The sequence below is a fragment of the Rhineura floridana genome, chromosome 8 (genome assembly GCF_030035675.1).
Source record: "Rhineura floridana isolate rRhiFlo1 chromosome 8, rRhiFlo1.hap2, whole genome shotgun sequence".
Taxonomy (NCBI): Eukaryota; Metazoa; Chordata; class Lepidosauria; order Squamata; family Rhineuridae; genus Rhineura; species Rhineura floridana.
Window position 1 is genome coordinate 100,366,646 of NC_084487.1, and position 54,055 is coordinate 100,420,700.

Below are 54,055 nucleotides of genomic sequence, written 5' to 3' on the forward strand. Positions count from 1 at the left end.
TTTGGGGTGGGAGGTTGCCTGCGGGAGGAATTTGGCTATATTGCTTTAATCTGCGGAGTATTTGGGGACAGGGGAATGGGACTTGACTGGAAATCCATACCATCCCCATCCTACTTCCAAACTGCAGTATTAGCAGTGGACTACACTGTAGAACTGTCGTACTCGTAAGCCATTGTCCCCCCATCCTACAATATGCGAATAATGGACTGAATTGGTACTGACAGCAAAAATTTTAAAAACATATTTACACTTTAAAACAAAACAAAACACCACAATTGTGTTTACATTAGATAAGAGATATTAAGACCTTGAACTCCTTGCAGCTGCCGGGAGGGGGGGAGAGTGAATGATGGTACCCAGTACAATTCTGCTAAAATCCTGGATTTACCCCTTTTTAAAAATCTGTCGCTCTTATTTCTGCCGCGGGAAAGAAAAATAAAAGGTTGCCCTATTCCAGGATGGGGACTTCCAACGATGTTGGACTACAACTCCCATCATGCCTGACAATGCTGGCTGGGGCTGATGGGAATTAGAATTGAACAACATCCTGGAGGACCACGTGTTTCCCATCACTAGAGGAAACCCAGGTAAATCCAACTTCAGAAAGTAGTGTGCGTGCTCTTATTCATGTCTTTGTGAGCCGAACCCAAGCTAGGATTTGGCTGCCATGTTAAATCAAGGCATGTGAATGTTGGAAGAAACTAATGTCTTCGCATGACTAGCATAAACATAAGAAACTGGGGATTAAAAAGATAGGAAAAGGCTGCAGACTTCTATCATTACCATTACGGGTTTAAATGAGAATGAGCAGCAAAACAACAACAAGGAAACTCGTTTTGTCCGAATTCAAGATGGCTGGAGGCGATCTCTGCCTCCCACTTCCTTATGCAGTTTGATCACCTGACGAGTTTGGCCCTGCCCTTTTTCTTTAGCTCTGTAGCATATCACGTGTTCTTTGGGTTGCCCTGTCTTGAGTGGCCACGTGGGTGCTTTGCGGGTAAGTCCAGGTTCATTGGAGTCTGCTTTCATTTTGTTCACTGGAGTCGGGATGTTTAATTTTGCAGGGTTAGGGGAAGAATGAGGAACACAAACGGAAGGCTCCTTTAATGGAAGTAAATAGGGTAAAGAGTCGGATTAAAGATGGATCAGGTTCACAGGAGGTTGGAAAAGCAAGGGAAGTTGAATTCGGGAGGTACAAAGCCGATACTCTTTTCTTGTGATTTTAAAGGGCTTGCTGGTGAGGCTTGTTTTATTGCCTCATTTAGGGGGGAAATTCTTATCCTGCCCTGGATGAGTTTACTGGTTAGGATATTTGTAGAGTGTATTGATTCTCTTAGGAGTGCTGATTGTGTTTGAAACATGTCCTCTTCATGTAAGGGATTTCCACCTTATTCCAAATCAAAACATTGTTTATTGAATAAAATACAATAAAACAAGCACATATTTAAAAACAGAGCGTGATGGCTGTGTATAACAATGGATGCTTCATCACAGCTGCAAGGAAAACCTCTCTCTGTCTGATAAATGTCACTGAAAGGCACCTGAAAGGCAGTATTCTGTTTAGGTTAGTTGCAAAAAATGGACTGAGGATGGTTGTTATTATTAGCTTAAAATGGATTTGATGAAGCAGACAGTTTTCCAGAAAAACTGTATGCTACAGCAAGTGAGTTAAGTTCCTGAGTTACATCGCACAAGTAGGGCAATTCCCTTCATGTGTGGCTGTTGCAATGTAAGCTGAGATAGCACAACAATGGCGCCATCTGGTCAGGACTCTGAGGCAGAAGTACTGAAATGCAGGAAGCGCCATAAATTTAGCACAACTTTATTCCATTTTGATGTAATAACTGTTGCCACCTGAGGGGAGGCTGTAAGAACAGTAAGTTCAGAGCCTAAAATTACATAACCATACCACTGATACTGTGGCCTGTCTTTGGTTTGGGATAAAGTTACACACCACAAATTAAGGCTGTGCTAATCTCCCAATATAGGAAAGGTGGATGTTCCCATTGAGATATGTCAGAATTGCATGACACTGAGGTGAACATGTACCAATGCACAATTACTTGTTGGGTGGGTGACCTTCATGGTCCATTATAGTTCAGCTGGGGAGATTTCACCAATGTAATGCTTCCAGTTTCTAGGCTCTAACACAGAACAGATTCACTGATAGGCAAAAAGCCCTTGCGGTTTAAGAATGTACCTTTAGCCAACTGCCATTTCTGTCAAAAGCAGGGAAATTGGGCAGCTATAATGAGTGCACCAGGGAATCAGGAGGCCTGACCTCCTTTCTGAGATATTGTACTGCCTTACAAATTTGTCAAAATGCAAACACAATTTGGGTTGGTCTTTCACAGTCCAATCTACTTCCTGTGTAGTTTGGAAGAATTTGGTAACGTGCCGCTGAACTTATGATGAATGGTGGCAACACCTGCAATCTCCAAAGATGGAGAATTACATTTTTTAAAATGTTTATTGGTGTTCTTGCTTTGCTTCTTTCCTGTGTTGCTACTGTTTCTACAGAGAATCTAACCTAGAAAAGTTTATTTCCCTCATTCATCCTAGAAATCTGTGTCAAATTTCTTTTTATTAATTCCAAAGCCTTTTTATTGGTCAAGGTCATATGATGGTGAAGACAACCTTTTGTGTTTCAAAATGGAGCTTATGTTCTATTGTGGGTGCATTAATAGTTGAATCTGAAAATGCAGTTTGATGTAAAATTATTTATTTATTTAAAATATTTCTATCCCGCCCTTCTACCCCATAATGGGGCACTCAGGATGGCTTACAATAAAATCACACGCATATGTAATAAAATTATACAAAATAAAAACACAAGACAAAACAGTAAGTTAAAATACATAAAATACAATAAGCATATATATACAAACAAACCGAGAAACCTACATGTATATATATGAGTACATATATGGGGAATTAGACTGATTACAATATGTTGCTACTTAAGCAATGAATCTAGCTGTTGGAGAAAACAAACTTGGCCTACCCAATATGCATGTTTTCAGCCTGTTATGCTTAAACCACTCCACTTAAGGAAAGGTGGGCATGGTCAATTAAAAACATAGAGCACACCTAGAATTTTAGTAGAATATATTTCACCTCCCACTGTTTTATCTTGTGCAAACTGATGTGCTTCTCATGTGCATTGGAAACTATTCTGAGGAATAGTCAGTGCCATTATTCCACAATTGTTTCTGGAGTTTTTTAGTATAAATTTTGCAAAGTGTTGCTGTACTTCACATATTCACAGAAATGGAAGCAAAAGAGAATGATTTGCAATAGGAAACTTCACTAAAATTGCAAAGTAAATCAAACGTATTTAAAGTGATTATCTGAACTATATTAACTATCTTAATATTGCTGCTTCCTCCCTGCTAAAACAAGATCAGCACAGCACCTGTCTTGTTTCTGTTATTTGGGCTGACTGCAGGTGTTGCCATCACTCACTATATGCTCAGAGGCACATGTTAACAAATTCTTCCAAGCTACACAGGAAGTGGATTGGACTGTACTTCTTCATGCATTCCTAAATTGTATCTCAACAGTGGTGGCTATTACCTTAAAAAAAGTAGAGTTCCCTCAAGTCCCTGCCCTGTAAACCACTCCCAAAACATCTTCTCTTAGATCTGTTTCTCTCCCTACCTGGCCAACCTTGCTTTGCCCATCTGTACAGTGATACACAATAATCAGTGGTTGACCTATGCATCAGAAGAGGCTGATGTAAACAGAAGAGTCTTAAGCAGGTGTTTGAAACAAAGTACCAATGACACATGCTAGATACTAATAGGTAAGGAGTTCCACAACCTAGGTGCAGACGTACCAAGGTGCAGACAGGCTCTGTCTTGTTGAAGCAAGGAGAAACATGTGGCAGCTTTAACAGTGCCTTTTCGGCTGAATATAACGATGGAGGCAATTAACTTGCCCAGGATTACATAACTGAGTACAATGCAGAGATCTGAGCTTCAAAACATCACCTCACCCAAATCAATCCCCCTTCAACTGATTTACTTGACCTTGAGCTATTTATCTTCTGCTCAATTCAAAAAGGGGGATCTAGTATTTGTCCCTTCCTTCTTATAAGTGCAGCCTGGTCCTTTTTTCTCCTAACCGCCACTTTAAAAGAGGTGGATTTGTAGCAAAGGTGCCTGTGACGCCCTTCCCTGGCTCTCCCTGTCAGGTTCCTACCTGCGCGTGGCTACTGCCTGTTACTAGGCACCACCAGGGACTCCACCAGTCCGGACTGTCCTTTATTTTATTTTTTCTCTCCCCGCTCTAGCACAGATCTCAACAGATCCCCCTGCTAGGCAACCACCAGTCACGTCCTAATACTAGTATTCCCAGAGACTCTGAATACTGGTATTGTTATTCTCTTCACCGCTGCCACCATTTGTTACAGTTCCCCTTCAGCCTTGGTCATTACCTTACCCTCCCTTCTGGTCTGTGAAACCCCAGCCAAGGATCAGGCCTTTGGTAAACGAAATTAAGTATTTATTAAAGATAACAAAGCTAACAAGATTAACAAGATTTCTTCTTAAGGCACATAAGCATATGGTTTTACTCAATACTAATCCGAACTCCACCCCCCTCCTTCTTCACTCTCTCCTGGTAAACAACTCTCTAAACCCCACCAAGCAACCCACTCTTTCTCTTCTCCCCCCAGATTCCACTCTCACTCTTCCTTTTATACATTCAGCCATTTTAAACACTCAGCCAATCATCTAGCATTCTACTGCCCATTCACTCCCCCTCCTCTTTCACTCCACTTACCATGTATCTTCTAAACAACCAACACTTACCATATATACATTAATATAGGAACATCACAGTGCCCCATCAGCAGGAGTCACCCAGTGTGGCAATAGTCTGCCTCCTCCAGTAGCCCACTTTCACCTTTCCACAGTGCAGATGCCCATGTTGTGCTCAATACACCTACGTAGGAAAGGCTGGGGATGAACCATGTAGATCCATCTTGTACTCAACCCTTTGCCTGCTTGCTGGCTTCAGAGCATTAGGACATGGTAAGGGCAAAAGACAAAGCAAAACAATTAACAAAACACTCCAGTAAAAATCAAGGCATGTTGATTTTTCTGGTTTTCTTTTTAAGATGGCTGTTCAATAGGCTGTGTTCCCCGTTAAGACCCACCACTGCATTATTTAAGGAGACAAGTGTTCTCCTTTTATATGCTGCCTTTGGAGGACTACTTCCACTGTAGAAACAATCCTTCCAAACATGATATATAACTCATGATGAAATCCTCACTCTGAACTAAGCACCTTCTGTATTGTTAAAACCTTATTCATAGGGTCGCCATAAGTCAGGATCGACTTGAAGGCAGTCCATTTCTACTTTTCAAGTCATGTTCCATGCTTGACTTTAAAAAAACAAAGAGAAAAGTGGTTCCTTTTTAAATTAATGTCTATTTCTAGATAGATGTGATCACTGCTATTCTCGTTTACTGGTTCAATTTGTAATTTTTTCTAAGTTTTAAAAAAATTATTTAGATGTTCACTTAAATTGATTTTGGTGTCATCTTAGTGACATGACACTCATTATGCAGTACAATTCTAAGCATGTATACTTTATCACAAGTCCCATTTAACTCAATAGGGCTTTCCCCCTAGTTAAGTATGTTTAGGATTCAAGAACAGATGCACACCATACATTTAAAGCACATCCAATACACATATATTGTGGGGAACAGCTGCAGCACTAGGGGACTGAAGAAGACCTGCCCTGGGAGTGAGTATCTGAGCATCTGTGTGCTTGCTGCTCGCTCCTTTGGGTTGCTGTCCCTCAAGACAGCGGAAGTCCCTGGTAAGTGCTGCAAGGACTGGGACCCCCTGCCTGACCCTGGCTCCAGAGAGAGGCTGCAGTTAATCTTGCAGCCTCTTGCATTAGCTGCTAGCTGGGTCAGGAGGCATAAAAGCACAGCTGCCCTTGGGCCGCAGGTCTGCCACCAGCGGAGTCCTGAGGGCAAGGGCGCTACCCCTCTTCTATTACCTTTTTTATTTTATAATTTGTTTTCTGTTAAACCAATCTAGAGGAGATTGGTGGTGGAGAGGGCATGTGGTGCATGTGTAGTTCCTGCATAGAGTGAGAGCCTGTGCAGTGAACTGATTGATAGGAGAAAGTCACCAAATGCCTTCAGAGTGAGAGTCTGTAACTGGCAGAAGGCTGGCCCTCCCTGGGTGTGAGACAGGAGGGGGAGTAGTTGGGCCCTGTGTGAAAACGTTTGAATGGGTGTGACTGTTCCCAATTCTTGCATTGGCCTACTGGGATAATTGGCTCAGGTAGGTTTTGTTGGTGGGCTCACGTTGGGTCCATATCAGGTGTTTAGGAGGAGTCTTATGATGGAGGAACATGGGTGATGCCACCCCAATTTCAGTGATCATTGGTAGAGGGAAATATAGCCATGAGGATATGGTGAATTACTATAGAAGATGAGGGCAAGGCTATCTGCACCTTGTTCCTTGCTGCCACTCCTCTCATGGATGGGTTCCTCTTTGCTCATCTGCTGTGCCCACTGTCCTGTGTGTGTTGTTGTTTAATGCCAGATCGGTACACAATAAGACCACTGTCATCCATGATTTGATTGTGAATGAAGGTGCCGATCTGGTGTGCATTACCGAGACCTGGGTGGGTGAGCTGGGAGGAGTTTATGTGACCCTGCTTTGCCCACCTGGATACTTGGTGCAACACCAGCACAGGCTGTAGGGATGGGGGGGAGTTGCTATGGTCTACAGAACTTCCACCTCTGTCACCAGGAAAACACTCTGTGTTGGAGCTGGCTGTGAGGGCCTGCGCCTGGTGTCAGGCTGAGCAGAGTGTAAGCTAGGGTTGCTGCTGATGTACCATCCACCCTGCTGCACGGCAGCTTCTCTGACCGAGCTGGCAGAGGCCATCACTGCTGTGGTGTTGGAGGAGCCCAGAACGATAGTGCTGGGTGATTTCAGTGTCCATGCCTCTAGTGTTCCAGCTCTGGACTTCATGGCCTCCATGACGACCATGGGGTTGTCTCAAGTTTTCACAGGCCCGACACATATGGCAGGGCACACCCTCGACTTGGTTTTTGCTCCAGATGGAGGAAGGGGTGGTCTGGAGATGGGGGTGGTGGTGGATGTCACCCCATTGTCATGGTCAGATCACTTCCTGGTGAAGTTCAGACTTATGGCTCCGATCCCTCCCTGCAGGGGTGGTGGACAGATTAAGATGGTCTGCCCCTAGAGCCTAGTGGAATCCAGTAGATTCCTGAATGCCCTGGGGGAGTTCCCAGTAGATAAAGCAGGTGACCCTGTTGAAGCCCTTGTCATGCTGTGGAACAGCGAGGCTCATCGGGCTCTCGACACGGTTGACCCTGAGCGCCCTCTCTGGCATTATGGAGCCCAGTTTGAACCTTGGTACAGGCATACCCCGCTTTAACATACGCAATGGGACCAGAGCGTGTATGTAAAGTGAAAATGTACTTAAAGTGAAGCAATTATCTATGCATGTACTGCACTGCAATCGCCACTAGATGGTAGCGGCGTCATGCCATTAAGTGTCCGTAATTGTGAAGCGCGCGTATGTTAAGCGGAATATGGTGGTGTACGGAGCATGTACGTTATAGCGAGGCGACCTTAATTGAAGTGATGTGAAGTGGGGTATGCCTGTATACCAGTGAGCTAAGGGCAATGGAACAGGCTGGATGACGGCTAGAGCGCAGGTGGTGAAAGACATGCTGTGAGGCTGAATGGGCATGAGTAATAAAACATCATAACTGTGCCTACTGCGCAGCGGTGAGGGAGGTGAAGAAGGCCCACTTCTCTGCCTCCATCGCATCCTCAAGTAGACGTCCAGTGGAGCTTTTCCATATTGTCAGAGGTCTGTTAACATCAACTCCAGAAAATGGAGTTTTAGACCCTTCAGAGTCCCACTGTGAATTGTTTGCAAGGCACTTTAAGGGTAAAGTTGCTCGCCTCCGTAGCAGTCTTGATGCCTCATCTACATCTACTGTAGTCCCCAATGAGGTGTCCAGTGCAATGTTTGCTGCAACTTCTTGGGATCAGTTTCAGTTGATGTGGCCTGATGACGTGGACAAGGTGCTTGCAATGATGCGGCCAGCAATGTGTCCTCTCGACCCATGCCCTTATTGGATCATTAAAGCTTGCTGAGGGGGTTTGACTGAGTGGATCCAGGGTGTGGTCAATGCATCATTACAGGAGGAAGTGGTTCCAGACACCTTGAAAGAGGCAGTGATTCAACCACTCCTGACCCATTGGTTTGTGACAACTACCGACCAGTTGCAAATACCTCCTTTTTAGGGAAGGTGATTGAGAGGGTTGTGGCAATTGCAAGTACTCTTGGATGAAACAGATTATCTTGACCTATCCCAGTCTGGGTTCAGGCCTGGTTATGGGACTGAATTGGCCTTGGTCACCCTGATGGATGACCTTTATCGGGACAAGGATGGGGGGAGTGCGACCCTGTTATTCTTACTTGATCTGTCACCGGTTTTGATACCATTGACCATGGTATCCTTCTGGGACGACTTAGTGAGAAGGGTGTTGGAGGCACTGTTTTACAGTGGTTCTGATCCTATCTCCAGGGTTGCTCTCAGAGAATAGCATTGTGTGACTGTCTTTCAGCCCCCTGGCAGTTGTGCTGTTGGGTGCTGCAGGGTACCATTTTGTTCCCCATGCTGTTTAACATCTGTATGAAGCCCTTGGGAGTGGTCATCAGGAGGTTTCAGGAGAGGTGTCAGCAGTATGCTGATGATACCCAGCTCTATTTCTCCATAACATCTAAATCGGGAGAGGCTGTGCAAGCCCTTGGCCACTGCCTGGATTCTGTGGTGGGCTGGATGAGGACCTCTTTGTCACTAGAGGCCCAAGTGACCTCCATGGCTAGGAGTGCCTTTTACCAGCTTCGGCTGGTAAGACAACTGGGGCCGTTTCTGAACCGGGATAGCCTGACCACTGTTGTCCACACACTGGTAACCTCCAGGCTGGATTACTGTAATGTGCTCTATGGGGGGCTGCCCTTGAGGTTGGTCCGGAAGCTGCAGCTGGTGCAAAATGCGGCAGCGAGACTGCTCACTTGGGCAAAGCATCATCAACATGTCACCCCACTGCTGAAAGAATTGCACTGGCTGCCCATTTCTTACTGGGCCAAGTTCAAGGTTCTAGTTTTGGTGTACAAAGCCCTATATAGCTTGGGACCAGGATACCTGCAAGACTGTCTTACCCCTTATATACCCAGTCGATCACTGTGCTCTGCAGATGAGGGCCTCCTGCAGATACCATCCTATCAGGAGGTCTGTTCTGCACAACATAGGAAACGGACCTCTTTGGCACCTTTTGAAGAGCTTTCTCTTTCAACAAGCCTTTTAGGTTTTTTTTAAGTTGAGACCTATCCCTGTCTGTGTTGGAATTGGTTTTTGATATGTTTTTTTAAAACCTTTTTTTAAACAATGTTTTTTAATCCTTTTTAAAGATGTCTTTAAAGCTTTTTAAAAAATGTTTTTAAAGTTGTTTTGTTTTAATGTATTTTAAGGTCTGTTTTTATAATGTTTTAAAGTGATTTTAGTGCTTTTGCTTGCCGCCCTGGGCTCCAGCTGGGAGGAAGGGCGGGATATAAATAAATAAATAAACAAATAAACAAACAAATAAATAAATAAAATGTAAATCATGTGACCTCCCCCAAGGAATCTTGGGAAGTGTAGTTTGTGAAGGACGAGGTGCGCCTGGCGCCAACACTGCTATCTTTTCGGTGCTAGGTCAAGACTTTCCTCTTCTCCCAGGCATTTTAGCATGTGCTTTTAAAGTGTTTTTAAATTTTTTAAATTGTGTTTTAAATTGTTTTTTGTGTTTTTAAATTAGTAGATTTGTTTTTAATTGCTGTAAACCGCCCAGAGAGCTTCAGCTATGGGACAGTATATAAATGTAATAAATAAATAAATACATAATAAGAATGCTGGGAATTTGTAGCCCTGTGAGGTGGAAACCACACTTACCAGGATTCTTTGGGGAAGTCATGTATGTTTGATGTGTTTCAAATGTATGGTCTCACTGTGTTCTGTGGTACTTCTTAATGAGTATGTTTAGCATTGCAGGTTTAGGTTGCAATCCTGTGAAATTATTTGAGATGAGACCCCTTGATTACAGTGTGGCCTATTTTTGGGTAAACATGTTTAGGATTGTCCTGTCAATTGTTAAAATTAAATGTGTTAACCTTTGAAAATATGGAACTTCATGCGTCTCTATAGAAATGCTATCTGACAGAAAAACCAGACTTTTGTATGGGTTATACACCAGTCTCTGACTCCCTGTGAGCTAGAATTAGATTCAATTAATTTCTTTTTTTTACCAGCTAATATGAACCTCCCTAACTTTGGGAAGGAGTGCAGGAATGGAGGATTTTTTAAAAATGCAATAATCTGCAGTGGATGTGTGTTGGAATTATGGAAAGCTGGATTCATGTCATGGTAGAGGGCTCTGACGTGAAGGCTTTTTAAAGTTAGGAAATGTCCTAGTTGTTTGTTGTTGAGGCAACTAGATAGCAAAATGTGTGCCCAGTGTGTATAAGATATGGTCACCATAGGATAAAAGTCCCATTCAACTCAGCGTGGGTTAATCCTGAGTAGACATGTATAGAATTGCACTGTTAACCTAATAATGGAGACCTGACATATAACGGTCTCCACACATGGTAAACTTGAGGTAGATTTAACACCAATGCATGCCATTTATATGTCAAAAGCAGAGCTTGGAAAAGTTACTTTTTTGAACTACAACTCCCATCAGCCCTAGGCAACATGGCCACTGGATTAGGCTGATGGGAGCTGTAGTTCAAAAAAGTAACTTTTCCAAGCTCTGGTCAAAAGAAACATCATATACCAGTGGTGTAGTGGTTAGAGTGTCAGACTGGAACCCGGGAGACCAGGATTCAAATCCCCGCTTGGTCATGAAGCTCACTGGGTGACCTTTGGTCAGTCACTGTCTCTCACCTTAGCCTACCTCACAGGTTGTTGTGAGGATAAAATGGGGGGGGGAGAGAACCATGTTTGTACATCACCTTGAGCTCTTTGGAGGAGAGGTGGGATATAAATGTAACAAATAAAAAATAAATAAATAAAAATAAATAAATAAATAAGGAAGCAATGGTAATAGATAAGCTCAATATGCTGGGACTGAGAAGCTGTGCTAGTTTAGAACTGTCTTGTGCCCAGACTAAATTGATCAGTCATCATGGTTATGCTTTGTACCCACAGTGTTTGCTGTGCAGTTTTTTTAAAAATTAAATATTAAGATGATGCTGATTTTTTCCCCACTTTCAATAAAAATGTATAGATGGGAATTTTGTATCCAACATGTCTGAAAAGAAATCCTCAGGAGGACAGCAGCTGTTGCTGATCATTGCTGTGGCCTTCACGCACTTAGCTGTCTGCCCGTTTACAAAAGTAGAAGAGAGTTTTAATCTTCAAGCCATCCACGACATTGTGTACCACAATCTGGACTTGGAAAAGGTGAATGGGATTATTCTTTCAGTGGATCCTCGTGCTTTCCAAATCTTCCTGTTCTTATGATTAGCTGAATTGTTTTTGTAAGATTGGATTTCAAGCAATCAGTAGCATCTCTAAAACTTTCCATGTTTTTAGCCTGTGATCATATCCTGTTAGGCCCACCATCATTATCCCTCCTTTGCATTTTGGATGAATGTGGAAGAGCAGAAACAATTACCCATTATTTGAGGGGGTCAAAAGATGAACACCATTATGTCTTTCGTTGGTGGGTGATTCAGGATTAAGTACTTAATTCTTGTCCTTTGTTCATAAGTGTAAGTGAAAGAAGAAATATTTATTTTATTTCTTTATTATTTGATTTATATCCCGCCCTTCCTCCCAGCAGGAGCCCAGGGCGGCAAATGACATATTTATGTCATTCTAAAGAGGAAAATGTACACCAATGTATTCTTATTTGACTTGCTGTGTGAATGACTCTGAACAAACAAATTCAAATCAGCTAAGTGAAATATTTGGACTGAAGCCAATAAAGGACTGGTCACCACATATGAATAATCTCTATGTCAGGTTAGGCGACCTGTTGCCTTGCAGATGTTGTTGGACTACAACTGTCATAATTCCTAATCGTTGACTATGCTAGCTGGGGATGATGGAGCTGGTATGTAACTACACCTTGAGGGTCCCAGGTTCCTCACCACAGCTTTATGCAACTCTTCTGGAGTACAACAGATTACATGGAGAAGTGTATTATGCGAACTAGTTCTCTAAGATTATACTTGCGCTGCAGTTTTCATGATAGTGAAGGCATAGAAACAGCAGAATTATTGAATGCAGGAAGCTGCCTTATACTATGTCAGAACTTGGTCCATCTAGCTCAGTATTGTCCACACTGACTGGCAGCAGCTCTCCAGGTTTTCAGGTAGGTTTCTCTTCCAGCTCTACCTGGAGATGCCAGGGATTGAACCTGGGACCTTCTGCATGCAAAGTAGATGCTCTACCACTGAGCTATGGTCCTCCCTGTATCCATGGAGCACTGGTTCACACAGAAGACCTTCGTGCAATCCTTGTACCTAAAGATGGTTGGGAGGGACTGCATGGAGTGTATATCTTTGGGCTACAATCTTATGCTCACTTACTTGGAAATAAGTCTCACTGTACCCAGTGCAATCTACCACTGGGGAAGATGTGTTGGTTCAAATAGTTCCATTGCTTTCAGTAGGCCAAAATATGCTAGAACAAATACAGGGGACAGGCTGTTGTTCAATGGCAGAACAGCTTCTTTGCTTACAAAAAAAGTTCACGTTCAGTCCCCAGCTTCTTAAGTAACTTGTGAGAGGGTTGGAAAAGCTTTCAGTCTGAAACCCAGGAGAATTACTTCCAATTAGTGCACAATAAGCAATAATGAGCTCTATAGACTAGCAGTCTGACTTTATGTAAGAGCAGCTTCCTATGTTCCTCCTTTCAAGATTGTGGATTTGATTGAAAACGTGTCACAATACTAATTCTGGCAAGGCGTAGCTGCTTGTAAATCCTGTTGGCATTACCTATTTGGTGTCGATGATTTCCATTTAAGTACCACCACAAATGTCAAGCAGGACTACCTTAGAGCAAATGCTTTGGAGAGTAAAGTGCTGTTTAAGTAGACCAATCTAATTTAGAACGACAAATAAAAAAATAATTTGCAGTGTCTTTTTGTGGGTCATTCGTTATTTAAAATATTTGTAGGCTACCTTTTTATACTCACTTTTTAAAAAAATGTTTGATACCAGCGCTTCTGTGTTTTTGTTTTTAAATTACAGTATGATCATCATGAATTTCCTGGCGTTGTCCCAAGATCGTTCCTTGGTCCATGTTTTGTTGCTGTACTTTCCACCCCGGCCGTACATGTGCTGTCTCTGTTGCAAATGTCTAAGTTTTACTCCCAGCTGATAGGTATGCAATCTGTTGTTCAAGTCAGGAAGGGTATGCCCGGGTATTGTGCCTTACTGTTACTCATTAATAGTCTATAATTCAGGGATGTGGAAAACTGTGGCCCTCCAGCTGTGGCTGGACTACAACTCCCATCATCCTTTATCATTTGCTATGCTGGCTGGGGCTGATGAGAGTTGTAGTCCAGCAACATATGGAGAGCCATAAATTCCCTATCTATGCTGTAATCTCTAATACTGTTAAGATTGCCAAAGTAACTCAGGCCTGGGGGCTAAATGTGGCCCTCTGGGCTTGTCTTTGGACCTTGGACCTCTTTCCAGGCCACATCACCTCTCCCCAGGCCACACCCCTCACTTGCCCTGCTTCACACCCTTAGTGTTTTTGCCTGTCCTTGAATCCTGATAATGACTCTTGCTTGCCTGTGTGGAGGATAGAGAGGGCATGTGAGCATCTGCAGAAACTAGCCTATTATACAAAGGTAAAATTTATATTTATTGCTCTGTCTACTTTTGCCTCTGCCCACACCCACTACTGGTGTGTGGCCCTCAGAAGATTGCCCAGAAGAGACGGAGGCCCCCAGGCTGAAAAAGGTTCCCCACCATTGTCATAGATTATCATGTAATGCCACATCTGATATTACAATTTCTGATGCAGAGAATGTATCTCTTTGTTTTTTTAAAACGAAATTTCATTTCAACATAAAGTCCGAGGAAGCCTGGGGTTGTGCGTGATTTATGCCTTGTGGCGGTTGCACAAAGAAGTGAGAAAGCAGTTTGGTTCTACTGTCTCCATGATTTTTTGTCTGATAACTGCTACTCAGTTCCATCTGATGTTTTACTGCACCCGAACACTCCCCAATGTGTTTGCACTTCCAATTGGTAAGTAATTCTTTCAAGCATTGCCTTCAGACAGAAATAACTTGTCACTTGATCAGTAGTTAATAATAAATAAATGAAAATATCTGTGAAATATTATGGCTACAAAAGGAGTGAGAATGACTTACCACTGGCCACAGATTCACCTTCAGGGATCAAATCCCACAATCCTCTAAAGTCTGGTGGAGGTGGGTGGCATACATCTGGGTGCTGGAAGGGAGTCACTAGAATGCTTTGAATGAAATGCAGCCTATGTAATTAAATACTCGTATGAGTAGGTCTCTCCCTGGATAGCTGTTCACCCCTTTTTTTGAGTGGTGGACAAATCCTGTGAGTAGGGTTGCCAGGTCAGAAGCAACCCAAAACCTGAGATTTGAGGGGCAGGCCCTAGTAATGTCACGGGGCGGGCCCTAGTGATGTCATTAAGCATGATACATTAAGCATCAATCACAGTTGCTTGGAGCATACAATTAAAAAAATCTGATTGGAAATTAAGATAGAAATTTTAGCTAAAAGGTGGAGCCTGGGAAGGGAACATTTAATCTAGCCTACTTGCTTTCAGCAAGAAGGGTTAAGTGCCTTCAGGCCAGGCCAGTCATCAGAAGGTCACTGTAGGGACAAAGGAGCTTAGTGTTGTGGAGATGTTAGATGGGAGCTTTGGGGAGTAAAGATGGATGCTCCTGAAGGCTGCAATTCTAAACACGCTTACTAAGGGATTAAGCCCCATAGAACTCAACAAGACTGACTTCCAGTAGATATAGTTTGGATTGTGCTGTTGGTAAACCTTGACTAGGGTTCTTCTGCAAAGACATCCATATCCAAGCAGGGTTGGCAAACCCCTGCCTGGAATGCCCTGCCCTTATTTTTTAACGTGGCTGCTCCAAACTTCTTTACAGATTTGACCCTTTACTTCAGAAAGAGGTCTGAGAAATGTGTAAGAGTAAGAAGTATCTTTTAAAATTGTTCTTTTCAATTCACTCTTGAATGCACATCATACCTAGGGCAGATCCACACCATTCATTTAAAGCACATTCAACACCCATTTGAAGCACATGAATCCCACCACAGAATCATGGGAACTGCAGTTTGTTAAGAGTGGTGAGTACTATAACTGTGAGGGGAGTACTACACTTCCCAGGATTCTTGAGGGGACACCGTGCGCTTTAAATGAAAGTTGGATGTGCTTTTAATGTATTGTGTGAATCCACTTAATATATTTTGCCTGCATGTAAATTGTTTTAATTAATTTTTCAAAATGGAAATGAGCTATAAAGTGTAGTGGGTGACCATGGGCTACTCACCATCTCTCAGCCTATCTGCCCCTCAGGATGAAAAAATGGAGAACCATGACCACTCCAAGGCATACTTAAAATGTAAAGGAAGTATTGTACAACCATAGTGTGAAATTGGATACTTATTGGGACACAGTATGACAAAATATTTATATAAGCATGACTATCAAATATGTTTATTATTTATACAACCTGTAAAGATATTTATAGTGCAATCCTATGTTTGTTTACTCAGAAGAAGTCCCAATGTATTCAATGGGACTTACTTAACCAGGGAAAACTGTACCCTGAAGTGATAAGGAACTTGTTCTTTTAACAAGCCTTTTAAGTTGAGACCTTATCCCAGTCTGTGTCTGTGTTAGAATTGCTTTTTAATAAGTTTTTAAACCTTTTCTTTTAAAAAAATGTTTTTAAAGATTTTAAAAATGTTTTTAAAGATGTTTTGTTTTAATATATTTTAAAGTCGGTTTTTATGATTTTTAAAGTGTTTTTAGTGCTTTTGTTTGCTGCCCTGAGCTCCTACTGGGAGGAAGGGTGGGATATAAATCAAATAATAAATAAATAAAAATAAATAAATGAAGTTCATTCACTCAACCCAAAATTCAGAATCATGCCACTTTAAGCTGTTTTGCAACTGTTTATACTTGTTTTATGGTTATTGGTTTTTAAAGTGATTTATTTCTTATTGTGAGCTGCCTTGGTTTCCAATCACCAACCTACCTCACAGGGTTGTTGGAAAGGACACACACACACACAGAGGTGTAAAAATACACCCCATATAATCCTAACCATGTCTACTCAAAAGTAAGTCTTAATAGAGTATTGGATTAAATACTTTCATATTTCATAGTCCAGGGTCTGACTCTCGCACAGAAGAGAAAAAAAACCTTTAAGCCATATTACTTACACAAACTGCAAAATCTGAAAGCATCCATTTTCTGACGTTGAAATTAAGTTTAGGCATGCCTGGATCAAGAAGTCACAACCTGGCTTCATTTATTGGCTACAATCCTGAAAGGGCGGGGTTAGAGCCAGATCTTGAACAAGTTACTTTTTTAAACTACAACTCCCATCAGCCCCAGCCAGGATGGCCACTGGATTGGGCTGATGGGAGTTGTAGTTAGAGCTAGGAGCTGTTCTAAACATTGGTAAAACAGATTTAACAGTCGTGCGGGGGGGCGGTTGATGTTTTGGTGTATATCTCGGGAACCAGACCACCTAGAAACTTATTTTTTTAAAAATTGAAGCTGAGAGTCTGGAGATTAAGGGGTGCTAGCTGGAGGGTCCCCCCAAAAACCAGAGATTCTGGCCAAAAACCAGAGACCTGGTAACCCTACTTGTGAGTGAGGGCTACTTGGGTAGGCCCCACTTCATAGCATTGTGTCTTAAGTGCTCAGAACTCTCCTGCATCCCTCATTCCATGTAAATGAGGGGGTGCAGTGTGAACAGGGGCTCTGTGCAGCTTCCCTTGAAAACTGTTCAAAATGTGCCACTGGTCCTTTAAGCAGTGGCTTGCATACTGAAAAGTTGAAAGGGAAAAGCCCATCTGATCTTCCATCAGCTACACTGGTGTCTGGCAGGCTCAAGGTGCTCTGTAAAATCCAGTATGGTTTCGGTCTTGCATTCCTTAGGAAACACCAGCCTATGCATCTGTTAAGACCAGAGTGTGGGACTGTGACCTTCCAAAGGTTGTTGGACTCCACTCCCATCGTTCCTGGCCATTGGCCATGAAACCGATCAACCTCCTCCCAACAACCCCTCTCCCAAAAGGGTTGTATCTCCATGCACGTATTCCCAAAATCTGCTCTGGGGGTTCCCCCAATCCTCCAAAGGAGATTTGGGAGCAGTGGGGAGGGCGTTCTGCTAGTCATTTCGCTCACACAATGATGTCATTGGATTCAATCCTCGGGATTATATCCAAACAAATTCTACTTGGAGTAGACCCATTGAAATTAATGGATCTAAGTTAGTTGTGTCCATTAGTTTCGCTGTGTCTGCGCTGATTAATGTTGGATACCACCCAGTATTTAAAAAAAGAAAATGGGGAGGGGCAGGAGGCCTGGGCGGGGGTCTGAGGACCCCAGATCTTGTCAGCGTTTGAGAAGCTATCTATTCAGTATTTGGTTCATTTTGTTTGTTTGATACACAGTTTTACTGGCAGTTACATCTTGGATACAGCAAAAGCACCGTTCTTTTATCTGGCTCTCGGCTTTCGCAATTATCATCTTCAGATCTGAGCTCTGTATCTTCCTGGGTCTTATGCTTCTGGTAACCCTATTTAATAAAAGGCTCTCGATTGTGAAAATGCTTTCCTATGCTGTTCCTGCAGGGGCTTTTTGGTTAGGTAAGTCTTTCAGAAGACCCCTTTGTTTCCAATTGCTTTTTGCACAAATGTCTTTCAGTTAAGAACTTGGGCTGGCTATGGATTATTGCTGGTTCTGAGCAGTGTTCTTAAATGGCATAATTTATTATATGGATTGCTTGGCTAAATGTATTGTTTCATAATTTTATGAAAGCTCAGCTGCATTGGGAGCATTCTTTGCCCTGAAAAGTGGCCTAGCAATATGAGAAACAAATTAGCGCTTTTGAACTAGTGAAACTTACTTCAGAAATAGCGCCTTTCTAAAAGCAAACAAAAACTATCTACCTAAGTCTTTGAACAGATGAGATTCTTGGACTTATTTTAGAATATGGGAAAACATAGTTTGGCTGGGGCTGATGGGAGGTGAAGTCTAGCCGCATCTAGAGGGCCACAGATTCCTAATCTCTCCTTTCAAACCAGCTTGTGGCTGATTCATAAATGGCTACAGGATGTATGCTCTACATCATGAGTGGGGAACCTTTGGCCTTCCAGATGTTGAACTACAATTCCCATCAGGTCTAGCAAGAATGGCCAATGGCCAGGGCTGTTGGGAGTTGTAGTTCAGCAACATCTGGAGTGCCAAAAGTTACCCATATCTGCTCAACAGAGGTCCCAGTTTGGCTTGCAAGGCCACTTTCTTCAAATCACACCCACCTCTCCCATACCTGATGTCATATGTATGGTCAGGTATGGACACAGAAGGAACAGTTAGGAGCTTAAAGAGATCTGATTGTTCCTCTGCAAGTGGGGCTTGCTGACAGCATTTATCAGTGAGTTCCCCCCCCCATCCTGGATCAGCTGTACATCGGGAACTCCCTAACTCAGCAGAGTAGGCTTTCTGTCAGCAAGCCCTGCTTTGTCCGTTGCAGGTGCAATTTGAATCCAACCTGCCCCTACAAATGGACTTAAAAGGGGCTTGCTCTAACCACCAGTCAGCTGATCGGGAGTTACAGCAATCCCCTTTGAAGGTGCGCTCCCAGTGTCAGTCAGCTGATTCAATGCCTTCAATGATACCAAGCCATCTTATATTCAGTTACTTCTAAAGGGAGCCAGTGTGATATAGTGATTAGAGTGTTAGACTAGGAGCTGGGAGAATCAGATCATCTCAGCCATGACACTCACTGGGTAACTTTGGTCCAGTTGGTATCTCTCAGCCTAACATACCTCAAAGGGTTGTTGTGAGGATAAAATGGGGAGTGGAAAGAACCGTATATGCCTCTTTGAGCTCTTTGGAGGAAAGGTGGGATATAAGTAGAATCGAATAAATGAGATTAACCAGGTGTGGCACCAGCAGAATGAAAAGCAATTATTGCAGCTGCACATTGCAACATTTATTTATTTATTTATTTAATTAATTTGTATCCCGCCCTTCCTCCCAGCAGGAGCCCAGGGCGGCATATGTTTGACAATGCAGGACATTCATCTGTATCCTACTGGTAATCCTGTATGAAAGCTTTTATGCAACTATGATATAAGTGCGTGTTGTTTTATGTTTATCTATGAAGGAAATATATTGGCTGTTTTTTTTTTTTAAAGTGTTCTCTGTTTAGCTCTTTACTTTTGGATGTTTCCTTCTTTTAGGACTCACAGTAGCCTTGGATTCTGTGTTTTGGAGGCAGCTTCTGTGGCCTGAGGGGAAAGTACTTTGGTATAACACAGTTTTAAATAAAAGTTCCAACTGGGGAGTATCCTTTAATATGTATTGCAGCCTAAGTGGGGCCAGATGTTCTGAGTTATTCATGATGCTTAATTAGGAGTTGTTTAAAAAGTCAATTAAACAAGCAACCAAGAAAGACCCTTCAATCTCACATCCCAAGAACATCACCTCCTTAACCCCCTTCAGGTGTTCTATATCCATGTTACGTAAGCACATGTGGAGGGGCCGTGGGAAGGAGTGTGCTAGCACCGCCCTCCCTTGCAATTCCAATTGCCCTCCACCCTTGCTTCTAAAATGCTGGAAAGGCCCACGTCCGGAAGGCTCCCCTCTTCAGAAGATTGCCCTCCAGGTCACGGAGAGCGGTTAGGATGGTGAGAGGAGCCGGAGCCGGCATCTTATTCATGCAAAGGGGGGGTCACTTTAATCAGGTGAACCACCCCCTCCCCATCATGGGTATAATGCAAAATAAGGAGCACTGTAAAGCACTGAAAGGAAATGCAAAATAAAGTAGAACAAGCAGGACCTGTAACAAAATGTTGCCGTGTGGAATGCTCCCATTCAGGATTTTAGCCAGGTAGCTGTGCCTTCTTTGAGGATACTCCATGCTATCCCTTTCCCCTGACTTTCTCCCCACATTATCCGTTTCTTTCCCTCTGTACAGTTATCCATAATTCTGTGGCTGCTGAGCATGCCATGGTTTTTGTTTTGGTTTGTGCACCTCCCTTCTTGGTTTCTTAAAATATGTTTGTGCCTCTGCAAACCTTGGGGTTCCCTTGAGTCTGCTATCAACTCCCTCTTGTGTGGGGGTGGTGCTACTATTTGCCAGGTTCATCCTCAGAGAATGAGTTTGCTATTAATGTATATGATGGACCTGCTGAGCTAAGCCCTTTCACAAACTGTGCCATCTGGGAATTGTGTGTGCATGTGCACATGCATATATCTTCTTTGGATGGCCCATATAGATTAGTAGCATTTCCACTATAATAGAATTTCCATCTTAATAATGGTCAATAAGTGCGTAACAATATAAGAAGAAATGGGCACATGTTTCTCCGCTAGAAACTTCCCCTAATGTAGAATTTACCTGATGGAGCAAATGATTGATTATGATGATACTGATTTGGGGTTTATTTTTAAAATCCTTAACTCTTTTTCCTCTTTATAGACCTCTCCGTTCTTGTGGTATTTTTATTCGGCCTTGCCTCGTGCCCTTGGATGTAGTATTATATTTATTCCACTAGGTGCAGTAGAGAAAAGGACCCGAGTATTAATTCTACCCACGCTTGGTTTTATTTTCTTGTATTCATTTCTCCCACACAAAGAACTGCGGTTTATTATATACACTTTTCCAATCTTCAATATCGTGGCTGCCAAAGGCTGCTCACGAATGTAAGTTAAATGTTGTTTCTATCTTTCAATATTTTTATTTTATTGCTAATTTATTACTTGGCAGTTTTAGAATAACTTACGAGAAATGGGTTTTAATTTGCCTCATTCCATCACGGTATTTATTCAAGGGCTTAGGGAACAAGGTAAAATTGACCTGAAGTTCCGAGGGAAGAAAAAAAAAATGATCAGTAAGGTTGTAAATTTATGTTGGTTCTTTGGGACTGCCCAGATTAAAAACAGACAATTCTAAAATTAGAGGATCAGGAAATTTGCAACACAAAATTATATCATTTACACTTGGTCCTATGAATTGTACATTATACTGAGTCAGACCATTGGGTTCATCTAACTCAGTACTGTCTACCATGACTGACAGCACTCTCCAGGGTTTCAGACAGGAATCCTTCCCCACCACACCTTGAAATGCCAGGGATTGAACCTGGGACCTTGTGCATGTAGAGTATGTGCACTACCCCTGAGCTATGGCCCTTCCCCACTCTAGTATATGAATGGAAAACATTTCTGTGAACACATTTGGGAGTCTTCAATTTCTTCCCTCCTGTACTGCATCACATATTCCTTCCCTAACTCTCAGAAGTGCGTTTGCTCAGGTTGTGGTGGGTTTGGTGGGAAAGGCAGAAGAAATGAGGCTAGAAAAGCCCGAAGTGGTGTGTGGAACCACAGTATGTGCCCCTTTGGATCTTTGAGATACATAACTGTTCCTAGCAATCGCTTTCTGTCTCCCATCACTCCACAATAGATAGTTAATTAAAAGATAACATTCCTCTATAGCATGAAACAAATTCATTGCTGCATATAACTAAACATCCAAGTGATTAATGAATTTTTAGATACAAAAGGAATTATGTTAAAAAGTTATCTTTATGGATAATGATGACATTTATGATGACAGTCATCTGTCCGGAACTGGAGAAATAATTAGAAGACACTGCATTTAGACATAATAAACTATGGTTTATCATTATGTGAGTGAGTCTTGGGCTTGCCACCTCCTGGACTTTTGGCACAGCCACATGGAGGAGATAAATGTAGTTTAGCAGTATGTCTGAACCAGAGCAAACTGTGGTCAGTCTTAACTATGTTTTATTGAAACAAGGTTCAAACCTTAATTTATGAAAGTAGCTTGTTTCACTAATCAATAGTTAGATTAACCTAGGGGTGGGGGAGAAATTTGTTTCATTCTCATTTGAATGCGAACCTTCCTAATTCATATGTCCTGAAGCAATATGTGACCCAAAACGCAGCTAACCTTTGAAATTTCCACTTCCCTGAGTTTTGTGATGCAGTTCTCCAGCTAAAAAGCAGACACAAACTTGCATATATTAGTGAAAATAGCGTAATATTGGGGAAAAGTGCTTGCAAAAATGCATATGTTAGGCAAAATTGTGTACCAAAACTATATTAGTAGAAATGTGCATGAAAGTACATACAACATTTTGTGCAGAGGGTTTTATGTAGAAAAAACAAATTGATGTGTAAATAGAATGAACTGAATTTAACAATGAAAAAATGAGAAACTGAAATAAACTGAAATGGACAGATTTGTCCATCTATAGATTAACCACAGTTTAGGCTTCAAATGTAATCCTAAACTGTGGCTAATTGAAAACCTAAGGAAAAGGTCCTTATCTCCTCCTTGTGATCATGGCAGAAGAAGTGGGGGAAGCACATGAGCCCAAGCATTTTGCACGTAACAATAAATTACAGTTTACCTTATGTCCAAATGCAGCCTAAAAGTTGTCATCATTCTCTCTTGCTCTTTACTAACAAAAGTATTCCTAATGGTTTTCCATAGCAGAGCTGGATATATTATATGAAGGTAAGATCAGCTACTAAGTTTCATATCATTTTTCCTTTCTTTGCAGTCTGAACAATTACAAGAAATCTTGGCTATATAAGGTTGGATCTCTTCTTGTTGTTGCACACCTTCTAGCTAACGCTGTTTACTCAGGAGTCTCGCTCTATGTTTCACACTTCAATTATCCTGGAGGAGTTGCCATGCAGAAACTACACCAGTTAGTGCCTCCAACAGCAGGTGTGTAAAGCGGATTCGAAGCTTAAGGAGATGTCTTGTGGCTTGTGCCCGTGAGATTCTGTGGGGCAAACTAAGTATTGTACACTTGAGCATTTGAAGACACACATTTGAACCGTTGGAGAAGGGCAGGGAATCTGCTGTGAGGAGGCAATTTGGAGTGGAGGAACAGTGGCTTAGGGAAGGGTTAAGTATTTATCCCTGCTCCACTACTTGCCCACTCTAAATTCTCCTGTCTTAAAGCTGCTTAGCTGTTGTTGTTTTCAAAGAATAGAGGCCCTTCAGGACAGACTGTAAAGGCTGCTCATTGCAAGAGGCAGAGAGAAGTCCTGAGAGAAATCCTTGAAGAAATTCTCTCTGCTTCAGTCCAGGCAAAAGGTTTCTGAGGAAAGGCTTCCAGCCTCGACTTCAGTGTTATGGAAGGTCCTAATCTCTGATAAGTCCTCAGAAATTCCTTTATGTATGTATTATATTTCTATTCCAACTTTCCATCAAGGAATTCAAGGTGGCAGATGTGGTCCCCCACCCACCACCCTATTTTATCTTTGCCTTGTGAGGTAGACTAGACTGAAAGATGGTGACTGGTCCAGTGAGTGACAAAGCTGGGTGGAGATTTGAACCTGTGTCTTCCCAGTCTGAGCCTGATACTCTTGACCACTACACCATGCTATTTCTAATTGATTTGGGGGAGGGAGAAGTGGATAGGGCCCCACTGCTTCATCCCATGTTCATTTCTTCCTTTTCCATTCTCTTGCCCCTGTCTTGTAATTCCTCCATCCCATTCTGCATTACAGAGCTTCAGTTTTTCAGTCTGGACTTCTTGGGAATCAATATCCTAAAGCAAGGCAACCGATCCTGACACATTGGAAGTTACAAGAAGTGCCAATGAGCAAATGTATTATCTGTCTTTTGCACTTTCTCTGCAGTGTCTGAAAGGGAACTCCAATAGGGGGGACACACAAATTGTAGGTCAAACTTGCATATTCCCTGCCTTGTCTCAGTAAATTTCCCTTTGGACATTGCCAGTGCTTTTTTTGGAAAAAAAAATAATGAGGTGCCAGTACTCATATATTGACAAAAGTGTTGTGGGTGCCAACACATAATGGCTGCCATGGGCAGCAAAAAAAAAGGTGCTGGTACTCTGTACCAGTGAGTACTATCAAAAACAGCAACAACCCTAGATATTGCACAGGCGCTCACACACTGATTGTCACTTCTCATAATTGTGCAGTATTGATTCATACAGAGTGGGCAGGAGCTGGATCAGGTTTAAGTGGTGGATCTTTGTGGTGGATCTTTGTAGCAGATCAGCAAACGGTTCTGACTTCCAATTGCTTAGCCAACGTGTTGCCCTCCAGATGTTGCTGGACTACCGTTTCCATCCACCCCAGACCACATAGCTGATGGCCAGGGGTGAGGGTAGTTGGAATCCAAGAAGAACTGGAGGGCACCTGTTGGCCATCCCTGGCTTAACAATAGCAGCAACAAAAAGGCTCCCTCCCCTCCCCCCCAAAAAATAGACTGAAGAAATAAAGAAAGCTGGGGGAGAGAGGAAACCAGGAGTGCATTTTTGTGGGGGAGGGATTCTGAGCTCTGTTTTGGTACTGAAAACAAATTTCTAGGCTGAGCCTGCACTCAGAGGTATCCTGTTCTTTAATTCTGAGTGTGTGTCCACCACCTGCCTTGAGCCATGGTTTTGTACCTGGCTCCAGCTGGTGTATGGTGTATGGGGTTCTAATAAAAAACATGTAAATCCTGCAAGTCTCCCCACCCCACTGTAGACTAAGTTTTACTCTTTACTTTCAAGTATTTCTGTCCTGAGGGGCTATTTATCTAGAAACACTCTTTTATTCTCTCCTCAGATGTTTCCATCCATATCGATGCAGCTGCAGCACAGACTGGAGTGTCTCGATTTTTAGAAGTCAATGTGGATTGGAAGTAAAAATACACACACACACACACACACACACATATATATATATATTTAAATTGTCCTACCCACCCCCAATTTATATGCATGAATGCACATGTCAATGTGATAATTTACTTGCTCTTATGCAGCATGGGTGTAGTCCAAGGATCATACTCTTCCACCTCTTGCTAAGTCAGAGTGCTGCAGGCAAAACAGGTGGCAGGAATCAGCTTGTGCTGTGGGAAGGGCCTTCTTTTTCCCCCAACCCGAGCAGCCTGCTGCAGAGAAGGTGAGGTGATGGAGTGTGGAATGTGAAAGGGCATCCTGGCGATTATCGGAAGTGGCACATTCCTCAAGGTTGCAAGTCACCGTGAAAGAAGGAAAGGGGTGGGATGTATTACCCCAGGGTCTTCTGAGGCATTCTTAGATACAGCATGGAGGAGAACTGGAAGGCCCCTCCAGTCCTCATGCTACTTTGGTACAGCTTTGACTGGCTGTTCTTATGGTGGTAGGAACCTGGAGACAGGAAGGGACCATAGCTCAATGGCAGAGCATCTGCTTTGCATGCAGAAGGTCTTGAATACAATCCTGGCGTCTCCAGGTACAGCTGTGAAAGGTACGACTGTTTGAGACCCATATGCTTCTGATTCAGCCGCTGCCCATGCTGGTATGGTATGACAGGACACACACACAAGATGCCATCCTTTTCCCAAATGCTTCTGTTTTTTTTTCCTGTGGCAGGAGTGGAGAACCTTTTTCACCCTGAGGGCCACATTCCCTTATGGGCAATCTTCTGGAGGCTGCATGCCAGTGGCGGGAGGGGCAAGAGGCAAAAAGCAGGTGGAGCAACAGGTGTGACTTTTATCTTTGTACACCATGCTGTGTTCCAGCCAAACAAATTCCAAGGTTTGTACCTGCAAGGACACATGCATCTTTGAATGGATTGTCACGGTTCAAGGACACATTCCAACCGAGCAAAAGCACTGGAGGGGCCATTGAGGGTGTGACCGGGGGAGAGTTCTGAGGAATGGATACAGAGAACTGGAAGGGGCTGCATTTGGCCCTAGGCCTGAAGTTCCCCATTCCTGCCCTATGATCCCTACGGCGAACATTAGACGTGTGTGTGTGTGTGTGTGTGTGTGTGTGTGTGTGTGTGTGTGTGTGTGTGTGTGTGTGTGTGTGTGTGTGTGTGTGTGTGTGTGTGTGTGTGTGTGTGTGTGTGTGTGTGTGTGTGTGTGTGTGTGTGTGTGTGTGTGTGTGTGTGTGTGTGTGTGTGTGTGTGTGTGTGTGTGTGTGTGTGTGTGTGTGTGTGTGTGTGTGTGTGTGTGTGTGTGTGTGTGTGTGTGTGTGTGTGTGTGTGTGTGTGTGTGTGTGTGTGTGTGTGTGTGTGTGTGTGTGTGTGTGTGTGTGTGTGTGTGTGTGTGTGTGTGTGTGTGTGTGTGTGTGTGTGTGTGGGGGGGGGGGGGGGGGGGGGGAATCTTCTCTAATCTCACCCACTCCAAGAAGCAACACCCCCCTTAATTAATTAAGCTTGCTTAATTAAGCAAACCCTGTCATATATGAGGAGCATGCTTGCCAATGAGCATGCTTGCCACCCTAGGCTGCTGCTGGGAGAAAGGATGGGATATAAATCTAATAAATAAATAGATCTGACAGGAGTTGCTTAGTTAAAAATAACTGCTGCTTTTATGTACACTGCTTAGAGATTTTTTTTCCTAATTAAGCGGTTTATAGGTTTTTCTAAATAAAATCTAATGGATTTTGTTTAGAAGATTAGAACCTGATATTTATCATTCATTTATGCACTGGCATAAATGGCTATTTAAACTGAGTTTGCAGTATTTTAAATGTTGTTAAATGGTTTTAATATTTCAATAGTTTAATTATATTTTAATACAGATTTTTGTATGTTCTTAATTATGTATACTTTTTATCTGGAAGCTGCCTTGAGTTCCAGTTTGGAAAAAGTGTGGGGTATTAATAATAATAATAATAATAATAATAATAATATCAGGACATTAACAGAGGGGAACGCCCATCAAATTCCATAATTTTTTGTTTTGGGGTAGTGGTAAATTGTTCAAGGTTGTGTTTGGCAAATTTGAAGTGATAGGTTTTCTTTTTTTTTTCAACTTCAGTGAATATGAATCTGAGTTATTTCTTTTGGGTTGGTCCAGGAACTGGGAGCGTGCCCAAGAGATGAGAGGTAATCATTACTTTCCAATGAGCACATGTTTTGGCACTTGATTGCCACACTGAATATAATTGGGCAGAAGACATGATTTCATAGAAGGTGGGAGTATGAAGCCCCCAAAACTAGTTTAGTAGATTATCACCAGAGTTCACAAAGGATGTTTCCAATTCCATTAATAGAAATCTGGGTAAATCTTTTTCCAAAACCGGGGATTACATCCCCTTCAGAAATTCCATACTTCAATTAAATAGATGTACGTATGGTTAGTATATATGAAAGAAGCATACTTTCAATGCCAGGTGTAGGGAACCTTTGGCCCTGAATTACAGCTCCCATCACCTCTTGCCATTGGCTATGCTTGCTAGGGCTGATGAGAGTTATAGTTCAGCAACATCACCCCACCCCCCCGGTCTGTGCTCTTTAATGGAAGCCTGTGTTTAAGATTCGAGTACGTACATAAACTAAGGGACTTATAAGGGCCTACTTCTTCATTGCCATGCCCGAATATGCCTCAAGAAAAAAATGCTGGCAGTTAATTATCTTTCTGCAGTAACTGACAGCAAATAAGCTTGACATGAATGTTAATGCAGACTATGCTCTCTATAATTTGGCATTGTAGCCACTGAACCAGGATGAAAGGATATATATATGTAGGGTAGAGTAGTATCCGGGAAAGCTTACATCCTAATGACATGCAAAGGTAAAATATCGCTCGAGGAGTTGGTGAGGTGTTTGGTTTTATTCTGCAGCCAGCTCATACTTACTACTTCAGTTAGCAGCTGAATTGGATATTTCAGCTGGTAACTACAACACAATTTCTGAGGGCAGCAGGAAAATTTCCCTAGAGATAGGAGAGGTTCTTTGAACTGAAGTCTGTAGAAGTGTGCTCTGTACTGTTTTGGACGGGGCCTGTTCTGCATAGTTAGGAATGGAGGCAGCTACTTTTGAGTAGCAGGCTGCTGTGTTGCTGTTCCTCTGTGCCAGTTAGCCTTCGCCCAGCTGATGTCCTCTGGATGTTTTTGGACTACAGCTCTCATCAACCCCAGTCAGCACCCTTGAGCTGGCTGAGGTGATGGGAGCTGGAGTCCAAAACTTCCAGAGGGCACCAGCTTGGTGAAGGCTTCTCTTACACCGTCATTACTGGTCCCAGGCTATGGTCTGAAGGCATGAGGCCAGCGCCCTGCAGAAGCTAAGCAGGGTCAGGTCTGGTCAGTGCCTGGATGGGAGACCACCATATGTAAGCTGCCTTGGGTTTCTATCATGAAAAGAAAGGCGGGGTATAAATGTAATAAATTCATATAAATAGATAATCACTACTCACAGCTTCCTGGGGAGGGAGTATAACTATGAGGGCATTGCTCTGCATCTGCCAAAGCATCAGACAGCCTGATGGCTTTCAACCTCTTAAATACGGAACAAAAAGGTAACTATGGATGGCAAAATAACACGGAGCACAGATAGGCTGAACTATGATGCAGGGCTGAAGACATTAATTGGCGTGATTAACTGGAGCCAGCCAGCTCGGCTCTTCCCATAGCTCTCCCAGTACCTGTGTGCAGGCTTCTCCACCCTTTCCTGCTGCTGGAAGGTGCCAAGCCAGTACTGCAGGGTCAGAGTCTATGCACAAAGGCAAAGGAGGGAAGGGAGTTCAATTGGAACCATGTGTCTTCCATTGTTAGTGAGGGAGATGTCTTTTCTAAGCTAAAAAGTCTGAAACAATGTCACCTTTCCTCAAAAGGGTGTTGTTCCAGCACCTTGATTATTTTGGTTTCCCTTTCCTGTTCCTTTTCCAGATGTATAATGTTTTTTTTAAGGAATGGTGACCAGAACTGTACACACTATCCCAAGTAGCAGATGCTTCCAAAGGCTACCAAGGGCCTCTTTACGGCTTCCAGTTTAGAACATGGGATTTTGAGAGTCTGCAGTAGAAAGTTTTTTTAAAACTGATTTAATTATCAACGGGCTAACAAAAAGTTGTTTGACAAAAGTAGGACGGTGATTTGATTATTCAGAGTTCTTAGAATATAGGAAGCTGCTTTATAGTGAATCGGACCGCTGGGTTGATGTAGCGTAGTGTTGTCTACACCGACTGGCAGTGGCGCTTCAGAGTTTCAAACAGGAGTCTGTCCTAGTTCTACCTGGAGATGCTGGGGATTGAACCTGGGGTCTTCTGCAGGCAAAGCAAATCCAATGGCTCTTCTCCAGCGTTCAACTAATGCTAAAGAAATTTCGTTCATATGGTAATTAGCAGTTACGTTGCGTGACAACTCCCCTCCCAAAAAAGCAACACAATTTGTCAGTTCCATTATTATAGCTTCTATGCATTATTAGGCATTTGTCAGAAACCCAAATAACTGTCTCCTGTCTTAAGTGGAAGCTTTTTCATCATAATTCCTTACCTTTTTCACTTGTGTTCCTGTTGGTTGCAGTGAAATAGTATAGAAAATGAAAAGCCAGGCATGTCTGCAAGAACTGAGCCGAATAACAATGTGATTTTTTCCCCGATCAAAAGAATTTCCCCTTCTGTCTACTCAGAAGTATCTTACTCCCAGACAAGTGTGTATAAAATTGCAGCCTCAATTGACTACAGTAATACCTCAGTGAACAAAGTAGATGTGTTCCTGTGCGTTATTCCTTTAACAGAAACAGAAACTTTTGATACCAGACGTAGGAATAACATGGATAGAATCGGGATAGATTCCAGCACCCAATTATAGATGGTGGGGGCAGCTTCAATAGGGGTTTTAAAGGTTGCCTACCCAGCACCCACCCATTCCCACTCCTTCCCCTCCTCTGAATCATATTGGATCCTTCCCTCCACAGCTCTGGGAGAAAGCAAGAGATCTCCTTAATGCAAAGCAAACACACAGGCTTTTCAGTTTCATCCTAGCAAATCAAAGGCACAGGCTTGAAAGTTTGTCCATAGCAAAACAAAGGCACAGGCTGGTCAGTTTTACCTTAAAGCAAAGGCATAGGCTTGTCTGTTTATCCATAGCAAAGCAAAGCTGGTTGGTTTCACTTTTAAAAAAAGCCTTCCTTAAAAGGAGCTTCATTCCTGGAGGATTCTTTAATTGAGGTATTACTGTATAGGGCTTCATGTCTAAAATGAGATAAGGCACGACTCAAGATTACTTAGGAACAATTGCATCCTCTGAACTTGAAATCTTGGTCCTAATCCTAGATGCTTCAGGATAGCCTGTGGAGACTGATGAAGGAAAGAAAGGAACCATATTTATTACTCACAAGTCTGATTTGGCATTGACAGCAGGTTCTGTTGTTTTTCAGTTAAGACATCAAATGCTGTTTACATCTTAACAATAGACACAGGTTTGCAAATGAGAGGTAGACCTAACCAGGCATTTATTGGAACAGTATTCTATCTACTGAATACCCTGTTTTCCGATAGGTTTAGAAAAATGGGGATAAGTCACCTGAAGCATCCAAACAGAAGCTAGCATAAATTTTAATACTTTTCTCCAGGGCTGTATTAATAGCAAAAGAAAGTACATGTTATTTAGGAGTTGGGGAAGTGAATAAGACGCACAGCTTTTTGTAACTGAGATAGCGGACATCAGTGATACACTTGCTTTATCCATGTAGACATGCTGCCATGTTGGGCAGCTGTGGCCCGTTGCATTGTGTGGCAACTGCCATTCTACTGCACAGGCTTGATACACCCTGATACTAGCTTGCACTGATGTCGCTCCTTCTACTGAGGCTGGCATCCCTTTTGAACAGTGTTTGAATGTGCCATTCTTAGTCCTGCCCACTTTGTCCTGCACAGTTGGCTTCCGTACTGTTGCTTTAAACAGTCTGGTATCAGTGATTCCCATTCTAGATAGCTGGGGGAGGGCTGGGGAACGCATGTCAATGTCAGAGGGTCTGATATTGTATTACATGCTCAGCAGTGGTTGATGTGGTCTGCTACAAAAAAATTTAAATGACTGAAAATATCGGTGTTCAGTCATGCTATTAAACAACCCACAATAAGGCAATAGGACATGCAAAATATCCTAATAAAGATATTGCCCAACTGTGGATTCAGTAATTTTTTGAAGTCTTCCTTGCTCCACAGAACATAATAGATCACCTCCCATGTTTCATTCTACACTGTTCTAAATATTCACCTTCTACTGTGAAGTTCGGGAACCTCAGACCCAGGGGCTGAATGTAGCCCTCAGGTCTCTCTATCTGGCCCTTGGGACTCCGCTTGAGTTACAACACCCCACACCTTTCCTCCTCTAGTGTTTTTTACATAGCTGGTATGTGTCCTTGAACTATGATACTACCTCTTGCCTATGTCGATAGTGGATGGAGAGTGGGTTGGGTCTAGCCACCCCCACTACTGGTATGTGGTTTGGAAGTCAATGTGGCTCTTGAACTCTGCCATAACCCACATCCTTTCATGGCAAAACTGAGTCTGCACCAAATTTTTACTTCCGTTTTTAAAGGCCACGTCGTGCTATAATTTTTCCATAATATGTGAAACACACTAGAAGCAGCTCATTACCCTTTGCAGACCGAGAAGCCAAGGCTGACTAAACCTGCACAGGTCCATCGGTGCAGACATCGCAAGTCACCTGTGTGAATTATTAGCTATACTTCCCTGCCCCCAGGTAACATGATGGCTTGCTACATGACCCAGAATGGAGAACATTTTGTGTGTGTGTGGGAGGGGATGCTACATGAAGAGCACAGGGTTGCCCTACAACTTCCCCATGGCTACTTCCCTGAAAGCTGAGGTCTTCTGTGAGAATGCATGAATAGCATAACATTAAAAACTGCCTTTGACTAAATTAACAAAAGGAAGAGTCAAGAGCCTGACTGCCGTTTCTTGTAAATATTGCTGCTTGTTCCTAACAATATTTCAAGGCCTTTTTTTGTGAGGAGTAAGCTGTGGCCCTCCAGATGATGTTGGACTGCAGTTCCCATCATTCCTGACCATGGACTATGATGGCTGACGGGATTAGAGTCCAACATTGCGGGTTCTAAACCCATGGCATTGAGTTAAATGTATGTGTTTTATTAAGTTTTAAAGTTGGATATAGTACAATTACAGTTGTTGCAGTAGCCCATGGCTCACTGTTGCCAACCTTTTTAAGCCCGTGGGCCCTGGGTAGAAGATGCTTCCGGTAGAAGAGTGATTCCCAAATTCTCCTCCCCAGACCACTAGAAAACTCTGATGGTCTTGGTAGACCACTTAATGATTGTTCTGCCTGTTGTAGCAATTGTAATGTGTTGTGCTAGGTGCTGTATGATATTTAATTATATTTTTATTGCTTCTTTTGTGTCTTGTATTTGATTGTATTACAATTTGCCTTTCATAGAATTCATACTGTAAATACAATAAAATTCAATACAAGAAATAAAATAAGCAATCAAGATACAATTAAAAACTGATATAAATCTTTAATATGGACATGCCATGGAGCACCGTTTAGGAACCTCTGTGGTAGAATTTATCTGAGCTTTGAAAAGCACATAAAGCTAAAAGAGGAAGTGGGAAAGTGTGTCACTCTTCAACTACCTCCTTCAGCTCTATGGCATGGTTGTAAACCAGCCTTGTGGCTGCATGACAAAATGGGGCGAGGAGAGTGCTCAGAGGCTTTGCACCAGGAAAGATGCCCAGGGCATCCTTGTGTCCACAGGTGCTACATGGATGATCCCTGCTGCATGGATTATCCATAAAGCCCCTTTAGTTATGCTGTCCTCATTCCCACATAATGAGCTTTGTGTACTGTGTTCAGGGGTGTCTGTGGAAGTTTCCCTGGCTCTTGGAGAGAGCCCATTGTCAGACCGATCCCCCCCTTCCCTGCTGCTATGCCTTGTCTGTGGGGATCTAGGGGTAGTGGTTTTATCTTTTTTGGGAAAAACTTGTTGCAGTTTTTCATTGTTTCTCTTACAGGTATGACAAACGGGAAGACCTGAAACCGGGTGACCCGCTCATGTTTTCATACACGCATATACTTATGGAGATGGAACCTGTTCAGACGTTGCATTATAAGAAGACTCACAGAGTACTGGCACACATACATGGCACCAGTGGGATTGGATTGAATTTTACTGCACTACCTCCCATTACTTTAAACTTGAAATCCAAACTAGTATTGTTGGAAAAGCTTCCCACATCTTCCAGAACATAATTGTTTAACAGCCTTCAAGTACGCTTGTTGGTGAAATGTTGTTGCACTAATTCAAAACCAGAATGCTGTGTCTGTGGAAGAGCAAGAGAACCCTGTCCCCCCCCCTTTTTTTTTGTATGAGAGGATTGCTTGCATACAAATACATGCACATAGTACCAGCTGTAGATATTTCCATGCAATTAAAAGTCTGCTAAAAAAAACCTCATGCCAACAGTTGGGTATCATGTGTTTCACAAAGATGTAATGTACTGTTTAAAGTTATGTAGTAAGAGACATCTAGCAAATTTGAAATGATTTTATGTAATTCAATGCATGTGTATGTGAGAGAGATTGAAGGGGTTACTACTGTGTTTCCCCCACTGATGACTAGGTAAAACTTATTGTTACGGTTTACAGCATGTAAAATTTAAATTCATTCTGGGATTCTTCATGCAATCTGATTGGCTTCACACTGTGGGAAAGTAGGATTGCAGCTACCCATCAAAAGTGCTTATTCTTCTGGGTATAGACATGTAGAGTTGTCACTTTTGAACAGCATCTATGTGCAAGAAATACAACAAGAGGCCCAAACTACATCATATACCTTGTATAACAAAATTTGGGAGTTGAAAGGCACTATTCAAACATGAGAGCCACATGTGTACATGTGGTGGGCCTGAATACAGGACTGTTGAGTTCTGCGTGGACGCAAGCCCTGTGTCCCACTGCTGGCATGATTTTTGAACCGGGTCACAGGTCAAGAATGATTTGGCCTTGATAATGTTTTAAGCATTGTAATCCATTTTAGGAGTTCTGGCTGCAGAATGCAAAGCCTCTTTAATTGGGCTGATCTTTTAATAAATATTTTCTTATTTTAATTAATTGTGTTACTTTTAAATGGTACAGAATGTTCCAAACACACAGGCATATAACAAGATATTTTAAACCAGGCAGGCTAGTAATTGCAACTGATTTTCTCAGTAACCACAATATAACAGTCTACTGGTACAATTATACCAGTAGCCTACAACCGATGGCTGAAGATACTGAAATTGAATTGCCTGCCCCACAAGAAAGTTCAAATTACTCATATCAATTTATTTTTATTTTTTTTAACAAAGAGCTAACTATTGGTGTTCATAATGCTGGGTGTAGCTGAGCACAGCATGAGTAGGGTGAAGATTTATCTAAATGCAACAAGTACCAACCTGTAAAACCAGTTCATCCACACTGTCCTGCAGTTCCCCAGCATACTGTGCCACACTTTTGATCAATTCTGCATCAAAGAATAGCACTCTATTTCTTCCTTGATGTGTGATTTATTTATTCAGGTATTCAGGAACAGCTGGTTTCACTAAGGGCAGGTGAAGTAGTAACCAACATAGCCTTATAATGCAGTTCTGCAATCTTCAAAGTCTACAGGCAGCACTATAATATGATTATCAGGTACTGCAGCCTTGCTGTCTATGTACCTGACGCTGGTGACGGACACACCTATTGGAATAATTCGTTTAAAACAGAAATCCAGGTCACTATTGCTGGGGGGGGGAATCTAACCCTTCCAAGATTGCCAGTTGCACCTATTTCATGTGATGTAGGCAATACCTGGTGCTCCAATTTATGTGCAGTCACCAGCTATGGCCAAATATGAGGGACTATTAATATTAACATAGGTGTAGTTTCTTGTTAGTTTACCTTCAAAAATCCATTGTGAATCCATGGTATACACAGATAAAGATACAAACTGAGTGTTATTAGCCCATAGCACACAACCACACTCCCATCAAGTCTACCACTGTTGAATTCACATCTGCTGCTTTGAGTCGTCTATGCTCAGCCTTAATGAAGCCTTTTCTACATTAAGAACATAGGCAGTTTGCTTTATCAGACCAAAGGACCATCTAGTCCAGCATTGTTTCCAGAGTCGCCAACCATATGCTCATGGGAAGCCTACAAGAACAACACGAGCAGAACAGCACTCACACTTGTGTTCCCCCAACAACTGGCATTCAAGGACATACCATGCCTGATACTGGAAGTAATTTGCAGCCATCATGGCTAGCAGTCATTGGTAACCTTATCCTCCATGAATTTATCTAATCCCTTTTAAAGCTGTCCAAATCTGTGCCCATCACATCTTGTGGTAGTGAATTCCATTGTTTTACTGTGTGTTCCATGAAGAATTTTTTTGTCTGCCCTGAATCTTCCAACATTCACCTACTCTCAATAACCCCAGCTTATTGTGAGGGTGAAAAACTCATTGCCCACTTCACAACGGATTTTACACGCTATCAAGTCCCCTTTAATTGCCTTTTTTTCTAAGCTGAAAAAAACTCTCAAATGCTATAACCTTTTCTTCAGAAGGGAATTGCTCCAGCCCCTTATATGGGTTGACCTCTTCTGCACCCTTTCCAGCTTTATAACCTTTTTGAGCTGCAGTGACCAAAACCGTGCACAGTATTCCACTTAGTTGTGTCATAGATCTATATAAAGGTATAGCATTTTTCTTTCTTTCCTAATGGTTCCCAACATGGTGTGCTTTTATTTATATATATATATACCTACCACAGGTGGTTGACACTTACCAACATTGAACTGCATTTGTCATTTTAATGTCTGCTCCAGTGTGAAGAGATATTTTTGGAGCTCTTCACTAGCTTTTTGTTTTAACCATTCTGAATAATTTGGGTTTATCTGCCAATTTGGTTGCCTCACCCTTAACTCTAGATCATTTACAAACAAGCACCAGTGGCAATGCAGAGCCCAGGGAACCTCCCTCTGGTATGCAAACTGTTCATTTATTCCTACTCTCTTCCTGTACTTTATTTAACCCATTTTTGATGCATAACAGAGCCTCTCCTTATCCAATTACTACTAAATTTACTCATGAATCTTTGGTGGGGGATTTTTGTCGAAAGCTTTTTGATAGTAGAATGTCACGGCATCACCCCATCCACATTATCGACTCTCCCAAGGAACTGTAAAAACTTAATGAGACAGGACTTGCCTTTTCAGAAGCCATGCTGATTATTCTTCAGCAAGATTTGGCCTACTACGAGCTTGATAATTTTATCTCTAATGTTATACCACAATTTACTCAAAATGGATGTTAAGCTAACTAGCCTGCAATTTCTTGGATCCCACATTTGAGTCCTCAACAAATTCTCGGATGGATACCATCTGGACCCAGTGATTTGTTAGTGTTCAGTTATGGCAATAAAGTCTAGCACTCCATCTTGTCACCGCTATTTGCCTCAGCAACAAAAACTCCCTTCTGTAAGAAGTCAGTTGACAGGTATCTGCCCTACATCAGAGTATGGGGGAGAGGGTTTTTTGCAGCCTTATTAGCCAGAATCCAAAATAAACATGCCACTAATAAAATCTGGGCCCTTCACTGTTTACCTTTCATAGATTTGGACTGGAAATGTGTTCCTGTACCCTGCTCTACGTTCATTAAAACAAAATGGTTATAATAGAACAGTTGTGATATAACAGGACAACTTACCTTTCCCTTGTTGCTGTTTTCCTGACAATGTATCACAAGTCTATTGTTACCTTTCCCAGATTTTGAACTCTTGTTGAACAGGAGTCCTCCTAATACCATACCCTAAGTTTTTTAACAATTCAAAAACAGGTTTTGAAATGACATGGTCTGCTGTTCAAAGTCAGAAATACCAGTAAGAATGTGCAAGCCGCTGAGCTTCCCTAAAGTTGCTGTTGGGTCCATATAGTTTTTCTCCCCTTTCTCCTACAGTTCTGATTTTACTTTCTTAAAACACCACATCTGTGTTCGCAAATAACACTAAACTGTGGTTTGCTTGATAAACCACAAGCTATTCCACAGATTAAAGCCCAGCTTATTTCTCCGAAGTTCGGTTTGTTTTCTACCTGCTTATGTCTTTGTAGTTTGGCAGACATCTAGGGTGCAGTGTCCAAAAAAACCATAGCTGAGTAAGGCTATTGGATTTAGACATAACATCAAACCATATTTAAAAACAAGTCATGGTTCATAAGATACCGATAAGCCATGGCTTCACATTAAAAGACCACCTCCTTCCCTACAGACCCTCTTGCCGGTTAACATCAGCAGAGGGGAGCCTTCTTGGTGGTTCCACTACCCTCAGAAGTTTGAGGGAGGTGTGGTAGCTCAGGAAGGCATTCACTGTGGCATTCCCTCCCCACAAAGGAGCATCTGGCACCTTCATTATATAGCTTTCTTCATAAGCTGAAGACATTGCCCTTTGATATCTCATATAATTTTTGTTGGGACCCACTATATTTTTCTAATTGTAAATTAACTGATTTTTAATCTTGTATTTTTATTTTGTTGTACCCCACCGTGGGACCTTATGGTGAAAGCCAGTTAAGGAATCCAATAAAATAAAAATAATGATCATTTGTTGGTAGAAAACAAACCATGGTTACTCTACTGAACTGGGCTAAAGCATTCAAACAAATCATGGTTAGGCAAAACCAACCACAATTTAGCATTATGTGCAAGCAAAACTCTCGTTTGCCTTATGTCTTGTCCTGAATCTGTTAGGGATGTCTCCTCCTGATTCTGTTACTGATGAGTATTTTCTATGCCTTGCCATTTAAACACTGAAAATGCATTCCATTCTAGTCTAAATTTACAATATTACTGGAATGGAATGAATAGAATCTTGTATGGCAAAAAAGCGTTGTGTTATAATGCATAATTTCAGATTGACATAGCTAACCAATATTTATCTCTGTATGTTCTGTAATGCAACTGCTAGGCCACATACATCACTATCTACAGCTAGTAGTTTAGGTAATGGAATCCCACTGAGACAAAAAGAAATACAAAAACTAGTAAGAATTTTTTGACTGCAACATTGTAGAAGTACCCTCCCCCCCTTTTATGTGTTGTAGTTCTTATGCATTTGTTATGCTTCTGCATATTCCTAAAATTACTTTTCAGAGTCAGAAATCCCTATGGCATTCTAAAGAGAAAATAAGAGAATTCAACTCACTCTAAAAATTGCAAATAAGATGTTTAATTTCAGAAACTGAGTTCACCATTTATAAATACACTAAAACATAGTAAATGCAAAAATTAGGCAGAGGTACAGTATTTTAACAAAACTACATCTTTCCTAAAGGTCACAGTCAATTCATATCCCCTAAGAATTTCATCAATGAACAATTTTAAAAAAAAAAAAATGAGACGAATCTTCAATATTTTAAAAAATGTGGAGAGCATACTGTTTACAATTAAAATGCTGGCTATTCTTACCTCAGTTTGAGGTTTAAAGGGTTCTACGATATTTTGCCTGATGGACAATGTCAATTATGAGAATTCTACCATATAACATTCTAAGCAGGGCACCAATCTAAAAGGGCTATTCACTGAGAATCAGCTTTTTGTCACAGAAATGCAAGAGGATGTCATGCAGTTTTCAATTACATGAAAAACCACAACTTAATTCTTTACACCAGGCAATATTGGATGTTTTGATGCACTCAATTTTAAAAGGCTTTAGCATAATGCCTACTCTTTATATTTTACCTTTCAATAAACTGTATTAAATAACAAACATTAATTGGGAATTTTTGAAAATAAACATCCCAAAGACCTTATAAATACTCAAGCTCTAATTCAGTTACAGTGTTAAAAAAAACCTGAATAGGGACCACTGAATGGCAAGATGATAGATTACTGTATAACTGACATTCCATAATACCTCTAAGTTTAATTTAGTCAAATACTAATTCAATAGCCACCCTTAGTACACATACATCATATTCGAGTATCATCATTACCCTTTAAGTACATTAGGCCTGCAGTTAAAACCTGCCAAGTAGAAAGATGGCTTCAATTCCACCTTTATGTACAACTTTCTTCCGACAGCTACAATTTTTTTTGTAATTAAAGCAATGTTCAACTAATATACAGTACCTGATTTATGTTTTTTACATAATTGGATAAAAAACTACATAATAGAACTGTTTACATCTTTCTTTGCCATTCTATTCAAACTGTTTTAAAACTATTTACAATTATGAATTAAAACCTAATTTTTTATCATTGGAACAAAGACAAATCTAATTCTAATGTGAAGTTTAAAAAACACTTATATACAATATCTGGCCTGAAGAACTATTAATAAGGCACATGTAGACATATAGAAAGCTGAAAAATAAATCTAGAATTTGGAACTACAGTCACTGATTAGATGTCATACATGGCCCTACTGGAGCAATTTAACAATCCAAGTTACAAATACAGTAATTATCCAGTGAGCAACAAAAAATGTAGACTGGCAGCTTGTTCATTATGTTCAATACTGGAAGTATATCAAAGGAAGATTTACTTTCAAAAATATAAGTTTCTCAGAGTGTTCCATTGCTAGCCTTGACTGACTAAAGCTGATGTTTTCATTGGATGTACTGAACAATCTCTCTGATGGAACAATGCTTGGAGGACATCCCAGGAATCGAACAGCCAACTTTGACAGTGCGGGCCAAGATGACTTCTTAAAGTTCCAGTAAGTTAGGGGATCACAGTTATGTTCAAGCACTTCTTCCTCCAAATACAAAAGCACCATTTCTTCTGGCAACTTGGCCTTTTCTTTTGGAACTTTTGCTTTTTTCATGTCTTCCATAAGTGACCAAAGATTATTGTCCCCATAAGAGTTTTTAGATGGTGAACCTATACCACAGCCATTGGGAACAGGTTTCTCATCATCTGAGGTAGCATTTAATATTTCTAGCTCCCTGATTAAGTCCTGTTTATACTGTTCTGCCTCCTCTTCAGTGAATAAGGAAGCTTTGTAACGAGGGTCCAAAAGTGTAGCAAAAATATACCGTGGATCATGAAGTGTGGAAGCCAGTCTACTCACCATAGCTTCCTTTAAGGACTTTAGCATGGTATCTATGCCCATTGTTTCTTCAAACAGTAGCTCAATTTTCCGGTTGAGTATATGAATCATTGGAATTACTTGACTTAAAGTGGACATGTGTGTACTCATCTCTCTGCTTGCAACTTCAAATGGCTTGAGTGCATGACAGACAGACTGCATCACTTCCCACTGATCACAGCTTATTAACTCCCTGAAGCTGCACTCTATGGACATTTCATCAATTGCTCTTTTCTGTTCAATTAGGCGTTCAAGCATATGGAATGACGTATTCCACTTTGATGGAACATCTTGAATTAGCTGGTGCTGTGGCAAGTGATATTCTTTCTGTAGATCTGCCAGTTTCTCTCTTGCTTTTGCTGACCGATGAACACGTTCACAAATCTTTCTTGCAATACTGAGCAGGTTCTGAACCATTCGCTGGCTTTTAATAGCTTCATTTACTATGAGGTTAACTGTGTGACCAAAGCATTGCACACTTGAATGCTCCCCTTCATTTAAAGTTTTTCCTATAGTCTGATTATCTGTAACAGTAATCCCAACCTGAAGCCCAATGGATGTGATCCAGGCTTCCCACCAATATTCTAGTTGCTTCTGAATGCTGATACCATTGTAGTCACAATCAATCTGTGATACATTTAAAAGAGCTGAACAATGGTAATCTTCACATTGAGGTCGAACCCTGGACTCGAATGTTACCCAATGAGCAGTAAGGGTCAAATATTCCCGGGTTTGGTTGTTCATCCATATTCCAGATGTAAAATGTACTACTCCACTTTCAGCTTCTTTAAGATGTGAAACAATTATTTCTTTCACGCTATCGTACATATCAGGAATTGCAGTACGAGAAAAGTATGATGGTGAAGGCAACGAATACTGAGGCTGCAAATATTCAAGCAATCGATTAAAGCCAATATTGTCTACAAAAGAATATGGCTGAAGGTCAAGTGCAATCATTTCCGCTACAAGACTGGTAATTTTTTTGGCAACAGGGTGAGTGTCAGAAAATTTGTCATTGGTTTCATCAAAAGACGAAGATCCCAACAAATCTGTGCTCAGTGGCACATGACTATTTATAGAAGACGACAATACTGGCTCTGAGGCATCTGGTTTCAGGACATTGTTATGAAACCGTTGTAAGTGTCTTAGAAGGCAACTTGTACCTAGATTGGTTGGCTTTTTCCCTCGACTTATTGTACGTCCACAGTGCATACATATGACTTTTGTTGAATCAGCAGAACAAATTGAAAAATGATTCCACAGTTTTGAGGTCTTTTTGCTACTGACAGGAAATATGACTTGACTATCATTAGAAACCATCGTGGGTAAGTCAGTCAATTTTGCAGATGAACATTCTGCAGAAGCCAAGGTAGCATAAGGAGAATTTGCTAAACTCGCATCCATAAAGTTCTTCTGGATCCCAATGACTTCAGGGTGACGTCTATATAAATGTCTTGTCAAACAGCTTGTGCCAACATTGTCTTTTTTCCCACGATTTACCATACAACTGCAGTGTCTACACACAACTTTTAAACTATCCCCTGGAGACAAAGAAAAATGATGCCATACTTCCGATTTAAGCTTTCGCATCATCCGTTTATTTTGATGAAAAACAGAGCCATGTTCAAATATCAAAGGGCTTTTTTCAGGGGAAGAAACTAAAGATGCTTCACCTATATCTTCAGATGATGACAACAATGATGAGTCCTCTACAAGTGTATCTCCCAAAGGAAAATTAGAATTGTTTTCTTCAGCCATTCTGTCTGGAGAAGAACAGACAGATGTTGGTTCTTTAGCCATTTTTCCAGGAGATGTCACAGAATTTGGATCACCATCTGAAGGCAATATGGGTTGCAACAACGTTGGAGAAGCAGAGTACAGAGGGGGTATGCTCGAACCACCTCCATTCTCTTGTAGAACAATAGAACGATGGGCTCTCCACATGTGTCGTATCAAGCAACTGGTTCCAAGATCTTTCCCATTCTTTCCTCTGCTGAATTCATTCATACAGTGGATGCAGACAGCTTTTGAATTATCTAAAGGAGACAAATAAAAATGTTTCCAGACAGCAGATCTTCTTCTGGAGCCAGATGTACTCTTAGGAACTTGAACAGTTTTCTCTGCTACGTTTTCAGTTTCTTCACACTGGTTGCTGGGAAAGTGTTGAGACAACCCACCACCACTTTCTTTATTGCTCTTTTCAGTATGTGATAGGTCTGAGGGCATCTCTTCAGTAGAAACTACAGGAACAGATTCCTCAGTTATTTGATCTGGGGATGGAATCTTAGAAAGAGTTTTCTTCACTAATTTTATGGGGGCTAACATGCTAGTTAAATCTCCAACATCTGCAGGCTGAGATGGCATTAATAATGTAGGAGAAGAAAAGGAAGATATAGGTGGCATGCTTCCATTTTCCTGAATGAGCACAGTCGGATGAGCTCTCCTCACATGCCTCATAAGACAACTTGTACTTAGGTCTTTTTCATTTTTACCTCTGCTAAATTCTTTCATGCAGTACATACATATTGCTTTAGTGCTGTCTCGAGGAGATATAAAGAAATGGTTCCAAGCAGGAGACTTTTTCCGGGAACTAATATTTCTGCTTGAAAGAAGGCTCTGTGTGACAGCTTCCATTGCTACATCATAAAGGGTGCTGCTGTATTGGGAAAAAAGAGATCCATAATCGTCTTCATTTTCTGCAGAGATATATTTACCTGAATTATTATGGATGAAATTCTTTTCTCTATCATCTTGCTCATCACTGCTGTCTGTCTGCCTCAAGTCTTCTTGTTCAATTTTTATATCCATTGTTTCTAAAGCACAATTGCTATCATCTTCTGGTTCCACTTTTAAACTGTTGATTTTATCCATCATAAACTTATCACCCATTTGTGGAGAATCTGCTCTATTTGTATCCATGACTGATCGCAGTTAATTCTGCTGTGTCTTCATAACTTAGTGAAAATTTAGAACTGGGTTTAAATTATGTATCTTAAGCCATGTAAAAGGATGTGGGTGGAACATAAGTTTGTATTTGTAGTTTGATAAGAAATGTATATTACACAAACTTATGAAAAACCATGTGATTTAATTCACAGAATCTCATTTCCCCACCCCCAGGATCTTGCGATTCCTAGGTCATATACTGTTTTTGATGAGCAATGGTACTAAATACTTCATGTCTTGAGGAAAAAACTAAGGAGAGGATGTTGAGTTGATTTTCCCAAAAATCATATGCTCATCTCAAATCTCAATCCACTCAGATCATCTAAAAATAAAAGAAAGCAAAATGCGTAAGTACACACCAATTCAGCTAAGCTTATTTCATGTGCCTAAAGTGAATGACTGACTACTTCCTTCTTTACTTCCATGTTTAGACTTTAACCATCACTGTTCTCTTATAATGTAAGGGAGAAAAGCAACTTCAGAAGAAACTGAATTCTGCAAAATGTTTGTCTGCAGAGTACATTTGAAAATCATTTCCCATATGCTATGTGTAATGGCCAGGATCCAAACAGCTAGTTTAGGTGTACCCAACAGCTTAATCATGCCTGATATGAATTGTCATTTTTCCCCTTTTTGCCAGAAGACTCATTTTCTATTTCACGAACTGTCTCTGAAGTTCAAAAGCATTTTGGCATGGAGACATTAAGAAACAAGTCTCTGAAAGCCAAAAGCCACCTTAGTCACCTAATTGTAAAGGTTTTGAGGGGTCCCAGCCATCATTTGCTTTGTACCTAATTAATGGCCCCTACTTAGATCAACTAAGCTTAAATGCTGGAATAAGAGTTAGATGATACATCACTCAACAGCATGATGAGTGAGAAGCAGATCAGGCTCATAACATACAGATCGTGGCAGATAAACCTTATAGCCTCCCTTTGAATCTCCATGTCAACTGAACAAAGGGGATAATTGGCCCATTGTTGTACATTTTATTACTAACAGAGTTATCTTTTTAGTTTGTGTGGGAAGGAATGGAGAAATAGGTGGAGTCACTTATGTGATCCCTGAACTGAGATTTCATCTATTCCCCCACCCCAATCCAAAGTGTTTATTATTTGTTACATTTATACTCCATCTTTCTTCAACAGAACACATAGGATTCTTCCGCTCAGCCGTAGACTGTTTTAAGTTCAATTAAGTTTGGCTTTATACCATAACACAGGACTAGTCGTTAAAACTTTGTCAGCCTAATTGGCATAAAGATGGCTGAAAAGTTACGCTGCCATCCTCAGTTTCATTATTCTAGCTGCTTTTCACCCTGTAATTTAAGGTGGTGGCAATAGCACCAACTCCTGCCTCCCCTGTAGTAAGTATTCTTGGGTGAGGCATGTGTGTGAATGAGTGTGGCCCATTCAGTTGGTGTGCAGACTAAGCTGGCGATCTCATTTACACTTTCCGAATATTAGCTAGTATACACTTTCCTTGCTTTCATCTTCAGTACTCTCCTTATATAAACAGAGGAACAGCCAGTAGCATATCCACTTCATTCACTCTCTTAAAATTAGGGAAACAGATAGAAAAAGAACAAGCACTGTAGGAAAGGGGGAAAACTCTGCTCATGCATTTTAGCCTGGTTCCAAAGCTTAAGGCTACAGCTCTAGGATACATCTTTTGACTGTGGTCTATCAGGAGCTGCTCTTTATCTGCCTCTTTCAAAGATTCCAGCATTTCTATCCATTTAATATAAATACATTCCAATATCTGCACCTACATCTAAAGCCAGTATCATTTCTGTGTGCTCCACTGCTACTAGTCCAGAGCAACTATCAAAATGGAATGACATTTACACTGACCAAATTGCTAACTTCAATATTAACTGAAATGAGTAGGCATTAGATCTTATAATAAATGCAAATAAGAGTACTTAAATATACTAAATAGCCACATGTCATAAGGTTTTTATTAGCCACAAAACAATTAACGTTTGTGCAGCTAAATTAGCAAGACAGATATGCTCCCAGATGTGTTGTTTACATAAAGAGATATTTAATGTTAGCCAAGAATAAGCAAAAATTATTAAAAGGACTTCCCCCCCTTGATACTGACATTTTTGTATACATAGTTCAAAGTTCTGCATAGCAGAGTTGGAAAAATATGCCTGTTCTTTAATAAAGGTACCAATATTTAAGCATCATGATACATCGGAGGCAGGGGGAATATCCTACAAACCACTGAACACATTCCTCCAATTACACTTTCAACCATGTTAACTAGTAGTATATTTAAAGTCTACATTTTGCTTATTATTGAGAAAAGTGAGATCAGCACAGATATCCATGATCACCCCTGAGGACAATTTAGAACAGCAGCACCTAGTAATGTCAGACTGCCTATGCCATAATCTCCTTTGCAACTGAGTGCTCCCCAGCTCCAGATTATTTGCTAACAGTCCATCTGCTTTTCAGCATAAATAATCCTGGGTTTATGCCAAAATCCCTCACTTCTTACAACTTTGCTGCTCATATATTCCATTTACCTGCTTTTCCTCTCATAATGACAACTCATGGAATTTAACATGCATAGTAAGAGTGGTGGCTCAGAGTAAACAGGCACTCACTACTGAAGGACGAAATTCTATCAGAATACTTTTCCTCAACAAGCAAGAAGCTAACATAAGACCAACTAGAACTGCTAAATACAGATTTCTAAAATAAACCTTTTTTATATGAAACAAAAGAAACCACTCAAATTTGGTAGTAATTTTAAAATATTTTGTATGTTATTTAATTTTTCACATACCTTGTAGGCTTCATCCTTCTAATTAGGTCCCATGTGAATAAACAAACTTGGAAACTAACAATTTATAGGATTTATTGAAGGAAGATGCCAACATTCTCTGAAACCCTGTACAAAGATAAATAGGACTCACTTTACAATGTTTTTCATTTTTCTGCATTAGCTATTTTGAGTATGTTTGCTGCGAAAAATTTAATCCAGACAAACCTCTTCCTTCATGCACAGTAGATGAGGTTAAAAGCTTTGGTTTCTTCCAAACCACAATCCAAAATTTCCTTTTTCATTTGAACATATAAAGCCATGGTTTATTACCATGGTTTATTTAATAAATCATAAACAAACCAGGATATGAGACAGTGTTTTGATATCTTTGTTTTAAAGTAACTGTACAAACTAATTTCCTGTATTTGGACAAAACAGGAAAATGTGGTTTGTTCCAAATTGTGATTGATGCATTTAAATCTCCTTCCCCTCATGCACAGATGAAGGAAGATGAAAAAGGGCACATAACACATAAGCGAGTTGTATTGCACTTTCCTTACAACAAGCCATGGTTTGTTGCAGTGCCTGAAGTTTGCATCACTAAGACAATTAGCAATTCAAAGACTGAATAACTTAATTACTTTCAAATCAAGACAGAAGCTCCAACTGTACTGGCAAGACTTTCAGAAAATTCCTGATATTATTCACATCATTTTAACACTGGCACACCTAAAATTCTTTAAGCACCATGTTAAATTATTAGTAGCACAACAGCTCCACTTTCATACCTACTTATTCAGATAATTATCTTTACTTTGGAGCATTTAAAATTTGGAAGGAGAATTTTAAACAGTCTACTGGTGGCCCAATGCTTTGATCACATCAATCTTCATATGTTGTCAATCTGTTTGAACCCAATTCAAAATGCTGGGTGCAATTTTAAAAAAAAACTGTTTAGGACCTGGATATCTTAAGACCACCACCTCCCCTATGAATCCACTCAAATTATTAGAGCTTCATTGGAGATCCTGCTCTGTATCCCACTGTTGCCCGAAACACAGCAAGTGTAGAAACGTAGGATAAAGCCCTCAGCAGTGGCACCTAGTTTGTGGATTTATTTGCCTCAGAATATCTAGTCACTTCTCTTTCTCCCTGTCTTTACATATCAGGTCAAGCCACTTATTTCCACATGCTTTTGTCCTATATGGTAACTGACAGTTTGGTTGTTTTTGGGATTGTTTCTGGGTTTGCTGCTTCTGTTTTTGAATGTTGCCGATAGATGCTTTATTTGTAATAATACAACATATTATTATTTGTTTTTATGAGTGTTATCTGCTTTGAAAACCTACAAATATGGAAAATCTGGGTACATTTTTAATAATAATAATTTCAAGAGAACATGCATCAAGCAAATGAAAATAAATAAATATGGTTGACAGGGCACTCACCTAGTTGGCCCACTATCTTTCCTCGCTTCATTTCAGAGACGATATCCAGATCGGGGGGGGGGGGAGAGAAGAAAAGACATTGTTTTAACTTAAATCCATGCTCTTTGCTTTCGGCCTACATGCACAAATAAATACCCACTTTTCCCCATATAGTCATTTCTAGCACGCTACCCTCAAAGCTCAAGCACACCGTATTATTGTTACATTGCAATACACATCCTTCACCACCACGTGTAGTATAGTAACAGTTACCTGAAATGTACATGCAGCAGTTCCCTTTGTAGCAATTGAGTAAATACAATAGGTGATATCCAATGCTAGGTGTATCAAAGTAGATCCACTTATTTCAGTGGGTCTGCTCAGAGTATGACTAATGTTATTACTCAATATGTGCATAAGATCTTAGCCTAGCACACAGCTGTTTGTGACAAATATGCAATGTTTAAAATATAATTTGCAAATTAACATAATGATGAATGGATCCGCACGGACCCAGAGTGGAATTAAGTTAGTAACTGGGAAACAGTCTGTTCCAGCAACTTTTGTTTGTAAAGTTGGACAGTAAAAGAGCAAATATTGGAGGCTTTATATCTGCTCATAGTTTTTCAAGAAGTCTGAAGCTTTTTCTTATCAACAGGTGATGCACTTCCCCCAAATTTCAAGCACTATTACATCAGAAGCAGAAAAATGGCAAGGCTTCCATATAGTTACTATAGAGCTGTGGCCTATATTATCACTTGCTCTGCAAACATTAGAGAGGTGGAAAGAAATATGCTTCCTCTAACAAGCAAGTTCTAGAAACTAATGGAAGTTGAAAATAATGAAACATGAGCAGACAATGAGATGATGAAGAGGCTAAAAGAGTTTACAGATGTAACATCATAACTGAAATTTTTAAAAAATGAACAGCAGCACTTTCCCCCCCAGAGTTCTTGGCCTCTCTGGAAATTATGTACTAAAAGAAAGTTCTAAGCCCAGCACAGATATAACATTACCCAGGGCTTTAATTTCAGTCCATAAGACTGTGCACATTCTCACCTTATAACACACACATTTAACAGCATGGAACTGTATTTCTGAGAGTTAGACCCCATACAAGCAGATGGCTTGTAGGAAGGGGCCTTGAGTCCTTTACAGCTGTGCCTCTTATCAATGTATGTCTACGTTGCAAATAAACTTATAAAAGTTAAGCTGCAAACCTATACACGCTTACCTGGAAATAAGGCCTACTTAACTCAAAGGAATTTACTTCTGAGTAGTCATGCATAGGACTGTGCTGTTACTATCCTGCCCCCCTCCCCCATTACTAGCCAGTGTTTTTATGCTGGCTGTGGAGGAGCAGCCAATATGGAAATGTAGGCTACGTGCCTCTTGAAAAATGAAATGGACTGCCTTCAAGTCGATCCCGACTTATGGCAACCCTATGAATAGGGTTTTCATGGTAAGTGGTATTCAGAGGTGGTTTACCTGAAGCTGAGAGGCAGTGACTGGTCCAAGGTCACCCAGTGAGCTTCATGGCTCTGTGGAGATTCGAACCCTGGTCTCCCAGGTCATAGGCTCTTAGCAGACTGGTAAAAAATGCCTTCGTCCAAGGGTACTGGTGGAAAAGGGACAGAATTATCCAGCTCTTCTCCCCCAGCCACCTGTACTGCCATGCTTGTTGAGGAGGAAGTTGAAAAGAGGATGGGTGATCTGTTCCTCCTCTGCCAGCTCACTCATTCACCCACATGAACTCCATGCTCTTGTCTACACTGAATTCCTGCCTGCACATGGGTACAAGGCTGACCTACGTACAGGGACATTCTGCCTGAACTTCTGCTTCAAAAACATTAACAAATTGTTAATTACATGCATCACTAGCTAATGCAGGGTAGTTATTCCTCAATATCCTAGTATGCTGTTATTCAGCTGGGGTGGTAAAAGTGAAGATATTTTCATGTGAGGAAAGGATTGCAGCATGTTTTAGTCACTTCATGAGCCATATTCCAACTACAGCTATTAGCACATAAGACAACTTTCCAGACTTCTAAGGGATGAGCCTTCAGGTGTTGCTGGACTAGAACTCCCATCATACCAGCCAATTAGCCATGCTTGCTGGGGCTGATACAAGTTGGAATCCAACATCTGGAAGATCACAGGTTTCCCATTCTTGCATTATAATATGATCCATTATACTTTTCCCCCTTACCTAGCAGCACTGCACACCTTAATAAATCACATAAAAGAGCTGTAGTGTTTGTACTTTAGTTACACATGCATTTACAATACACGCATAACATTTAAATTAGAAACACAACCATTTAAATATTTATGAGATAGAAAAACCTCTGACCATAATATTTTATGATTTATATAAAATAAACCTAGCTTTCAAACTGCATCCTGTGCAAAAGTGCAGTGATCTAGCATATAAAAGAGGAAAAGGGCAACAATCCGGTTATCCCTCCTATATTTTAATTTATAACTTGCATTGGAAAATGATTTGTAGTTCCAAATACCAAGGTCCTCCCAACAGGATAAATAATTCAGTTTGAGGGGCAGTTTATGTTGGTCTCTGCTTATCAAACCAAATCATTATGCAGTTTCATGGCTTGCTCAGAGAACAAGATGAACCTGACTTCTAGACCCAGCATAGACTCAAGTTTGGGAGGCTTATTACTAGAATCTACCAGTAGATTAAAGTCAAACTGAACATAACATCACTACTGTGGTTGCAGATTTTTGTTCTTCTGAATTCCTAAAACCAACAATGACTCAGTAAGAAAGTTTTCTTTTAGCAGTTTTTTATACAAGCTAGATCAATAAGACTCTCTCACCTGCTCTGTTTCTCTCAGGGCAAGCTTACATGAAACACGAAGTCTGCCAAAAGTACTTTCTTATGAATCTCCAAGCAGCAAACAAATGTTTCAGAGTTCCCTAGTCCACAATTTGGCTGAAATATGCACAACTCCAAATAAGTATTAGTGGTTATATGGGATGCAAGATGTTGCACAAAGAGGCTGCATGCATTTGGAATGACATACATGGAAAGTTTAAATAGTGGAACCACCACTGGGAACTGGTCTATGACAGCCTCCATGTGGGAGCTGTCTGTATAGGTATGTATGTATAAACCTGTGCAATGTTGTCAAACCACTGATCACCAAGTCAGTCCATTGATCCACTGACTATTTTGACTGGCTATGTCTCTCTCACCCGATATCTGAAATACAGTACTTATAACTTCAGATGCTGTGGACTGAACTGGAGATTTTATGTATCTGCACAGGGTCAGAATGGCTATTAACACTCTGACATCTCAGCATCAGAGTGACTTAATAAATTACAGAGTTTTCACCCCCTAAAAATAGTTTAACCTGTGGACTGATGTATGTGATACCTGCACAAGCACCTATATTGTTGCATAAACATTAGCTGGAAAGCTGTAACAGCATGAAGTGGCCTAAAATTTCCTATCCCTACAGTAGAAACAATCCCTGGAAGTTCCTCTCCCAATGCCTGGGTAGTTAAGAGGATTAACCAAATAGTATTTACAGAAAGTGTTCTGCACCTTTTCCTGAGACTTTACTGTAAAAACACACATATGTCTCTTCAGGGGTCTGGCTGCGTTATTTACAGGCACGGGAAGCTTGCTCTAAGGAAAGGTACTCGGGTCAATTTCCATGTCACCTCTTTCATTACCTCTTTTTCACCCCGGGAGGGATAGCCCAGAATAATCTGGGCCCACCCCATGAAGAGTGTCAAAAAGACGGAGGGAGCAAAGGTGTGACAAAAGGAGGGATGCAGCATTGGTTAAAACAGGGGGAAAGTATGACATACTTTATGGGCGGTCCCCAGGGGAGGGCGGACCTGCCGAGATCAAAAGGGGAGGGGGAGACAGGCCGAAGTGTGGGGCAGACAAAGCCAGGCGCGTGTTCCTGCTCCATTAAGGGAAGTGCGGCCCAGCACCTTTTTAAGGGGGCTTCCTGATCCGACACTGACGCTGAACGGGGGGAGGAGAGAACAGAAAGCGGCGAGCAAAGAAGCCTCACCGTCCCTCTCGGGGGGGGGAAGAGGGGCTCATAGAGACCCCTCCCGAAGTTCCGCTTTTCTTCCCCTCCCCCTTCCCTCAGGGTCTCCTCTGAGACAATAAGGCCGGCACACGCGAGGGGGAGAGGGTCGAACATTGAGCCCAGGACACTGCTTCTCGAGCCCTCTGACTCCCGTTTCAACAACCGACCTCAAGGCTCTTGGAAGTGTGGGTAGGTGGGAGAAGGGTCTGGTTGCAGCGGAAGGATTTCAACTGACTGGAGGCGTCCTGCCCAAGCGCAGCCACGGCGGGTGGCTGAAAGGAGTCCGGGGAGGGGGGAGCAGAAGGCAAAAGGCATTCGCTACACACACACACCATTCTTACAACCGGATCGTTCCTTTCCTAACCTCTTGAATCTCTCCTTCAAGTACTACCGTCTTCGGTGCCGCCTTCCCGGGGCTGAATTAGTTAGCACGAAGGTTCCAGCGGGCCCGTCTCATTCATTTCTCAGGCGCTTTGTCTCCCGCTACCGCGACGCTGAACGCGGACTCCCCCGGCTTGGCCGCGACGGCTCGTACTGCGCATGTGCCACGCTCGGGCAGCAAGGCGGGAGGGGGAGAGAGAGAGGAGGAGGAGCTGGGTCATGGTTAGCAATCCGAGCGGTACTAGCCCGTCGGCCGGGCAAAAGCGTCACGCGCGCTCGAGGGAGCGGCCGCACTGGCGCAGCGTCTGGCGTCATCGAGGGCGTCGCGTCGGCCGTCATCTGTCGAAACTAGCATAATAAAGAGCAAAGGGCATGGCAACAAAATGGTTGCTGCTGAGGGGTGAAGTTAGACCAGGTTCGGGTTGGAAAGCAGTAACACAACGAGACCCTGTGTCTCGCTGATGCTGAGTACAGATTACTCTTTTCAGTCTACCTGTGGCCGTTGCCATAGTGTTTTCTGTGCAGTGTAGGAGTGGGAGAGTCAACCGAACGGGCAACCATGCAGTGCAGGTCCCGGGCGGGGTTTGTTTTCCTCCTACCACCTTAATAAGGGGGCTGGGGTTGGATTCTTCTGAGGGCCAAGAACCCCCGGCAGAGATCGGGGTAGGGGATGCAAAGTATTTCCACGTCTGGGATTCCGAGGCTGTCAGGGCTTGTATGGATGTTTACTTGGGAGGAAATCTGAGAGACTTCAAAGTATAGTCAACTTCATAATTGGCCCCAGTTGCTCGGTTATTAGCAATGACTCGATCCGTAAACTTTAGCGGGTGATAATTTTTATCCCCGTGGTATGAAAACTTACGCACGTTAAGGTCTTAAATGCACAAAAGTGGGAGAGACGGATTTTGGTGACCAACTGGCATCTTTATATTTATATAAGACAGCTCGCTCCCAAGTACATGTGCATAGGATTGCAGCTGTAACAGTTGTGGAGATAGCGGAGTCTCCAGCAGGCTATATTTTCCAAGATTTCCTCTTCTAAACAACAGAGTACAGGAGTGCTTTATCTTTTTCAGGTGTGATGCACTGAGACTTTCACATAGATTTTACAGTAGGATTTGTTAAGATTTACATGTGGGCTGGTATTGTTAATTCCTGAAAAGGGAAATCCTGAGAAATTCCTCTGATTTCCTGTGTAATTTTTATTCTAAGTACCCCTGAGCTGTAGTTGTGGGATTGACAAGCTGTAGATAGTTTTACTATTGCTTTGGTTCATGCAGTAAACACTTTCAATCCTGTGCATGCTTACCTGGAAGGTAAATATACTTGATTAATAAATGTATTATTTATTCATATAGGAGTTACTTCTGAATAGACATGCATAGAATTGCACTGTAAATTGAGGTAAGTGTTGAGGACACTGTTAAGAGCTGTGTAAGATGGAAGTGGTGAAGAATGGCCAGATGCAATAGAAGACTGGGTATCTTTCATAAATGTACAGGCAGGAAATTATTGCAGGTGTATGTTCTTCCACCCCGTTGCACTATAACCTTGCAACCTGCACCTGCCCAAATTCTTGCTTCAATCCAATTATTAGGCTGCATCTGAGCACCCTAAATATTAGGTGTGTTCTCTCCTTGATGCTAATTCTGTGAGCTGGAGGTCTATTAAGTTTAATACATAACCTACCTTTTATTTCCAGAGTGAAATGAAACTGTTTGGATCGTGGAATTACAATTTACCATACAAAGCTGATGTATTTTCATAGATCTTCCATGAAAGACTATAATCCTATGCATGCTTACTCCTGAGCCTGTCTGTGTGCTTCAGCCAATGACTGGGTGCAGAGTGATGCACCGGGTCTTTCATATAGCACTTACAGTAGAATTTGTTAAGATTTATACAAGGGTTGGTATTTTTCCACAATTTATAGCATAAGAAATGGCCTTGTACCAAGTTAGATTAATCTACTTAGCACAACATTGATTACTTTGATAAGCAGCAGCTTTTGAGCAGTTTTTTTTCCTAGTCCTGATACCTGAGAACTTTTAGCTGGAGATGGTAGTTAAATCTGAGACCTTATTTTGTAGACAAGACCACGTGTACTAACCAATAGCTATATATGTTTATCATCCTGAGGAGATGTGTATGGTGACTGAATACACACACCATCAGACTGGACTCATCCATGCAATTACTAGATTGCAGGTACAGTATTAGTGACTCACAAGATTAGTCTGGTGAAGGTCTGAAGGATTTTGT

The 54,055-nt window shown here is 41.5% G+C and overlaps 2 protein-coding genes across 13 annotated transcripts; one reads left to right on the forward strand and one right to left on the reverse strand.

Annotated features, from left to right (window-relative positions):
* Window positions 1–461: 461 nt before the first annotated feature.
* ALG12 (ALG12 alpha-1,6-mannosyltransferase) lies at window positions 462–34,182 on the forward strand. 11 transcript variants are annotated; one of them, XM_061640238.1, is made up of 11 exons: window positions 620–997; window positions 11,347–11,522; window positions 13,319–13,451; window positions 14,153–14,326; window positions 17,765–17,959; window positions 19,559–19,662; window positions 20,800–21,023; window positions 22,910–23,079; window positions 25,730–25,894; window positions 27,127–27,194; window positions 33,088–33,174. In XM_061640238.1, exons 1-10 carry the CDS (start codon window positions 886–888, stop codon window positions 27,189–27,191), a joined length of 1,518 nt encoding a protein of 505 aa, XP_061496222.1. In that variant the 5' UTR covers window positions 620–885; the 3' UTR covers window positions 27,192–27,194; window positions 33,088–33,174. The 11 variants fall into 11 exon arrangements, with proteins under 11 accessions (XP_061496224.1, XP_061496222.1, XP_061496225.1 ...); XM_061640241.1 differs by having other exon boundaries at window positions 621–997; window positions 25,730–25,840; XM_061640240.1 differs by lacking the exons at window positions 620–997; window positions 25,730–25,894; window positions 27,127–27,194 and adding exons at window positions 462–587; window positions 24,939–25,014 and having other exon boundaries at window positions 33,088–34,182.
* Window positions 34,183–38,347: 4,165 nt separating this feature from the next.
* On the reverse strand, window positions 38,348–52,184 carry ZBED4 (zinc finger BED-type containing 4). 2 transcript variants are annotated; one of them, XM_061640252.1, is made up of 5 exons: window positions 51,777–52,184; window positions 48,828–48,957; window positions 47,361–47,385; window positions 45,934–46,038; window positions 38,348–43,456 (listed from the first exon to the last, which is right to left on the reverse strand). In XM_061640252.1, the coding sequence occupies exon 5, from the start codon at window positions 43,105–43,107 to the stop codon at window positions 39,610–39,612; it is 3,498 nt and encodes a 1,165-aa protein (XP_061496236.1). In that variant the 5' UTR covers window positions 43,108–43,456; window positions 45,934–46,038; window positions 47,361–47,385; window positions 48,828–48,957; window positions 51,777–52,184; the 3' UTR covers window positions 38,348–39,609. The 2 variants fall into 2 exon arrangements, with proteins under 2 accessions (XP_061496236.1, XP_061496235.1); XM_061640251.1 differs by lacking the exon at window positions 48,828–48,957.
* Between the last annotated feature and the right edge of the window lie 1,871 nt (window positions 52,185–54,055).

Excerpts from the sequence above, each read along its gene's own strand:
- ALG12 (XM_061640235.1), top strand. The coding sequence starts at position 886 with ATGCAGTTTGATCACCTGACGAGTTTGGCCCTGCCCTTTTTCTTTAGC. Across the intron at positions 13,452-14,152 it reads GTTTTACTCCCAGCTGATAG|TCCGAGGAAGCCTGGGGTTG; the intron begins GTATGCAATCTG and ends TTCAACATAAAG. Across the intron at positions 14,327-17,764 it reads TGTGTTTGCACTTCCAATTG|TTTTACTGGCAGTTACATCT; the intron begins GTAAGTAATTCT and ends TTTGATACACAG.
- ZBED4 (XM_061640251.1), bottom strand. The coding sequence starts at position 43,107 with ATGGATACAAATAGAGCAGATTCTCCACAAATGGGTGATAAGTTTATG.